General features: G+C 43.4%; 1 protein-coding gene across 4 annotated transcripts; it reads left to right on the forward strand.

Moving 5' to 3' along the window:
- Window positions 1–35,182: 35,182 nt before the first annotated feature.
- TRA2B (transformer 2 beta homolog) lies at window positions 35,183–56,617 on the forward strand. Of its 4 annotated transcripts, none has more exons than XM_073633118.1 (10): window positions 35,183–35,342; window positions 44,995–45,140; window positions 45,263–45,434; window positions 46,451–46,543; window positions 47,973–48,161; window positions 50,313–50,428; window positions 51,440–51,532; window positions 53,615–53,662; window positions 54,552–54,625; window positions 56,336–56,617. In XM_073633118.1, exons 1-10 carry the CDS (start codon window positions 35,307–35,309, stop codon window positions 56,344–56,346), a joined length of 978 nt encoding a protein of 325 aa, XP_073489219.1. In that variant the 5' UTR covers window positions 35,183–35,306; the 3' UTR covers window positions 56,347–56,617. The 4 variants fall into 4 exon arrangements, with proteins under 4 accessions (XP_073489219.1, XP_073489220.1, XP_073489221.1 ...); XM_073633119.1 differs by having other exon boundaries at window positions 45,263–45,425; XM_073633120.1 differs by lacking the exon at window positions 46,451–46,543.
- Window positions 56,618–63,132: the final 6,515 nt, after the last annotated feature.

Here is a 63,132-nt window from a genome sequence, read left to right on the forward strand (position 1 = left end):
TGTCTATAGAAAAGAACCCCGTTTGGGATAGTCACGGAATTCATAGACTGGCTCAGTTGTATAGTGATACTAACTTGAAATCCTTTATGGAACTGAGAATGGAATTTGGAGTTCCACATAATATATTCTATAATTACCTACAGATCAGGCATGCACTGAATACCCAATTTAGGTCTTCCCCTATGAGGCGGTGTAAAACACCGCTTCTTAATAAAATAGTTAAAGCAACAAACACTAAGGGGCTGATTGGTGATGTGTATACGCAGCTATTGGACAAGACTCTGGTTCAAGATGTGCCCTTTGGGTCTAGAGAAGGATGGGAGACGAACTTGGGCAGATGGTGTCCGTTTCTCCGTCACAGAAGGCCTCACATCTCCTCCTTCTACATAGAGCATATTACACTCCTAGAAGATTATATAGGTTTGGGAATAGGCCAGACAACAGATGCCCCAGGTGTTATAGGTCAGGAGATCTCATATACATGGTTTGGAAATGTCCAAAACTGGTAAGATATTGGTCGGAAGTAGTTGGGACAATAAACCGTAGATTCAAAGTAAACTTGGAATTAGATGCTAAGGTGTGTGTGTTGGGGTTGGTGGGAGTTAACATGGGTAACTCCAGCACAACCATTGCTATAGTAAGGTGTCTATACCAAGCGAGAAAGTTAATAGCACAATCTTGGCTCTCAACAAACCCCCCAACTATAGGGGAATGGCTTAAAACAATGGACTCCTTGGTCTGGACATAAAGGACAGTATACACTAAAAAAGGGAATTACAGTAAATTTCTTGGCATATGGAAGCTCTGGCTCCAGGAGCTGAATATACGGCATCTCTTCTGAACCAATTATTCTCGGATCCCTCATGACTGTGGGGGTGAACAATGGCCCAAACCGGACAAATCCGGGTGCAGGAACAGGTTCCATAGGGGCTTAGACAGTTGTAGTATGCCGTGCATCCTAGTGCTAATGAATTTAATTTTTGCCCTGCTTAAAAGGGAAGGGAGGGGGGTGGCAAGGCGGCAATAGATAAAGGGTGGGTGGGAAGAGCAGGGAGGGTAAAAAAGAAAGGGGGAAAAATTACACACTGTAAGTTGTTACTATTTACATATTTATTAATGTTTGTATTTATTACAGCGCACAGTAGAAATGCGTGGTATTTAGCTCTACTTTTGCCTTTGTAATATGCCTTATTATTGTCTTTGTTAATTGCACTTCAATATAATGCGCCACGAAAAGTATGTAACTTGTTATACTGGTACCAATAAAAAGATTTAAATGAAAAAAAGAACATTGGCTGTTCGCCCGTTCGCCGAATAGCAAACCGTTTATGTTGTTTGCGGCAAATTCGAAAGCCGCAGAACACCCTATAAAAATCTATGGGAGAATTCAAAAGTGATCATTTTAATGGATAATATGCAAGCTATTGCCATAAAAAGTGTTTGGAGACCTGGGTCCATGGACTTTAATAATGTTTAAAAGTGAAACAATAAAACTGAAATATTCCTTTACATTTCGTAACTGGGTGGGGGTGGGGGGTATGGATGTCTATAGTATGCCTGTAAAGTTGTGCATGTTTCCCGTATGTAAAAACAGTTCAAGAGCAAAATTACGTTTCCAAAGCAAAAAGCAGTCATTTAAAAGTACTAGCGGTAGCGACAGAATTTAAAAACGTACCTTCTTTTCGTGGCTACTTTCGGCTTCCGTTCGTCTCCCACCTAATCTGAACGTTACATTACATCACACATTCGTTCGACTGATATACACTGCCTATGCGTGAAAACTCCGCTCTCCGAGCGTCATGGCGCCTACGTTTGTACCGCGTGTTAGCATGACAGACTGCGCATGCGTGAAACTCCGCTCGTGACGTCCGCCCCTGACGTTCTTTTTCTGTAATATTCACTTCTCTCTTCGGTGCGCAGTAAGGAGCAACATGGCGGAGACACAGATGTGTGATAATGTGTCATCTAGTGGGGAGGAAAGGCCAGAGCCACAAACATCACGATCCAGGAGGAGGAGATGTAAGGCCACCAACATGTCCTTTAATGAAATGGTGGAGATGGTGGATATTTTACACAGGGAGGATTATTATTATTATAATACAGGATTTATATAGCGCCAGCAGTTTGTGCAGCGCTTTACAACATGAGGGCAGACAGTACACTTACAATACAAATCCATACAGGAGGGATCAGAGGGCCCTACTCGTTAGAGCTTACAATCTAGAAGGGAGGGTCAAGTGGAAACAAAAAGGTAATAACTGTGGGGGATGAGCTGATGGAAAAAATGAAAATCCAGTTAGGTGTGGGTAGGATAGGCTTCTCTGAAGAGAAGGGTTTTCAGGGATCGTCTAAAAGCTAATAACGTAGGAGATAAGCGGACAGATTGGGGTAGGGCATTCCATAGGATTGGAAAGGCTCTGGAAAAGTCCTGGAGGCGAGCATGGGAGGAGGTGACGAGGGAGCTAGAGAGCAGGAGGTCTTGAGAGGAACGAAGAGAACGAGTAGGTTGGTATTTAGAGACTAAGCTAGTGATGTAGCTGGGGGCGAAATTGTGGATGGCTTTGTACATAGCTGTTAGAATTTTGAATTTAATTCTTTGGCCGAGCGGAAGCCAGTGGAGGGATTGACAGAGAGGAGTGGCAGTCACAGAGCGATTGGTAAGGTGGATGAGTCTGGCAGCGGCATTCATGATAGATTGAAGAGGTGATAGACTATGTAGAGGCAAGCCAATGAGAAGGAAGGGAGTTGCAGTAGTCGAGGCGAGAGATGACAAGCGAGTGAATTAAGAGCTTTGTTGTGTCATTATTATTATTATTATTATTATACAATATTTATATAGCGCCAACAGTTTACGTAGCGCTTTACAACTTGAGGGTAGACAGTACAAATACAATACAATTTGATACAGTAGGAATCAGAGGGCCCTGCTCACTTAGAGCTTACAATCTAAGAGGGAAGGTTAAGAGATACAAGAGGTAATAGCTGTGGGTGATGTGCTGATTGAGAAGATAAATGTACAGTTGTTAGGTGGGGGCCAGATAGGCTTCTCTGAAGAGATGAGTTTTCAGGGATCGTCTGAAAGTGGATAAGGTAGGAGAAAATCGGACGGATTGGGGAAGAGCATTCCAGAGGATGGGGGAGGCTCTGGAGAAGTCCTGAAGGCGAGCATGGGATGAGGTGACAAGGGAGTTTGAGAGCAGGAGGTCTTGGGAGGAGCGAAGAGAACGATTAGGTTGGTATTTTGTGACTAGGTTAGAGATGTAGCTAGGGGCCAGGTTGTGGATGGCTTTGTAAGTTATAGTTAGTATCTTGAATTTAATTCGGTGACTGAGTGGCAGCCAATGGAGGGATTGGCAGAGGGGTGTAGCAGACGCTGAGCGGTTTGTGTGGTGGATGAGCCTGGCCGCAGCGTTCATGATGGACTGAAGTGGGGATAGCCTATTTAGGGGTAAACCAATGAGGAGGGAGTTGCAGTAGTCAAGGCGGGAGATGACCAGGGAGTGGATTAGAAGCTTTGTGGTGTCATTGGTTAGGAAGGGGCGTATCTTGGAGATGTTGCGAAGACAGAGGCGGCAAGCTTTGGATAGTGATAGAATGTGGGGTCGAAAGGTTAGTTCAGAGTCCAGGATTACACCTAGGACCTTGGCGTGGGGAGATGGGTTGATAGTTGAGCCGTTGATCTTGACAGGGAGATCAGGGGAAGTGGCACCTGAGGGAGGAAATATCATGAGCTCGGTTTTGGATAGGTTGAGTTTGAGAAAGTGATGTGACATCCAGGCTGATATGTCTGCTAATAAGTTGGTAATGCGTGAGGAGACAGATGGAGAGAGCTGGGGGGTGGAGAGATAGATTTGGGTGTCATCAGCGTAGAGATGATATTTAAAGCCGTGGGAGGCAATCAATTGACCCAGGGAGGTGGTGTAGATTGAGAAAAGGAGAGGTCCGAGAACAGAACCTTGGGGGACCCCGACGGAAAAAGGAAGAGGAGAAGAGGAAGTAGAGTTGTAAGTGACACTGAAGGAGCGGTGGGATAGGTAGGATGAGAACCAGCGAAGAGTACAGTCACGGAGACCAAAGGAGTGGAGTTTTTTGAGGAGGAGGGGGTGGTCCACTGTGTCAAAGGCAGCAGAGAGGTCCAGGAGAAGTAGTACAGAATAGTGTCCATTGGCTTTAGCCATTAGTAGGTCATTTGAGAGTTTAAGGAGAGCAGTTTCCGTGGAGTGTTGAGGTCGAAAACCGGACTGAAGGGGATCAAGAAGTTTATTCATGGTCAGATGGTCGCTTAATCGGTTGTAGACCAGTCTTTCAAGAAGTTTGGAGGAGAAGGAGAGTAAGGAGATGGGACGTAAGTTGTTGAGATTGGTGGGATCCAGTGAGGGCTTTTTTAGTATGGGGGTGACTAGCGCATGTTTTAGAGAGTTTGGGAAGATGCCACAAGAGAGGGAGAGGTTGAAAATGTGAGTTAGAGAGCGTAGAATCGAGTCAGAGGGTGAGCGTAGCATTTGCGAGGGAACAGGATCCAGGGGGCAAGTGGTTAGATGAGTGCTAGATAAAAGTTTAGCAACCTCAGTAGTAGTAGCAGGGTTGAATGAGGGAAGTAATGATTGTATCTGTGGACATGGAGTGTTGCATGGGGGAGGTTTTTGCGCATTGGCGATCTCCTCATGAATTGTATCAATCTTAGTTTTGAAGTGATTGGCAATCTCCTGGGCAGTGAGTGAGTTGGTGGGTGGAGGCAGTGGAGGACAGAGTAGAGTGTTGAAGGTAGAGAAGAGTTGACGTGGACTGGATGAGAAGGTGTTGATGAGTGTGATAAAGTAGGTCTGTTTGGCAGTGTGAAGGCAGGAGTAGTATTTTAGGAGGGCAGATTTATATTGTGTGAAGTCTTCCTGGGTCTTAGTCTTATGCCACAGGCGCTCAAGAGCGCGGCTACGTTTTCTGAGACTTCTGGTGTCATCTGTTTGCCAGGGTTGTAGCAGTCGGGGCCTAATTCTGCGTGTAGTGAGGGGGGCCAGCTTGTCTAGGGAGGAAGACAGTGAGCTGTTGTAAACGAAAGTAGCTAGGTTGGGACAGGACAGGGGGGAGATTTTGTCATAGAGGTGATCAGTAGCAGAGTAGAGAAGAGAAGGGTTGAGGTGGCGAAGGTTTCTGCGTGTAACTGTTAGGCGGTTGGAGGGAGAAGAGGTGGAAGACAAGGAGAGAGCAAAACTAATAAGGTGGTGATCAGAGAGTGGGAGTGGATTGTTGGAAAGGTTGTACGGAGTGCACAGATAGGAGAAGGCAAGGTCAAGGGTGTTGCCATTGGAGTGGGTAGGAGCCTGTATCCATTGCTTCAGGTCAAGCGATGAGGTTAGACTGAGAAGTTTAGAAGTAATAGTAGTGTTAGTGTTGACAGGGATGTTGAAGTCCCCAAGAATAATTGTGGGGATTTCAGAAGAGAGAAAGTAGGGTAGCCAGGCAGAGAAGTCATCAAGAAAGGCTGATACCGGTCCAGGGGGCCGGTAGATGACAGCAATTCTTAGAGAAATGGGAGAGAAAAGACGAATGCAGTGTGCCTCAAAAGAGGAGAGTATCAGAGAGGGAGGTGGGTGAAGAACCTGATAGTTGCTGCATGGAGCTAGAAGGATTCCCACTCCACCTCCCTTCCGTCCACTTGGTCTGGGGGAGTGAGTCCAGAGAAGGCCCCCATGGGAGAGGGAAGCAGGAGAAATAGTATCCGATTCATGAAGCCAGGTTTCAGTAATGGCAAGTAGGTTAAAGGAATTTGTGATGAAGAGGTCGTGGAGGGCGGTGAGTTTGTTGCAGACAGAACGTGCATTCCACAGGGCACAGGAAAAGGGGGGGCTGGTATTGGAAAGAGGAATAGAGACCAAGTTCTGTGGGTTGCGGCTCCTGCCAGAGGGTGTAGGGGGATGGGAGCAATGGGCAATGACAGATGATGGTGGCCCAGGGTTTGGGGATATGTCACCAGAGATTAGGAGAAGCAGGAGGGTGAGGGAGGTAATGTGGGACTGTGATTTATGTGAAGGGGCATGTTTCAGAGTACTGGAGGTTTTATCAGTGTATGGATGTAGAATGAGCGAGAGTTGGTAAGAGCAGTAGTAGGGGGAAGACAGAAGGCAGGGTGATATGTATAAGCAGGCGGGTGGAGAGGGGGGGTGAAGGTAAGAGAGTTTGAGGAGAGAGGTCAGGAGTGTCAGAAGTAGTGGTAGAGAGTGCATGTTACAGAGTGGAAGGAGAGCTTAAGAGAGAGACAGGGTCACCTGTAGTCTGTTAGCTGCTTTCCAGTGCAGATTGCTGTATTTGTTTGCTTCGTGCAATCGCTGAAGTGCAGAGAATGAAGTGCATATCACTTGTAGAAAGAATCACTTAGAGATAGAAGCCTTAAGGATAGAAGCCCCTGCAATGTGCACCCCCCAGCAATGTGCTGACCCCTTAAGGATGCTCAAATATATACTGTTATAGGGGTGGGGTTGAAGTTCGTTAATTAATCATGAGTGACTATAAGAGTGCCTGGCAATCAAAGTGAACTTTTTGCTTCAAAAGTCAGAATAGCAAGAGGCCAAGACAAGACCAACACATAAAACTTAGGTAAGACAGTCCAGAAAAACAAATAATGTCATGGTTGTTCGCACAGGGCAACAGATAGAGAAGGCCACATACCAGAGACACACACACACAGAGACAGCAGGCAGATTCCAATTTCAGTTAACGGTGGAAGATGTGGATGAGCTGACACATACCAGAGACACACACACACAGAGACAGCAGGCAGATTCCAATTTCAGTTAACGGTGGAAGATGTGGATGAGCTGACACATACCAGAGACACACACACACAGAGACAGCAGGCAGATTCCAATTTCAGTTAACGGTGGAAGATGTGGATGAGCTGACACATACCAGAGACACACACACACAGAGACAGCAGGCAGATTCCAATTTCAGTTAACGGTGGAAGATGTGGATGAGCTGACACATACCAGAGACACACACACACAGAGACAGCAGGCAGATTCCAATTTCAGTTAACGGTGGAAGATGTGGATGAGCTGACACATACCTGTAAAGAGACAGAAGGAATGATCAGGTGAGGCAGAGAATGAAGTGCATATCACTTGTAGAAAGAATCACTTAGAGATAGAAGCCTTAAGGATAGAAGCCCCTGCAATGTGCACCCCCCAGCAATGATTAGACCCCCCAGTCATTGGTTAGAAAGGGGCGTATTTTGGAGATGTTGCGGAGGTTGAGGCGGCAGGATTTGGACAGTGATTGGATGTGTTGCTTGAAGGAGAGTTCAGAGTCTAGGACTACACCTAGAACCTTGGCATGTGGGGATGGGCTTATAGTTGTGCCATCGATTTTAACAGAGAGATCAGGGGAAGGGGCATATGGGGGAGGAAAAATTATAAGTTCGGTTTTGGATAGATTGAGTTTGAGGAAGTGGTGTGACATCCAGACTGATATAACTGATAGTAAATTAGTGATACGTGAGGAGATAGAGGGAGTGAGCTGAGGGGTAGAGAAATAGATTTGGGTGTCGTCAGCGTAGAGGTGGTATTGGAAGCCATGGGAGGCTATCAGTTGACCCAGGGAGGCGGTGTAGATTGAAAATAGGAGAGGTCCAAGAACAGAACCCTGGGGGACCCCAACAGAGAAAGGAAGAGGAGAGGAGGAAGTAGAGTTATAAGAAACGCTAAAGGTGCGGTTGGATAAGTAGGAAGAGAACCAGCGAAGTGTACAGTCACGGAGACCAAAGGCGTGCAGTTTTTTGAGGAGGAGGGGGTGGTCAAAGGCAGCAGAGAGGTCCAGGAGTAGGAGTACAGAATAGTGTCGATTGGTTTTGGCCGCTAGCAGATTGTTTGTTAGTTTTAGGAGAGCAGATTCTGTGGAGTGTTGAGGACGAAATCCAGACAGAAGGGGATCAAGAAGGTTATTATCAGCGAGGTGGATGCTCAGTAGGTTGTAGACCAGACGTTCGAGGAGTTTGGATAAGAAGGGGAGCAAGGAGATGGGGCGTAGGTTGTTAAGATTGGATGGGTCCAGTGAGGGCTTTTTGAGTATGGGTCTGACAAGTGCATGTTTTAGAGAGTTGGGGAAGATGCCAGAAAAGAGGGAGAGATTGAAGATGTGGGTTAGAGAGTGTAGCATAAGGCCAGAGGGTGAACGTAGCATTTGTGAGGGAACAGGATCCAGAGGGCAGGTGGTAAGGTGGACTTCGTCTGTATTGGTGGGGTTGAAAGAGGGAAATAATGATTGTGCCTATGGGCATGAAGTGTAAAGTGTGGAGGGTGTCGGAACAGTAGAGATCTCCGTGCGAATTGTATCAATCTTCTGTTTGAAGTGATTGGCGATCTCCTAAGCAGTGAGTGAGTTGGTGGGTGGAGGCGGTGGAGGACGAAGTAGAGAGTTGAAGGTGGAGAAGAGTTGACGGGGACGGGATGATAAGTTGCTAATGAGAGTGGTAAAATAGGTCTGCTTGGCAGAGAGGAGGCTGGAATTGTATTTTTGGAGGGCAGATTTATATTGGTTGAAATCTCTCTGAGTCTTACGCCACAGGCGCTCAAGAGCACGACTACGTTTTTTCAGACTTCTAGTACCATCTGTTTGCCAAGGTTGAAGCGGTCTGGGCTTGATTCTGTGTCTAGTGAGGGGGGCCAGTGAGGCCAGTGAGGCTAGAAGTGAAGCGTTGTAGACAGAACTGGCTAGGTTGGTGCAGGATAGGGGTGAGATTTTGTCGTAGAGGTTGTCGATAGCAGAGTAGAGAAGAGAAGGGTTGAGACGACATAGGTTTCTGCAGGAAACTTTAAGGTGGTTGGAGGGAGAGGAGGTGAAGGAAAGGAAGAGAGTGAAACTAATAAGGTGGTGATCAGAGAGAGGCAATGGATAGTTAGAGAGGTTGCATGGAGTGCAAAGGTGAGAGAAAACGAGGTCAAGGATATTGCCTTCTGAGTGAGTAGGAGCATGTATCCACTGCTTCAGGTCAAAGGAGGATGTTAGGCTGAGAAGTTTTGAAGTGGCAGGAGTGTTAGTATTAATAGGGATGTTGAAGTCCCCGAGAATGATTGTGGGGATTTCAGAAGAAAGAAAGTAGGGTAGCCAGGCAGAGAAGTCATCATGAAAGGTTGATACTGGTCCAGGGGGCCTGTAGATCACAGCTATCCTTAGCGAAATTGGAGTGAAAAGACGAATACAGTGTGCTTCGAAAGAGGAGAGTGACAGAGAGGGAGGTGGCTGAAGTACCTGAAAGGTGCTATGTGGGGCTAGAAGGATTCCGACACCTCCTTCCTTACGTCCACTGGATCTGGGGGAGTGAGTCCAGGGAAGACCACCATGGGATAGGGCAGCAGAAGACGCAGTGTCGGATTCGTGGAGCCAGGTTTCGGTAATGGCGAGTAGGTTAAACGAGTTGGCGATAAAGAGGTCATGGAGAGAGGTGAGTTTGTTGCAGACAGAGCGGGAGTTACAAAGGGCACAAGAGAAAGGGAGTCTGGTCTTGGGAAGAATAGAAATGGGAACTAAATTGTGTTGATTGCGGCTGCTGCCAGAGGGTGCAGGGTGATGGGTGCATGGTGTACTGTTAAATGATGGAGGCCCAGGGTTTGGGGATATATCTCCAGAGGTTAGGAGAAGCAAGAGGGTGAAGGAGGTAATATGGGAGTGTGATTTATATGAAGGGACAAGCCCCAGGGTCTTGGAGATTTTTAGTGTGTGTGGATTTAGAATTAGCAGGATTTGTTGATAGGGGTGGGGTGTTGGTGGATTTCAATTAGCAATCAAGAGGTAATAAAGCTTGGCTGGTTAACAAGGCAAAATTCCTAAGTCAGAAACAGACTAGCAAGAGGGCACTAAAGTTAAACGGGCCATAATTTTGGGTAAGACAAGGGAGATAATAAAGCATTGTAATGTGGACAGGTCTACAGTTAAAGCGGGGGTTCACCCACACCGCCAAAAAAAAAAAATATTAAAAGCCAGCAGCTACAAATACTGCAGCTGCTGACTTTTAATACATGGCCACAGGGCCGTCTTTAATATTGATTGGACCCTGGGCAAAAATTTTCTTGGGCCCCCCCATGCAATTTCACTCTCCACCTGCTCTGAGACATACAATAAATAGCAGCTAGACTTAAAATCAATTTACTGTATCAGATCAGGCAGCAATTGCGACTGGTTGCCAGCAGTTACAGCATATCTTTACTGCTTACTGACTGGTTGCTAGAGGTTACAGCACACATTACAGCTTACTGATTAGTTGCTAGAGGTTACAGCACATCATCTCCTGACTGCAGGGGAGCATGATATACATATGAATGCCGCCTTTATTTACATATCAATGCCACCGACCGCAGCTATTTACTTAGTAATGCCGCCACTATTTACATATGAATGCTGGTTATTTACATGTAAACACAGGGTCTGCAGGTGAGTCATCTGTACACAACAATAGGGCAGAGCTGGGCAGCATTAGTAACAGCATTTCACACTGAGATATCAGGACACAGCACAGGACTAAAACTTCAAGGGACAAGGGAATTTAAACTGGGATAGTTGGCAAGTATGAGGCAGCTGCTTTGGGCCCCACAACAATGACAGGGCCCAGGGCAGCTGCCCCTTTTGCCCTGCCTTAAAGACGGCCCTGCATGGCCACTTACCTGTCCCAGGGTCCAGCGATATCGGCAGGGGACGCCGAGAACCCGCTCGGTTCTCGGCAGCTGCCGCCGCCATCCTAGGTGAGGGAATCAGGAAGTGAAGCGTTGCGGCTTCACTTCCCGGTTCCCTACTGCGCATGCGCGAGTCGCGCTGCGCGTCCCTAGTGGTCCCCGCTCTCTGCTGGGAGCTGTGTGTTCCCAGCAGACAGCGCGGTCGGGACGGTAAGAGGCATAGACTCCCATGGGAGTCTATGCCGGAAGTGGGTGCAAATACCTGTCTTAGACAGGTATCTGCACCCCCCTCCCCGCTGCAAGGTGCCAAATGTGACACCGGAGGGGGGGAGGGTTCCGAAAAGCGGAAGTTCCATTTTTGTGTGGAACTCCGCTTTAAGTAGAAATAACATGCCAGCATTATTAGAGACACAGAAGAAACAAGATAGCAAATTATGATGGGAAACATGGTCCATACGCCCATCCAAATTTACCAAAGGACCAAATCCTGTCTAGTGTTGTGAGGACTCTGGAACGCAAGTTTGGGGTACGACGAAAGAAAGGCTAATTGAGGAAGCGCTAGTCCGACATAAAAAACAGGGAGCCGGATTAGTATTTCAAAATAAAGAAGGTGCTTCGAAAAAGTAAGTACTTGTCGTGTGTTCCTATTTATGATTATTAACTTGCATGCTGCTCCATGTGTTTTTCTTTACTGTTGTACTTAATCGTTCGTAGGTAGGAAACACCGTTCGTAGGTAGGAAACACAGTTCGTAGGGACAAACAGCGATCGTTTGCCAATAAATACGATGTCTTTAGCTGATATAGGGTTACGACTATGTTTTTGTCATGATAATTTGTTTGATTGAACGAAGTTTAAGACATTGTTGTCTAGATGTCTTTGAAATTTGAAGTAATTGCTAAATAGATTCAGTGGAATGTAAGGAGAGGACACTCAGCAGCTGTTTACACATCTGGACTCAGGAGCACTAGCTCAGGAGCACTAGTGTGGGACACCAGAGAAACTTGGCCAAAAAGGTAAGTATTGCATTTTGTTTAAAGGCAATTTTAACCATGTCTTCAACCTGGATCTCTTCCTAAACTGACAATTGTACACCACTTCAAAGCAATGTTTCATATTCCTATTTCTGGCCACAAATATCTGTGTGCCAAGTATACCTTTTGTTTCTTTCTCATAGGGGGAGAAAAGACAACAGGGTCCCAGGGACCCCCAACCTCGCCAGGACCTCCAACCTTGCCAGGCTGAATGTGAACTGAGCACCAGCGTCACTGAGGATATGGAGGAAAGAGAGGTGGAGGAAGTGGGAGAGTGTACCCCATCAGGTGAGTGTCTGACACCCCAGCTTCTGGTAATCTATGTATGCCTGCATATTTCTAAATACATGTTTTTAACCCATTTTTAGGTGATGTGCTGGTTGTGGAACAGGAAGCGGAACGTTTCAAGACGGACATCGCCCAAAGGCTCATTGGGCAGATCATGGCCTGGAAAGGCGAAATTGATGCCATGCGTAATCGCCTGTACATCATGCAGCAGGAAATGAAGAACATGATAGATGTTTTGGGGAGAATCTAATCCCTTTTTACGTCAAAAAAAGTTTATCATGTTCTTCATTTCCTGCTGCATGAAGATGTCCACATTCCAATTTTAATTTTTTGTAAAGTTTTTAAAGCCAAATTTTGAAGATGCACATGGTGTGTCAACATGTGCTATCTGCCATCATGGGATCTCAATGTATGCGTTTTGTGGGTGCAACCTCTTCCTCAACACCTGCTTCATAACGCTAGTAGGCGAGAGGAAGGGATTGTACCCACAAAACACATCCATTGATCCCCCATGATGGGAGATAGCACATGTTGACATTATCCATTTGGACTCCCAATTTGGCTTTTACAGATAAAGACATTTTTGTCAGTATAATGTCTGATATTGCCTTCAAGGTGTATACGTTGAACTTTGTAAGTTCCATAGTTGTCTATGTTATGTTTTTAAACGTGCCTATTTTTCCAAAAAAAAAAAAAAAAATGATATATATATTTTGATGCAAAAAAAAAAATATTGATGAACAAAAAAAAAAAAAAAAATACATATATGTGTGCTATTTGCATATAGTTTTTTAAGTTGAACTTTGTAAGTTCCAGAGTTATGCAAGTTATGTTTTAGAACATGCCGGTTGCTTAACCACTTCATTTGGCTGCCTAAGGACCAGAGGACTTTTTCCAATTTGGCACTGCGTCGCTTTAACTGCTAATTGCGCGGTCATGCAATGCTGTACCCAAACGAAATTTGCGTCCTTTTCTTCCCACAAATAGAGCTTTCTTTTGATGGTATTTGATCACCTATGCCATTTTTATTTTTTGCGCTTTAAACGGAAAAAGACCGAAAATTTTGAAAAAAAAATGATATTTTCTACTGTTTGTTATAAAAAAAATCCAATAAACTCAATTCTAGTCATACATTTAGGCCAAAATGTATTCGGCCACATGTCTTCGGTAAAAAAAATGTCAATAAGCGTATATTTATTGGTTTGCGCAAAAGTTATAGCGTCTACAAACTAGGGTACATTTTCTGGAATTTACACAGCTTTTAGTTTATGACTGCCTATGTCATTTCTTGAGGTGCTAAAATGGCAGGGCAGTACAAACCCCCCCCAAATGACCCCATTTTGGAAAGTAGACACCCCAAGGAAATTGCTGAGAGGCATGTTGAACCCATTGAATATTTATTTTTTTGTCCCAAGTGATTGAATAATGACAAAAAAAAAAAAAAATTTACAAAAAGTTGTCACTAAATGATATATTGCTCACACAGGCCATGGGCCTATGTGGAATTGCACCCCAAAATACATTCAGCTGCTTCTCCTGAGTACGGGGATACCACATGTGTGGGACTTTTTGGGAGCCTAGCTGCATACGGGGCCCCGAAAACCAATCACTGCCTTCAGGATTTCTAAGGGCATACATTTTTGAATTTCACTCCTCACTACCTATCACAGTTTTGAAGGCCATAAAATGCCCAGATGGCACAAAACCCCCCCAAATGACCCCATTTTGGAAAGTAGACACCCCAAGCTATTTGCTGAGAGGCATGTTGAGTCCATGGAATATTTTATTTTTTGACACAAGTTGCGGGAAAGTGACAATTTTTTTTTTTTTGGACAAAAGTTGTCACTAAATGATATATTGCTCACACAGGCCATGGGCATATGTGGAATTGCACCCCAAAATACATTTAGCTGCTTCTACTGAGTATGGGGATACCACATGTGTGGGACTTTTTGGGAGCCTAGCCGCGTACGGGGCCCCGAAAACCAAGCACCGCCTTCATGATTTCTAAGGGCGTAAATTTTTGATTTCACTCCTCACTAACTATCACAGTTTTGAAGGCCATAAAATGCCAAGATGGCACAAACCCCCCCAAATGACCCTATTTTGGAAAGTAGACACCCCAAGCTATTTGCTGAGAGGCATGTTGAGTCCATGGAATATTTTATATTTTGACACAAGTTGCGGGAAAGTAACACATTTTTTTTTTTTTTTTGCACAAAGTTGTCACTAAATTATATATTGCTCAAACATGCCATGGGCATATGTGGAATTACACCCCAAAATACATTCTGCTGCTTCTCCTGAGTCAGGGGATACCACATGTTTAGGACTTTTTGGGAGCCTAGCTGCGTACAGGGCCCCAAAAACCAAGCACCGCCTTCAGGATTTCTAAGGGCATAAATTTTTGATTTCACTCCTCACTACCTATCACAGTTTTGAAGGCCATAAAATGCCAAGATGGCACAAACCCCCCCCCCCCAAATGACCCCATTTTGGAAAGTAGACACCCCAAGCTATTTGCTGAGAGGCATGTTGAGTCCATGGAATATTTTATATTTTGACACAAGTTGCGGGAAAGTAACACATTTTTTTTTTTTTGCACAAAGTTGTCACTAAATTATATATTGCTCAAACATGCCATGGGCATATGTGGAATTACACCCCAAAATACATTCTGCTGCTTCTCCTGAGTACGGGGATACCACATGTTTAGGACTTTTTGGGAGCCTAGCCGCGTACAGGGCCCAGAAAACCAAGCACCGCCTTCAGGATTTCTAAGGGCATACATTTTTGATTTCACTCCTCACTACCTATCACAGTTTTGAAGGCCATAAAATGCCAAGATGGCACAACCCTCCCCCCCCCCCAATGACCCCATTTTGGAAAGCAGACACCCCAAGCTATTTGCTGAGAGGCATGTTGAGTCCATGGAATATTTTATTTTTTGACACAAGTTGCGGGAAAGTGACAATTTTTTTTTTTTTTTTGCACAAAGTTGTCACTAAATGATATATTTCTCACACAGGCCATTTGCATATGTGGAATTGCACCCCAAAATACATTTAGCTGCTTCTCCTGAGTATGGGGATACCACATGTCTGGGACTTTTTGGGAGCCTAACCGCATACGGGGCCCCGAAAACCAAGCACCGCCTTCAGGATTTCTAAGGGCGTAAAGTTGTGATTTCACTCCTCACTACATATCACAGTTTTGAAGGCCATAAAATGCCCAGATGGCACAAAACCCCCCCAAATGACCCCATTTTGGAGAGTAGACACCCCAAGCTATTTGCTGAGAGGCATGTTGAGTCCATAGAATATTTTATATTTTGACACAAGTTGCGGGAAAGTGACAATTTGGTTTTTTTTGCACAAAGTTGTCACTAAATGATATATTGCTCAAACATGCCATGTGCATATGTGGAATTACACCCCAAAATATATTCTGCTGCTTCTCCTGAGTACGGGGATACCACATGTGTGGGACTTTTTGAGAGCCTAGCTTCATACAGGGCCCCGAAATCCAATCACCGCCTTCAGGATTTCCAAGGGCGTAAATTTTTGATTTCACTCCTCACTCCTTTCGAAGGCCATAAAATGCCAAGATAGCACAAAACCCCCCAAAATGACCCCATTTTGGAAAGCAGACACCCCAAGCTATTTGCTGAGAGGCATGGTGAGTATTTTGCAGCTCTCATTTGTTTTTGAAAATGAAGAAAGGCAAGAAAATGTATTTTTTTTTTCTTTTTTCAATTTTCAAAAGTTTGTGACAAAAAGTGAAGTCTGCAAAATACTCACTATACCTCTCAGCAAATAGCTTGGGGTGTCTATTTTCCAAAATGGGGTCATTTGGGGGGGGGGGTTGTGCCATCTGGGCATTCCATGGCCTCCGAAACTGTGATAGGCAGTGAAGAGTGAAATCAAAAATTTACGCCCTTAGAAAGCCTGAAGGCTGTGCTTGGTTTTCGGGGTCCCATACATGGCTAGGCTCCCAAAAAGTCTCACACATGTGGTATCCCCGTACTCAGGAGAAGCAACAGAATTTATTTTGGGGTGTAATTTCACATATTCCCATGGCATATTTGAGCATCATTTAGTGACAACTTTGTGCATTAAAAAAAAAAAAATGTGTCTTTTTCCCGCAACTTGTGTCACAATATAAAATATTCCATGGACTCGACATGCCTCTCAGCAAATAGCTTGGGGTGTCTACTTTCCAAAATGGGGTCATTTGGGGGGGGGGGTTGAACTGTCCTGGCATTTTATGCACAACATTTAGAAGCTTATGTCACACATCACCCACTCTTCTAACCACTTGAAGACAAAGCCCTTTCTGACACTTTTTGTTTACATGAAAAAATTATTTTTTTTTCCAAGAAAATTACTTTGAACCCCCAAACATTATATATTTTTTTAAAGCAAATGCCCTACAGATTAAAATGGTGGGTGTTTAATTTTTTTTTCACACAGTAATTGCGCAGCGATTTTTGGGGGAAAAAACACACTTTTTTAAATTTTAATGCACTAAAACACACTATATTGCCCAAATGTTTGATGAAATAAAAAAGATGATCTTAGGCCGAGTACATGGATACCAAACATGACATGCTTTAAAATTGCGCACAAACGTGCAGTGGCGACAACCTAGATACATTTTTAAAAGCCTTTAAAAGCCTTTACAGGTTACCACTTTAGATTTACAGAGGAGATCTACTGCTAAAATTACTGCCCTCGATCTGACCTTCGCGGTGATACCTCACATGCATGGTGCAATTGCTGTTTACATTTGACGCCAGACCGACGCTTGCGTTCGCATTTGCACGAGAGCAGGGGGGACAGGGGTGCTTTTTTTTTTTTTTTTTTTTTTTTTTTTCTTTATTATTTTTTTGATTTTTTTATCTTATTTTTAAACTGTTCCTTTCATTTTTATGTTTTTTAATCATTTTTATTGTTATCTCAGGGAATGTAAATATCCCATATGATAGCAATAGGTAGTGACAGGTACTCTTTTTTTTAAAAAATGGGGTCTATTAGATCCTAGATCTCTCCTCTGCCCTCAAAGCATCTGGCCACACCAAGATCGGTGTGATAAAATGCTTTCCCAATTTCCCAATGGCGCTGTTTACAGCTGGCGAAATCTAAGTCATGAAATGCTCGTAGCTTACGGTTTCTTAGGCCATAGAGATGTTTGGAGCCATTCTGGTCTCTGATCAGCTCTATGGTCAGCTGGCTGAATCACCGGCTGCATTTTCAGGTTCCCTGTTGGGACAGGAGAGCCAGAGAAAAACATGGAAGACGGTGGGGGGGGGGCATTCCCTCCCACTGCTTGTAAAAGCAGTCTAGAGGCTAATTAGCTGCTAGGATTGCTTTTACATAAAAGCCAACCGCTGGCTGAAAAGAATGATACCAAGATGATACCTAAACCTGCAGGCATCATTCTGGTATAACCACTCAAAGTCCAGCAACATACCAGTACGTTGCTGGTCCTTGTTGGGCATATATTGTAAACTTTTTTTTCATGCAGCCTGTGGGCTGAACGAAAAAAAGATATTGATCGGTGGGTATGCCCACCATTAGAATACCTCCCTTCATCCACCCACTTCTAATGATGGGCATACATGCACCATTTATATATGCCGAAGCATGGGGGCATCCTCCCGCAAAAGGCAGGAGCAAATTGCTCCTCCACCCACTGCTGCCCCCACGCTTCGGCATATATGCTGAAGTATGTAACTGTGGTGGTGAAATCACCTCCGACAGCGCTGGAGTCATGGCTTTAAATATCGTGGGAGCAAACGCTGTTGCTGTCAAGATAAATAAATCCGCACTGCAACTGAATGGCGTACCTGCTAAGCAAATGATAGTTAACAAAAAAACAAAGTAACATTACAGTATAACAGTAATACTTACCATACCTGCTAAGCAAATACAAAAAATATATAGTAAAAAATAAAACATTTAACGCAACCTGTGCCTACCTAAAATATATATATGCCGAAGCATGGGGGCATCCTACCGCAAAAGGCAGGAGCAAATCGCTCCTCCACCCACTGCTGCCCCCGCTGCTTCGGCATATATGCTGAAGTATGTAACTGTGGTGGTGAAATCACCTACGACAGCGCTGGAGTCACGGCTTTATATATCGTGGGAGCAAACGCTGTTGCTGTCAAGATAAATAAATCCGCTCTGCAGCTGAATGGCGTACCTGAAAACAATAAAATGGTTACCAACAAAACACAGTAAATAGTAAAGTATAAAAAAATTGCATATCTGAAAAGCAAACATGGTAAAACATAATAACAATAAAACATTGCAGATTAGAATACAGTAAAAAAGAGCAGAACAATAGAGAGAGAATAGAGAGAGAGAGAGAAAATAAAACGACAACTATTTTTGTTTTTTTTATTTTATATTTTTTTTGTGTTTTTATTTTTTTTATTATTTTTTTTTTTACACTTTTTTTAGTAACTTTAACTTTTGTAACTGGTACCAGGTTTGGGTCTCTCAAAATGCGATGGCATCTTGGGAGACCCTGTGAAAGTGTGTCCTAGTCTGTGCAGTGCTGTACCCTACGCTAATACTCAACTAGTGTATGGTAGCGTTCAAAACATTCACCCATGCAAAGACCAGGATTGTCAGGACAGGAGGGACAATAACACTGGGTGTCTAAATCCGCGCTTGCTACAGACACGACATCTTTTTTGGGGGGCTCGTTGGGTAGGGGTACTCGGGAGGGCATAAGGAAAATGCCTCTCATGCAGCCGGCCTACTGCATTTGGTTGGGGATGGTGAGGTGGAGCACAGTCTGGATACAGAAGGGCTCTGACGATCTCTTCCTGGAATTTAAGGAAGGATCCAGTCCGTCCTGAAGCTCTGTATAGCACATGAGCGTTCAGCAAAGCCAATTGAAATAAACAGACACTTTTTTGTACCAGCGTCTGGCCTTACGGGCAACTAGGTACGGCGCCAACAGCTGGTCGTTGAGGTCCACCCCTCCCATATTTTGGTTATATGCGTGGACACAGAGGGGTTTCTCCACAACACCAGTCGCCGTGTCTGCATGAAGGGAGGTGAGAACGAAAACATTCTTCTTATCCCTCCACTTCATAGCGAGCAAGTTATTACACTTCAAGCAGGCTCTCTCCCCCAGCCTAAGACGGGAATCTACAAGCCGCTGGGGAAAGCCCCGGCGATTAGGTCGCACGGTGTCACATGCTCCAATCTGCTGATCAAACAAGTGACTAAAAAGTGGCACGCTCGTGTAATAATTGTCCACGTACAAGTGGTACCCCTTTCCGAAAAGGGGGACACCAAGTCCCACGCTATCTTGCCAGCGCTTTCTATGTAGTCAGGGCAGTTTGTCGGCTCTACGTGACTATCTTTGCCCTCGTAAACCATAAAACTACATGTATAGCCTGTGGCCCTGTCACAGAGCTTATACATCTTGACCCCGTATCTGGCACGCTTGCTGGGAAGGTACTGTTTGAATGACAAGTGGCCAGAAAATTTAATCAGAGACTCATCAATGCAGACAACTTGATGGGGAGTAAACAAGTCTGCAAAACGTTGGTTGAAGTGGTTTACGAGGGGCCGAATTTTGTAGAGCCGATCGTATCCAGGGTCTCCACGAGTTCATTGTCATTGAAGTGCATGAATCGCAAAAAACTGTTAGCGATCGCAGGGATCAGGCCTGACTCTGCGAATGCTGCAGTTATGTGTGCTTAGTGTTTTGTAAGTGTCAGTGATCGATCAATACTGCACTTGGGTGGGCTGGGCAGGGCTGGGCCGAGGGGCAAAACGCAGGTGCTAGAAGGTATCTGGGCTGATCCCGCTAACACTGTGTTTATGGGAACCCTAAACTGCTGGGGACGCTAGTATAGATCTGATCGGATCAGATATTGATCCGCTCAGATACTATACCACTAAGGGAGGTGTATGCTGCGTGCGTGGGTGATAGCGGCACTGGCGCTAACCTGGCGCTGCCTGGGGCGACGCAAACCTTATCTGACCCTAAAAACTTAACTTATATCACCGCCGGGCAATTAGGGGGTTAAACCTTTATAAGGTAATAAACAGCGGGTGCCCTAAAACTATAAAAAACAAACTAACTAACCAGCGTCACCCGTAACACTTATACAGTGATCGCTGGTGAAAGGGTTAACTAGGGGGCAATCAGGGGGTTAAAACCTTTAATAGGTAGTATATGGGGGTCCCTGTCGCTATAAAACACTGACAGCGAACCTATATACTTACCTCCCTAACTAGCGTCACCTGTGTCACTAATACAGCGATCAGAAAAACGATCGCTTAGTGACACTGGCGACGGGGGTGATCAAGGGGTTAACCTTTATTAGGGGGGTTAGGGGGGTACCCTGGACCTAAGGGGGGGTACCCTAGACCTAAAGGGGGCTAACCTAACTGCCCTAACACTTATAACTGTCACAAACTGACACCAATGCAAAAAAAAAAAACTGCTATTGGTGTCAGTGTGACAGGGGGTACAGGGGGGTGATCGGGGGTGAAAAGTGTGCCTGGCGTGTTCTACTGGAAGTGTAGTATTGGTGCACTTACTTGGATGTCTTCTCTCCTCGGCGCCGGATCGAAAAGACCGGCTCGAGGAGGGATGACATCACTTCCTCTCCCTCTGTTTACATTACAGAGGGAGAGGAAGCGTTTTCATTCGCCGGGAGCGATCGGGAGGGGGTGGCCACGAATGGATGGCCTCCCCCTCACCTCTGATCGCCCGGGAACAAATGGCGACCACCTCGGGCACCGGGGGGGGTCCGATCGGACGCCCCGCCCGCGGAAGGCAGATCACGTGTATGTACGTGATTCTGCCTGTCCGTGCCACCTTGCCGACGTACATCGGCGTGAGGCGGTTGTCAAGTGGTTAAAAAAAAAAAATTCTAAACGCACATGAATGTGCACAGATAAAAAATTTTGAACAAAAACCAATGTGTGGCTTCTTATTTCAATGCTCAATACCAGTATATTTGTTAAGTTTGTGTAGTTACATTGACAGTGTACTCTAAAATGTGTGTAGCCGAGACACAGCACAATATAATAGTTAGCTCAAAGCGAGATTGTCACCTCATGTTGCACATCAGGTTGGTTTGCACTAGTGGCAAAAATGACAAAGATCAAGGCAAACCTAGTAAACACAGACAACAGTAGTTCAAAGGAAATATTATTTTATTAATAAGTCAAATAATTAATCAGCAAGTAAATTTTGCTGCCAAGGCACTGCCCCTCTACTGACAAATTAGTCCATATATTGTTCACGGACAAGACGGGCATTCTGGGAGCCCAAACCAGAATGCGCACTTTCCAAAGCTGGCATCACAGCCTCTTCAGCTGGTCGGGAAAAAGGCTCATCACTTTGCCCTGAGGCAATGTAGCTGGAAGCATTCCTCTGTAAAAAATTATGGAGGATGCAGCAGCATAAAACCACATGATTAATTTTATATTCTGCCAAGTTTATGGTGGTTAAAAAGAGCCTAAATCTACTCAAAAGGATGCCAAATGCATTTTCCACAACCCTTCGGGCACGAGAGAGGCGATAGTTGAAAATTCGTTGTTCTGGGGTGAGGTTCCTCATTGGAAAGGGTTTTAAAATATGTTCCCCCAAAGAAAAGGCCTCATCTGTCACAAAGACAAAATTTAGTCCCTCAATATTGTCCTGAGCATGTGGTAAATGTAAGGTCCCTTTTTGTAGCCGATCATAGAATTCTGTATGCATCATCACACCTCCATCAGAGTGGCGTCCATTCATCCCAACATTGACGTACATAAACTCATAGTTGGCTGACACCACAGCAAGCAGAACTATGCTGCAAAACCCTTTATAATTAAAATAATATGATCCCGAGTTTGGTGGTGGGACTATCCTCACATGTTTGCCATCAATGGCACCTCCACAGTTGGGGAAATTCCATAAATTGGCAAACTGGGCCGCCACATCCTGCCATTGCTAGGTGTTTGAAGGAAACTGTGGAGTCAAACAAAGTAAAAAAAAATAATACTTGAGCACATAAAATTGCAACCATATTTGACACAAACATTGTGGGGCAACATAATATTATAACATTTAAATGTGTATTTACAAAAAAAAAAGGATAAGTTAAATTATATGCTCCCTTACCCCTCTAGAAATGTTAGGGGGGGTTGAATGGGTAGATGTTTTTGAAAAGTAAACCTCTACACTTCCATGAGAGCTAAATGCATTAAAAATTAAGTTTAATTTTGCCTGACCATCCATCTTTACAAGATTGGCAGGTAAGTGGACAGGTAAGAAGTGGCATAATCCAAAAAGAAGAATGCACATTGTCCAAATCTATACACATTTTGACATACGTCGGACAAAATAATAACAATGTTCGTTAATTATCATTATTCGTTATGATGAAGTTAAAAACCCAGTAAGTCAGCACAGCACAGGGATGGTGGGAGCCCCTCATAATGAACACAGCACAGGGATGGTGGGAGCCCCTCACAATGAACACAGCACAGGGATGGTGGGAGCCTCTCATAATGAACACAGCACAGGGATGGTGGGAGCCCCTAATAATGAACACAGCACAGGGATGGTGGGAGCCCCTAATAATGAACACAGCACAGGGATGGTGGGAGCCCCTAATAATGAACACTGCACAGGGATGGTGGTAGCCCCTCATAATGAACACAGCACATGGATGGTGGGAGCCCCTCATAATGAACACAGCACAGGGATGGTGGTAGCCCCTTATAATGAACACAGCACAGGGATGGTGGGAGACCCTCATAATGAACACAGCACAGGGATGGTGGGAGCCCCTCATAATGAACACAGCACAGGATGGTGGTAGCCCCTCATAATGAACACAGCACAGGGATGGTGGGAGCCTGTCATAATGCTAAATTCATCATAACGAATGTCTAATATGTACCTTTTGAAGGTAATCAGGCAGGCCCTAGCACTACATACTTTTGATAATTTATGCAGCAATCTTAACTAAAAAAATAAGGTACACTGTGTATGTGTTTATCAAAACCAGCAGATAGAGTAGTTGTAACGGTTGACTCTGCTTTTTTTTTATTTTTATTTTTTTTTTGGGGGGGGGGGGGGGTAAAAATAAGTGTTTGCACCACCAAAAAGGAACTCTTGCACTCTGCGTGAATTTAAGGACAGGAATAAGATTGGGACACATTTTAGGGGCTGTTTAGGGTAAACATAAAAATGAAGCATAAAAAATACAGTGTTAAGTTACTAGGCTAGGTGTGTATGGGCCCAGGGTAGCATGCTGGGGAGGTTAGTGAAGGAAAATATGCATGTAGGCCACGAAAAAGGTAACCGCATGCATGAGGACAAAGAGGACATTCATTCACAGCATATTACAAAATGGGAAGGATGGAATACAAAAAAATACATTAGAAAACATGAAGGTGATATTAAAGCCAAAAACTTACACAAATATAGTCCTTCTGCGGGACTTGGATAATAGCACTACATGTCTCAGGAATAATGACTCCCAGAGCCTGGGGAGAGATACCAGTGGTAAACTTTATATTCTGGAGACTTCTCCCTGTCGCCAAATAACACAAGGTCGCTATGAGCCTTTGCTCTGCTGCAATAGCAGCCCTCATGCAGGTGTCCTGCTTCATGATATAGGGGGACAGCAAGGAAAATAGTTGCTGAAAGCAGGAGTCTGTCATCCAGAGATAATTACGATAATCATTTGGATTATTCTCCTGCAGCTGATGCAGCAAGGGCATATGGTTAAATTGGTCACGATTAAGTAGCCAAGTTTTGGCCCAAATACTCCTCATCCTACTACTCTGACTATTCCTGGACCGGCTAGAGTCAAAGCAAGAACTCCAAGCCCATAAACAGCACGCTCTCTCCTAGGATTGCGCAACATGGCTGGTTGCCCTACAAATGGTTGGAAAAGCAAACAAACGCACGGAACTGAAAACCGCGAATCAGCACTGACCAAACGTCTACTAATTCGACATTAGCAGAAGGAGCCTGAACGTCCTCTTTTGAAGTGTCGTCGGTATGTTGTAACGTCATTACATTTGTGTTTGTTGCCTAAAAGTCTGATCGTGTGTATGCAATACAGGTTCGTGGACAACGCCCTTTGTACAGAAATCCACGGGAAAGTTTGTACAAGGTCCGATTGTGTGTATGAGGCTTTAGAGGAAGATGTATTAGGTTTATATGTTTAATGTGTTGAAACTCACAATCTTTCCAAGAGTAGGGAAGTTGAAATTGTCTTACTTTGAAGAGCACTGAATTGCAAAACCTTTTGTTAGAATCCCAATAAGCCACCCTGCCCTTTATTATAATGCGTTACTGACTCCAGGCACTTTTCTTTTGGAGAGCTGGTTCTTGTAAACAACAGCACTGGGGTAAAGCTGGCCATACATCATAGCTCCCAACTGTCCCTGATTTCGAAGGGACTGTCCCTGATTTTGAACAATGTCCCCCTGTCCCTCTTTCCTTCTTATTTGTCCCATATTTTGGTCTGATCTATATAGTTGTATATAAAATGCACTATTTATCTATCAAAAAGTGTTTCCCAGTGCTAAACCTTTTCTAAGGATGCTGCATTTGTAAATTCCAGAAGCCAATACAAAGGTATTGTAGTGGTAAAAAAGCACTTGTGGGTTTAACCAATCTTTGTTTTGTACGATTCTCCTTTAAGGTGAGCGCGGCGGGGTGTGTTCTATGCCTACATACTTTTGCTGATAGGTGTCCCTCATTCCCATCTCAAAAAGTTGGGATGTATGCATAAATGCTTAGAAAATCATTAGAAAAAAACTGTTGTATTTGATAAGGATCTGTTGAACGTGCATGCGATAATGCCATCATTGTATCAAAATATTTCCCCCAATTGTCTACATATTATCATAGTTATCAAACAATAAAACAAATTTCTATCAGCGCAAATATTAATAACCTTAATCACTATATAATGATTGATATATATATATATATATATATATATATATATATATATATATATTAAACAAATAAAAACAAAAAAAACACAAAAAATACATATAGAATATACATAACAAAATAGTGTTGTGCTTCCAAAATAACTACCAATAAATCCTTAAAGAGAATAGATGATTAACTTGCAATAAAGTAAGATTCTGAGTGCACAATCAAATATTCGTGTTCCCTGACTGGGAATAGTGAACAATACACAATAATGAAATATACGTGTTCCCTATATGGGAGTAGTGAACAATAGACAATTGAATAAAAATAAGAGTTCAAATGCACAAAAATAATCCTCAGAGTCTTCTGCACAAAAACGCACAACACACCACTAGTGCATAAACACTGAAAATGCAAATGCTCTCCTCCACCTCAATATCCTAGCCGCTCACCTCACGTTCTGACCCCTGTTTCACCAGAAGGTCAGAAAAAGCAGGTTCCCTCTCAGGGATATAAACGAATCAGCTGGTCATGGAGCTCCTATTGCGTCTGTGCTGCCTCCAGCTGATTAGGTGGATACCAGCCAGTACAGATTCCCTCAATGGGGTCCGGAGCACATAGGGACAGAAAAGGCAAAATCTAGTGCTCTCTGTATATCAAAATGGTTTATTTCCTCCTAAATGCATTAAAACGTTACTCACAAACGCAGCACTTGAGCAGTGCGGGCTCAGGATGCATAGAAACGACAAGATGCTCGTGGGATGACGTTGCCACTTCATAGGGGGAAGAAGTCGCAGTGGCAATGCACTAGTGGTGTGTTGTGCGTTTTTGTGCAGAAGACTCTGAGGATTATTTTTGTGCATTTGGACTCTTATTTTTATTCAATTTTTTCTTGGGGTGTGTGGACTTTATCTTTATTGTCTATTGTTCACTATTCCCATATAGGGAACACGTATATTTCATTATTGTGTATTGTTCACCATTCCCACTCAGGGAACACAAATATTTGATTGTGCACTCAGTATCTTGCTTTATTGCAAGTTAATCATCTATTCTCTTTAAGGATTTATTGGTAGTTATTTAGGAAGCGCAACACTGTTTTGTTATGTATATTATCATAGTTACATAGTTATGCAGGTTTAAAAAAAGGACACAAGTCCATCTAGTTCAACCAATAAAAAAAAAAAAATCATACAATCTCATAAACACAATCCTTCCGCCACAGTTGATCCAGAGGAAGGTGAAAAACCAGAGCAAAGCATGATCCAATTTGTTCCAGCAGAGGAAAAAATATCTTCCTGATCCCCTGAGAGGCAATCAGATTTTCCCTGGATCAACTTTACCTTTGGAAAGCTTTGGTGACTCTGCCATATCCTATTTCAGGCACTTTCTGTTATAGGTGACAACACTGTATCGTTGCTTCCCAGTTGTGCTCCTATTTTGTCACCCTGTCACATAAGCGTTTGAGGCAGACTACAAGTGGCCGCTTCAACACACATTACGCAGGCATTATCCACTGTTGTCACTATCAGGAAACCCTCTCTAGAAATGTTGTGTAGCCCTTTGTTGTGGCGCATACATTTAGCTACAAAACAAAAGAAAAAGTGTTGGGTGGGTCCTGAATGCTGCACAGAAAAGCACCTGTATTGATGTGGCGCCATTCACAACGTTACCCTAGGAACACGGGTGGCTTGATGACGCACTCCCATGAAGTTGTTTGAATGTCACTGAGTGCCATAGAGCTTTCCATTTTATTTCCTTCCTTTACTCCTGCAGTGATATTGCATTCTGCCGGTGGGGGAGGGCATTGGAAGCCTTTCCACTGGCAGAACACAATGATAACTGCTAGTGACTATAGCTGGCAGCCTGGCAGTAATTGTATTTAAAAAATCTGACAGGATGGTTGTACCCAAGTCAATGGGCGGCCAATCAGCCTGCCCATACAGGGATCTTGCCTGGAACCAGCCAAGAAATTAACCACTTGCTGACTGTCCGCCCTCAATGTACTGTGGATGGGCGTCCCACACAGGCAAAGCGACATACCTGTAAGGCTACTTTCACACTATAGCCACGGCCACGTTGACGCTAAAGCACCGCTCGTTTTAGTGGCGCTTTTAGACCGCTCGTTTTAGCGGCGCTTTTAGACCGCTCGTTTTAGCGGTGCTTTTAGGCCGCTAGCGGGGCGCTTTTAACCCCCGCTAGCGGCCAAAGAAAGGGTTAAAACCGCTTGTGTTGCGGCGCTTCAAAGCACTTTACAGGCGCTTCCGAAGTACTGCCCATTTATACCAATGGGCAGGGGCGGTGTATACACCACTCCTACACCGCCCCAAAGATGCTGTTTGCAGGACTTTTTTTCCCGTCCCGCAAGCGCAACGCCCCAGTGTAAAAGCACTCAGGCTTTCACACTGAAAAGGCATGAGAGGCAGTTTACAGGCGCTAAAATGCCTGAAAACCTGCTTCCCAGGTTTATCGAGCGAGCCCCCCCGCTGACACCCGCTGTGATTGTACACAATCAGTGAGAAAGTCCAATGATTCACATCTGGGATCGGCTGATCGGCTCTGTCCAGTCACAGCCCAGAGCCCTGTGTTGACAATCAACACAGGGCTCTGTACAGAGGTAACAATCTCTGTGTTTCTTATCTCTGCTAAGCAGGGATGAGAAGCTAAAAGACCTGTAGTAAAAAGCAGCACACATTACACATTGAATGGTCCCACTAAACAGAGAGGAGTCCTTATAGCTATATGTAAATCAATCCCATTTATCTGTAACAAGCAGATAGCTGACCCTAATGGTAGATACCTTCTCCTGCAGGGTTCTGTTCAGGACAATGAAGTAACTATTATGACTTATTATGCCCCGAATGACAATCCGGGCCCATTTCTGTCTCATGTCTGCTCCTTGTTGCAGGTCCACCAGAGAGGCACCCTCCTGTTGGCGGGTGATTCTAATGTGACGCTCAATCCTGCCCTTGATAAATACCCGGCGGATCTTAAAGCTCCCTCCCTTGCTTCAAAAAAAGTCTTGCTAACCCTACAAACTCTTGATTTAGTGGACATATGGCGAGAGCTTCATCCCATGGGCAGGGACTACACACACTATTCTCATCCTCATCACTCCCATTCTAGAATCGATCATTCGTTTGTGTTACGGAAACATCTCCATTTAATAGAATCAGTCTCGATTTTAGCAGTCCCTTGGTCAGATCATGATCCTGTTCTAACCGTCTGTCGCTCCCTACATAGCAAACCACAACATGCTCCATGGGTGATGAATGACTCACTTTTATCCTTCAAACCGATCTTTAGCGAAATCCAAGAAGCTTCTGCAGAATACTTTAGACTCAATGCAGGTTCTGTCTCATCCCCAATAACACTATGGGAGGCTTATAAAGCTGTCCTCCGGGGTCGCATTATTAGAATAGCGTCCCAGCGCAAAAGAGAAAGGATTCAGACCCGACGCAAGTTAGAGCAGAACTTGGAGGACCGCTCGGCGGCCTTTAAGTTAACCCCCACCCCTGCTAATTGCAGATCTTTAGACAAAGCCCGCACAGACTGGGATCTATGTCTGACAGACGAAGCGGACCGTTCCTTACGCTGGGCCCGCCAGAAATGGTATGCTAAGGCAAACAAACCCAATGCTCAGTTGGCCAATAGGCTACGCACTTTTACCCTGAAATTTACCCCCATAACCTTGCTCACCAGCCATAACATCCTCACGGGGAACCCCCAGAAGGTCTTGGAAGAATTCTGCCATCGCCTTACCAAACTTTACTCCCCCCCAAATCACTCTTCAATGCAGGGCCTGAATGCTTTCTTAAAAGAGTTATCTCTACCTTCCCTATCCAAATCCCACATCTCCCTAATGGACCGAGATATACAGGTCTCTGAGGTTCTTCAGTGTATTAAGGAACTGAAAGTGGGCAAAAGACCAGGCCCAGACGGTTTCACTGCTTTGTATTATCGAAAATTTGCTGAGGTTCTGGCCCCACACCTAGCGGCTATGTATAACTCGTCAAAGGAGGTCACACATTTACACCAGATTTGCTCACTGCCAACATAGTAATGATCCCTAAGCCAGATAAGGACCATTCTTCCTGGGCAAATTTTCGGCCAATCTCTTTAATTAATATTGATATGAAGATATTGACGAAAATTCTGGCCAATCGCCTGAACTCCTTTCTACCACGCCTGATAAAAAAGGATCAGGTGGGATTCGTCCCCCGTAGGCAGGCGGGAGATGCCATTAGACGACGCCTCCAAATCCAACATATAGCTCACGAAAGATCCCTAGAGACAATGTTTCTTTCTTTAGATGTCAATAAGGCCTTCGATACCTTATCCTGGCCCTATTTGACACAGGTCCTCACTCATTACGGTTTTGGCACCTCCTTTTTGAGTTGGGTCTCAGCCATTTATCGCTCCCCCCAGGCTAAAGTGCATTACTATGGATATGAATCGCCTATTTTCCCTATTAAGAGGGGAACACGTCAGGGATGCCCACTCTCCCCACTTTTATTTATACTAGCACTTGAACCCCTGGCAGAGGCCATACGCTCTCACCCAGATATATCAGGAGTAGAAGTAGCAGGCACCGCGCACAAATTGTCACTGTTCGCGGATGACATTTTATTAACCATTACTAAACCTAGAATCTCCCTTCCCAATTTATTCTCTCTCTTAGACTCCTTTGCCTCATTCTCAGGCCTTTCAGTTAATCCGTCAAAATCTAAAGCGATGTCTATCAACCTTCGGGCCCTGGAACTAGAATCCCTACAATCGGCATTCTCATTCCAGTGGTTAACCTCACTACCCTATTTGGGTATTAAACTTACTCCGAGATACTCGGGATTGTACCAAGCCAATTTTCCCCCGCTTTTCCGAAAGCTGGAGGCTATGCTTGCCTCTTGGTCCACACTCCCGATTTCTTGGTTCGGCAGAATAGCGACAGTACGCATGACGTACCTCCCTAAATTACTCTATTATTTTAGAGTTCTGCCAGTCCATGTGCCCCCCCATATCATTCGAATATATCAACGTAAAATTATGCAGTTTATATGGGGCCCTAAGAATCCCAGGATCAAGAGACAGGTACTTTACGCGCGCAAAATCAATGGTGGCCTTTCAGCTCCTAATTTACGAGCATATTACACGGCTGCGGGTATTGCCCCAATATCTCACCTCCATGAGAAACAACAAATGCCACTATGGGCCACCATGGATTTAGTCGACGCACACCCAACACCTCTAGCTTCTCTTCCGTGGCTTCCTAAAGCACATCGCCCCTCTACCATAGGTCCCTGTCTGGCTCACTCCCTTAAACTGTGGGATGCGGTCAAGTACTCAGCAGGCCTAATTTCTCCTCATCTCCCATTACTTCGCCTCCTCCACTGCCCTTTATTTCAACCAGGTTGTGATAATCCATTGCAGTTTAAATGGTGGTCTGATAACGGCTTTACAGATATCCATTCGTTATTCACCCCAACCAAGATCATCCCTTTCGCGGCTTTACATTCCTCACATGATATCACCCCTTAAGGAACATTATAGTTACCTGCAAATTAGGCATTTTCTCCAACAGCTTACAAAATCCCAATCTCCCCCCTTTACCATGACCACATTTGAAAGTCTTTGTAGATCGCACCCCCAATCCTCGGGTCTGATCTCCCTCATATATATTGCTATAATTAACTCCAATACGCCACTATTGAGACCTTATCATCTTCAGTGGGAGGCCGAACTCGGAAAACAATTAGACCCGGAGGATTGTCAAGGTATGACTATTATGCTATCCAAATGCTCTAAGAATGTTCTCTTCTTGGAGAACGCCTACAAAGTCTTCTATAGATGGTACTATACCCCGGCTAGATTAGCAAGCTTCATCCCATCTTATTCCCCCCTCTGTTTTCGTGGGTGCTCACAGGAGGGCACGATGGCGCATATCTGGTGGACCTGCCCCAGGGTTTGCAGATTATGGGTCAGTGTATATGCACTACTACGCAATCTTTTTAATACCACTATAAAGCGGGACCCCTTTGAGGCCCTCTTATGGAAACCAATTGCAGAACTTCTTCGTCCTGAACGCCAACTAGCAGCACATATTTTTACCGCAACTAAATTGACCATAGCAAGGGCCTGGAAAACTCCGAACCTCAGTTTTGAGGCAGTTAAAAACTGTGTGAATGATATCATGGTAAACGAGAAACTTACGGCCATATTATTGGACACGCATGATAAATTCCTCAGGATATGGCAACCCTGGGTGACCCATAATCGTCCATCAAGATTTGACCTAACGCTTCTTTCCCTATAATGAGCCTCCGTCCCCCCCCACCCCACCCCAGGGTCCCCCCCCCTCTTTTCCCACCCCCCTCTCTCCCACTTTCAATTCCTCTTTCCTTTTTCTTATTCAGGCCCTTGGGCTTAAGTCTACAGAGAATGGATACTTAAGGTAGCGAAGAGGTGGAAAAAAGAAAAAAAAAAAAAAGGACAGAGAAAAAAAAAAAAAAAATTACTTCATACAAAGCTACGTTATCTTTTTTGAGGTTAATCAATTTAATTTGATTTTGTTTCAGTTTTTTTTTTCTTTTCCTTTATTATCTCTGCAATGTTACGTATTACAATAACATCTCGCTAGACATCCTTTAAATGTTCAAGAGTGTTTGCAAACATAATATTCTGTGTTTGCAGTTTACCGCTAGGCTAGTAAGCCGAGATGAAGACTCTTCTTAGTATGTCGCCTGGCCACGGCCTTGAGCGGCCTGAGACCTGGCTTAAATCTTTGAATGTCAGTATTACCTGCCGGATACCGGCAATTTTATACCTGTTAATTCTAGATGTATCCATCACTGTTTTGTACTATTCTGTTGATATATATTTTCAATAAAACTCTTTGTACAAGAAAAACAGAGTGAACAAATATCTGTGCTAACTAAAAAAAGAACAAGAAAAGCAGCCAGCATAATTTGTTGATTCATCAAACACAAAAATAAAAATCCAAAATGCAGTGCTTAGGTGAAACAAATATATAAAAATGTGTAATAGTCCATAGAAGATCAATATAGGATAGAGATGACGTGGAGCCTCCATCAAACTTCAATGTGCCCTTTTAGGCTGGCCGATGCAAGTACGCTGTGAGCCGCGGATTATTCTCTATATATGATGATGTTCCTTTTTACCTGTAAGTAGACTACAATAAATATGTTTTACCTTTACAGGCTTCACTATTGTTGCTTTTTTCCTTATTGGTTTATATCCTGCTGGTGATCGCACAGTTTATCCATCTCCTTGTGTGAGTCCTGATGTCAGTTTGATATTGATGACCTGGATATTTCTATGACCTGCCTGTCAAGTATGGAGTGGCCATTCGGATCCACTACTAACCTCTTGCATCATATGATTACATTGCTTGTTTTCAAATCTTTCTGGTAAGCAGATTGATAGCATGTGGGTGTGGTGTGCCTTTCCTTTGCACATTGAAGTTTGGTGGAGGCTCCACGTCATCTCTATCCTATATTGATCTTCCATGGACTATTACCCATTTTTATATATTTGTTTCACCTAAGCGCAGTATTTTGGATTTCTACACATTACACATTGTTAGGCACACATTTAACCCCTTAATCACCCTAGATGTTAACCCCTTCCCAGCCAGTGTCATTAGGGCCAGTTCACACCACATGGAGACCAGTTCATTTTTTTCTGCATCAAAAACACATGGAAAGTAGGTTACATGGTTTCCAATGGCATAGTTCACACCAGTGCGGTTAATTCTAGATTTTTCCAGTTCCAGAAAAAAAAGTAGTATGTGCTGCATTTTTACTGTACTGGAATGCGGTAAACCGCAATAAAAACGCACCAGAATGCATAAAAAATGCACCAGACCCCAGTACAGTGGGAAAAAAAACAGGAAAAAAGAAGAAAAAAAAGCATCTGGAATGTAACCGTAAATGCATCAAAAACACACCAGAGCATGCCAGAAGCGTGTTAAAAATGTGCATGCAGAACAGATCCGGAGTGTGTTTTTGTGGTGTGAACCAGTCCTCAGTACAGTAATAGTGTTTAGTATTAATGTCACTGGTGATGTCAGTGGTAATTAGTCAGTTCCCCCCAGTGTCAGTTAGTGGCAGATTGGCTGCTACACTATCACAGTTCCATTATAAGTCGCTGATCACCGCCATTAGTAAAAAAAAAAAATTCCAGTATATATACCGTAGTTTGTATGGCGCTATAACTTTTAAGCAAATCTATAAACACTTATTGGGATTTTTATTTTTTTTTATCAAAGACATGTAGCAGATTACATTTATGAAGATATTTGATTTTTTTTATTGGATATTTTTTACAGCAGAAAGTAAAACTTTTTTTTTCACAATTTTCAGTCTTTTTTCATTTAAATTGCAAAAAAAAAAAAAAGGATAACCCAGTGTGATCAAATACCAGCAAAGAAAGCTCTATTTGTCTAAAAAAAAAAAAAATGATCTAAATTTCGTTTGAGTACAGCATTGCATGACCGCGCAATTACCAGTTAAAGCATCGCAGTGCCAAATTGTAAAAAGTACTCTGGTCAGGAAGGGGGTAAAACCTTCAGGGCCTGAAGTGGCTAAAGTACCGCAGTGGCAAAAAATGGCCTGGTCATGAAGGGGGTAAAATCTTCAAGTGCTTAAATTAAAACTAAAGAGGGCAAAACTTTTTTTATTTTTGTGTAGCGCTGGTAGATTTCCGATCTACCATCTGATAGGTAAATTTAGTAAATTGCTCATTGGGGGAAGTTAGATTTGCCTCTGTTCCAGCTTAGCTGACGTTGCATGTGTTTCCATACTGGGCCGGTGGGTGTCATTGTTACTATCGGCTAGTGTTGGAAAGGCAACGTGTTGAAGCGTATGGATGCCCTTCTGTCCCGGAGACAACTCGGTGGAGGTGGTCCTCCGAGTTGGATTCTGGGAGAGGGTATTTATGGGACAGACGCCATGTTTTAGGGTCATTTTACAGCCACCTGCTGGCCCTCCTGGCCGACAGGTATGCGTTAGAGTGCTACCTCGTGGTCCTCCATTCCAGAGGCCCGAGTCGCTGCGGCGCATGGGTGGGCCCAGAAGCTTGTCTGGGACCTACCACAGCAGCCAAGGAATGGTCCTGAGCTGTCTATCCAGAGTGAAGAAGCTGGACAACCGAGAAGATCCTGGGGAGGACCCATCATGGAAGGATCATGCAACGTGCTGGTCTGGAGAGGGGCCTGGTGACTCGGTTGGAGGACGAATCCTAAAGTAACTTTACAGCATAGTGTTGCCAGGTTTGGCTTAAAGGTTCAAGCACTGTGACTGACATTCACCACAAAACCAATACATCCTGTGGCAGAGGATCGTACGGGTTTATCCCAAGCAAGTCTGTGGCAGAGACTTTTGTTCGTGCTACGTACTGGCTGCTAGGCAAGTGAGAGAGGCCTATCTAGGCGAGCAAAGAGTGTGTCCCACAAGGGGAGCGCATTCTATTGTAATATTCAACTCTAAAGGACATTTGTCAAAAATCCTACAGAAAGGTAGTTGAGCTTTCCCTGCAGTTTCCTTTCTGCCTCTTTCCTGCTACTTCCTTTGTTAATTGTTCAATAAAGCATTGAAAACGTACTCAAGTGTTGGTGCGTGTATCGTCCAGAGGTAAACTCAACGGAACCCTAGACCCGGTGCAACAGAAGGAAGGAGAGTGAAGGTAACAAGCCCGCTTAAACCATCAGCTCCGCCGAGAGTTATTGCTACATTTGGATGGAGTGGAGAGGGATAAGAACGCCTGTCAGGTTTTCATTGCTGTCTGTTTCCCCCCCCCCGTTTTGGAGATTCACCCTCTCTATTTGTCCTGTTTACTATTAGAATTTAAAGTGAAAGTAAAAGAAAATCCTGAATTTTAAGTTGTCCCCAGAAAAGTATTAGAGGTGGAGACCCTCCGACGGGGACACTAGTCCTGGTGATCTGGGGGGTCCCCAAGGAATCCCCTTATTTTGTAGGGATTTCCTCACTTCCTGTTTGGCTATGGGATAGGAAGTGAAGAAAAGTCTCACAATGGGGCACAGATGGTGAAACAAAAAATTTACACAGAGCATATTTCCTTCCCTTACTCTATCCAAAATAAAAAAGATTTGCCTATAGTTCTACAATAAAATGACGGTGTAAATAGACTGCTAGATAGGATTACTGCACAGTACATAACGATTACACGGAAGCACACAGGGCAGCAGTAACAAAGGGAGGGGCTAAGAGGACAGCAGTGAAGGAGGGCGCTGATAGGACGGGAGGGAGGAAGTGGGAGGAGTTGAAGGCTTTCCTCAGCCTCCCCGCTTATTATCGCGCTGTCCGGAGCAGGCTCGTGTCTTTGGGCTCCTGTTCTCGGCTGGCTGACATCGGACGGCGAAGATGAGCGACAACGGGGAGCCGAATTATGCTGATCGGGTTAGTAATGAGTGTGTGTGTGGCCGTGTACCTACCTCAGTCCGGGGCTACACGGGGGAGATTTCCGTGTGATGGGCGGCAAATGGTGAAATCCCGGGAAAGGTGTATCCTCGGGCCTGGGTGTGCTCGGGGTTTCCTGTGGTGGGTGTATTAGGGATCGGTGTGGTGTGGAGGCCGGCTGTGTGCTGTGAGGAGTCCGCCGCCATTTTGTGTGCTGAGCGGACATAAGATGGCTCCTCAGTGCGCCGACATGGCGGAGTTCCGGGACATTGAGAGGCCTTCTCCTTCCCCCGGCCTGCTCCTTCCCCCGGCCTGCTCCTCACACCTTCACTCTACACCACAGAGCTCCATGGCCAGCTGTGTACAGTGGGAGATATTAGGCGGCATTGTGTCCACCACACAAGAAGTGAGGACAAGTCTCCATACAATACATGAGGATCTCGTATTTGGACACTTTGTCGTCCAGTTAATGGGCACAAATTGAAAATCGGTTATGACGTTTTTGAGCCAAAAAAATTGAACCATTTGGGGAAACTTCTGCCGAACGGCTGATAAATTGAAAGGTTAATGTGTTTCTCGCCCGTTTTTAACAAACGGTTGGTACTACGCACGTGTGACCCAGGAGAAAGAGACAAAACCAATGAGAAACTGATTCATGTCTGTGGAACGATTTCTCGTTTGATATTCAATCGTTACACAATGGCAAGATTTGCTCTCATGTTTTTCTAATCTGGGTTTGAACGATTTTTATTTTTTGACTGGTGTATGGCCAGCATAAGGCAGCCCCGGATAGCTGAGCAATCCTCTAATCTTTCCCTGACATAGGCGGCTTTCACACTCAAAGCTCTGGTCGTTAGCGGTAAAGTGCCACTTGTTTTAGCCGTGCTTTACTGCTGTTTAAGCGGTGCTTTTGTGCTGCTAGCGGGGCTAGAAGGGGTTAAAAACTCCCATGTTGCCTCTCTTCGGAAGCACTGCCCATTCATTGCAGTGTATACAGCGTTCCCCAACCGCCCCAAAGATGCTGCTTGTATTACTCTTTCTGACATCCCGCCTCAGTGTGAAGGCGCTCATTGCTATGAATGGTGGGAGGCAGTTTACAGGCGCTATTTCTAGTGCTAAAGCACCTGAAAACTGCCTCAGTGTGAAAGGGGTTAAGCTAAATACACACTATACAATTTTCTTTAGACCCCCCCCCCCCCCTTTTAGATTTACCAAAACCATTTAATGTTCAACCCTAAACGCTTTCAATTTTTGTGCAGGCTCTTGCATTACATAGTTTAAGGTAACATCTAAAGGTAATTGAACAAAAGCATCTGTGGTGTTGAACTTCCCTCATTTAGCCCTGGTTCACATTGCAGCGATTTAGCATGGAAAAATCGCATGCCAAATCAGCGGCGAGTACCGGAAATGGTGCCCCAAAAGTAGTTTCTGCCCTACTTTTGGCGACTTCAGGGTGCAATTTCAATAGGCATCTGTGCAGAAACCCGCACAGGCGTCTGAAATCACCTGTCCCCCTCGGAGTCGGGACTGACATGCGGGAATGAAATCATGCGAGTTCAGCTGACCTCGCACCATTTCATTTTCAATGTCAGTGTTGAGCCTAGGCTTAATGTCTAGAAAAACATTAACGGGACAGGAAGTGGGGGGGCACTGAATTCACACTTATGCAATGCGGGAAACTCAGCGTCCATGTGATCTGCTGCAGGTGTTAGATTAATGACACCACAAAACATTGCAGAATGCAGTACCATTGCCAGAATCGCTCTGTGTGGGTGTGAACACCCTTGCAATGTGATTCAGGTGTGGAAAAAAGAGGGTTCTGCACAAAATGTGTGGCTGAAATTGCGCTGCACAAACACTGCATTTGATATCCCCAGGAATGTGGAGTGAATCGCATGCGGTGTCTGCATCGCACACGTAGGAGCCCAGGCTGACTTGCAGTAAAATGTAGGGGAAATGGATGTACGTTTCCATTAGTTTTATGTGCCTTGTACATGTTTCCTGTGACATCATACCCTCCCTCCCCCCTACTACTTGCACTGAAGTGCGTGTGGCACGCATTGCATTAAAATGCATACATGTTGCATTTTAACACATTGTAGTGTGAATAGGACACATAGAGAACAATTGTTTTATGCGTTGATCTGCATTTTACAAGTGTGCTAAAACACAGATCGATGCACTAGTGTGAATTGGCCCTTACTGAGCCCCAGAAACCTGAGAAATCATCTTTTCCCTACTTTACTGAGCAGAGATATTCAATTCCTATCCCCGTTACCCAAGACATGCAGTTCCGAGCACTGGCCAAGAAGGTTTGTATAGTTTAATACATTTAGCAGGGTTTAGAGCTGGTAGTCAACTCTTATAAAAGCAATCCGAGCGGCTAACTACCCACTGGATTGCATTTACAAGTAGCCGGGGGAGATGCCTGGTGGCCTGCCAAGCCCCATGAGGTTGCTGCTCTGTGTGGTTTGAGTTGCGATTAACAATGGCACATTTTTGCTAAAGAGCAGTGTTTCTGTATATCAGAACGTGTCATTTTGCTCCTGTTTCCAACACACATATATGTGAACCTATTATAACAGCCTCAATTGGCAGTAAAAATCTGTCAGGTTCTACCCCACTCTGTCTGAAACTAAGAAAAACTTGTTTGGATGAGTTATCTGGCTTACATTTCTTGCCTAGTCTAGCCTTTTCAACCAGGATGCCCTCTGGGTTCTTCAGGGGCACCTTGGCAAAATGCCTAAAAAATTGGGTGCATGTGGGTGGATCAAGCCCCCACTTTTTTAAATATTTTTTGCACAAAGCCGCAAGTTTTCATTGTGCAACATTACAACCTTGGCCATTGGGCAGGCCAGCCACCAGTATTCTAACAACTGCTAACGCCATTGGTTGATAAGTGGGACATCGGGCACCTGCACAGTATCCTTGTTTGACCCCCTCGCCCCTCCGTCAGCACTGGGGTCACTTTAGCAGTGTGGGGGAGAGAAAATTAGCAAAAAAATGTTTAAGCAAAAGTGGATACGCTTTGGGAAGAACAAATTGCCTCTAATGTTGGGCGCCCTACGGATGTTGCTGCATTATGTAAAACTATTAGTTTAATTTTTAGAATGAGGTGCAGCATCTTAAAGGGTAACTTGACAGGAACTGTTGAGAAACACTGGCCTAGAATGACCTCCCCAGAGCCTCCCACAATGCATCAACACTGTCCAGGAGGCTTTGTTACAATGTATAGCATGTATGGAAGGGAGATGACGGCGCTGGATTGGTTGGGCAGGAGTATGTTATTGAGGTTAACCTGGCAGACAAGGTAACACAGGGTGACGTTCTCTTAGGGCTGATTCCATACCATTCCTGATGGTATATGGAAATGAAAACTAAACCTCAGGCTGGACTTTATTCCTCCATTTTATAGCTATAGGGAAGTGAAAAAACTCGGTCTACTTTTTGTATTACATAAAGATGCTGCAAGAGATTTACTAAAACTGTTGCACACAATCTTTTGCAGCTGTGCATAGTAACCAATCAGCTTCTAGGTTTTATTGTCGAAGTTAGAAGCTGGTTACTATGCACAAAAGTAGCCCCCTCTTCATCTGAGTGTGGCAATGCAGTGAGTTCCCTGCTAAGGGAAGTGAATGTAGAACTCCCTCAAAGTGTATATAACATTTTTAAGAGGGGTTAAACATTTTTGAAATTAGTAAAGGAAATAATTCTGTGAGCCATGAGGACTGTTTGGTCTCATGTGAAAAATATTGTACAAACCTATCATACTTTCCTCCACTGTGCAGCTTGTTTTACACAGAGTGGCTCTTCTGGGGTCCCCCGGCAGCTCTGGTGGCTCCTCCCCCACATCAGATGACCCCCCCCCAGGAGAAGTGCCGCCGAATGTATGCCTCGGCCCTGGCGTCCGCGTCATTGGATTTGATTGACAGCAGCAGGAGCCAATGACTGCGCTGCTATCAATCTATCCAATCAAGAGCCGAGAACCCTGGGCAGAGGAACGGTGCGTCCCTGCTGGGTCAAGTTCCAGGGCGCAGGTAAGTAAAACGGGGGGCTGGTCACTCCCAGGTGTTTGTTTACCTTAATGTATTAAGGTGAACAAACACACAGGTTTACAACCCCTTTTTAATAGTAAAGAATTTGGTAATGTTTAGCATCTGGCTTAGGCCTTGTTCACACAGGACGTACATAGCTGTACACCCCATGAGAGCAGTGTTTACTCTGAGGATGCACAGGTGTTCTCTGCTGTCAGCTGGAATGCAGTGGCTGCTCCCAGTGTAACGTTCAGGATGCATTGGTGACCTGCACCCACGCAGATGTTGAATTGGGAGCAGTGGCTGTGTCCCAATTGAAAGCAATGGGGTGAGATGCACTGATCACCTGTGCAGACAGGAGTGTGGTTATGTAGGCTCTGTGTAAACAAGGCTTTAGGCTACAGCCAGACCTGTAAAGGAATATTTAAAAAAAAAAAAAAAACCCTAGCACCCAACATGAAGAATGATTTTGAAACAAATTGATTAAAAACCGTGCAATTTCAGGGAACATTTGTCAGCTAAAATGGGGTTACAACAGGTCGTGATCTCAATGAGGATTGGGGTTCAGAGGCAAGGGAGTTTTGGACGCATGTCTAAATCTACCCGAATAGTAGTTGTTCAAGGTCGGTAACTTACGAAGTGTTGAAAGCAGGATAAGGCTCCAGATCCTGCATTACTTTCAGTTCAGGCCTCTTGCATGCTGGATGGTTTTTAAGCTGCTCCTAAGGGCAGTTGTGTTTTTTTTTTTTTTTTTTTTTTCTGCCTCTAAACGCCCCATCCTAGTTTGCCTGTCCATGCACACAGAGGTGTTGAGAGGTAGGGGGAAAAAACGCCAAGTGTGTCCAGGATCAGAGGCGCTTTGGCAGAAAAAATAAACGTGCCATATTACATGCAGAGCTAAGTGCACTCCTTTGACTTAGAAGTATGGCCAACAAAAACTTTGACCAGTTCTCTTGTAAACACAAACCCATTTGTGGTTCTAATCTGTATTGAGAGAACCTAAATATGATTTTAAACGATCCATTAATGGATGGAAACGTTTTTGGCAGTGGCTGATTTGTAGCATTGTTTTGCTAGTTTGTAAAATCGTGAATCTTAAAGCAGTTGTATGGCAAAAAAAAACCCTGTAAGACAAAGGCATAATGAGCTAGTATGCATCACATACTAGCTCATTATGAAACGCCTTAGAGTGAAGCCCCTGCAGCATCGCCCGGCCACTGCTGAGGGGCCCAACATATTGCCCCAGCATTACTTCTGTGTTTGCGGGCTCTGGCACTGAGTGGCCGGAGTCACGTTGACGTCACTCCTGTGCATACGCACGGGTGCCCACGTTTTCAGGTAAGGAGCTCTGCATTTCCGGCACGATACGCCAGACCTTCAGAGCGCATATGCCGCTGACGTCAGCGGCTGCATGCAAGGTGAATATCTCTACACCTGTAGGTAAAAATCACAAAGCAGGCAATACAACCACTTTAGGTGCTACCTTATTTTAACATTGAAGTCCATGCTTAAAATTCTTATCTTAGAACTGCTTCTAGCACTTTTTTTTTTTTTTTACAAACTACCCTGTAAAATGAAGATGCTTATACTTTTGGAGCACTCTGGTCACATGACCTCCCCAGGGAGGGGGGAGAATGCCAACAATGAATGGAATGCCTGTGTGGGGACATTGCCCATAGGCTTGTTATGGGGTCTCTGTTGGTGGCTGTTCCCCCTTCTTCTCCAAAACCGACTGAACACGTGACAGGTGCACCCTGAGAAAATGTAGAAGTCTTTCTTCTGCAGGGTTGTTGGTATTGGTGTTAGAAGGGAGGTGGGAGCAGTTTTAGGGTCCACTGACAAGTTTTTGGTGTTTAAAAAGCAAAACGCAAATGCAAGAAAAATATATCCCTTTCAATCTATATAACCCTTCACACTGCAGTGGGTGCAGTGCATTTTTAAAAGTCCTGCATGCTGCTTTTTTAGTGCATGTTTAAAAGGCACTCCAAAAACGCAAGTAACTGGAAAGCCCATTAAACGCACTGAGGTTGCATTTTTGATGCGCTTTGAGCTGCATATTTATTTCACAGGTGCATGACTGGAGTAGGGCAACCAGAAAACGCATATGCCTTAGTAATGCTATTTTTTTTATTTTAGATTTTTACATTAAAATACTGCCACTATATACCTTTTTGGATGATCTGTATACCACGGTTACATCATAAACTGCACAGTTTCTCCAGTGTTGAGAATTCAGGAAGATTTCCACTACAGCCTGTATACACGCCCACATGTGTGGTGTCAATATCACGTGACCTGGCTAGCTCTGATCAAGTAAATGGGCTCTCGGCACAAGATACAACTGAGCATGTGCAGGCCGGCTACTCTGCTTGTGTTAGCTGGCCTTCCCCAGATACAGTGCAGGAGGGGGGAGGATCTATGCATACTGGATAAAACTGCCTTTTTTACACAATGCAGAGTATTAACAACCCCCTTTAAGTTCCACATTGAGTATAACAAGCATTCTATGCTACATATACAGACAGATTTTACTGTTGTGGGTTTAGTACCGCTTTGAGCATGGTTAGTTCTAGCCTGCCGTATGCATTTAGGCCATTTTCACAACGAACATAGCAAAACCAATCGGGTCTCCCTGTCAGTTTTTTTTTTTTTTTTTTAGGCAGACCCTCCATCTCCCTAAATAGAGCGGCGGATGTCAACATGCATGCGCTGGTTGACATCCAACAACATCCAATCCTGTTTGCTAAAAACAGATGGATGAGGATCTGCTTCCCAATTGGCCGATCGAATGACAGTCGGATGGAAACAGGTGGTTTGTTTTTAGCGGATAAGGACTTGTCATCTGCTGAGCAGGCAGAGCCACTGCTGGAGTCTGCCCCGTGCAAAAGGGGCCTTTTTGTTAAGGCCCTTTAAATACATCTCTAGCAACCCCCCCCCCCCCCCCCCCCCCCCCCCCCAATTTTACCATTTCTCTTTAGGCACCTTTTTTGCATAAAAAGCAAGAGTATCCCTGACGAGTTTTCCAGTAAATGTGTGGCTTTGACTATACCATTACATTATGTAACATTGCATGTTCACACATGTGCTTTTTACTACATGGGAAGCTGCATGAAAAATGTATCCGTGTTGCTAGTTTAGTCGTTGTGCTAGAGATGAAGTTTAGCAAGTAAGGCCTCGTGTACAGTGCTGCTGCTGAACGGATGTTTAGGAGCAGTTGGGCTTTTTTTTTTTTTTTTTTTTTTCCTGCTCCTGTTCTCAGTACATGTACACAGGGTCATTTTTAGGCAGTTGAGTTTAGAGGCTTTTTTTTGGAATGCAAAAAATGGGTTCATAAGAAGAGTTGAGGCATTTCAAGCGCTAAACTCAACTTGTGTTTAGCCGCATTTTCAGTTTTGGCTATTTTGAAAGGAAATTTTTTATTTTTTAAACTCTTCTAAACGTAAATGCTTCAAAATGGACGTTTTAAACGTGGGTTACTATCTGTCAAGTTAAATCGTTCAGGAGAGGTTGTAAAAGTGTCCCGTGTACATAAAGCCTAACTGAAGATTCTTTCGGCAAGCTCTGTCAAGAAATGCATGCTTTTCACCACACCCAGAGCATAGTTTAAAAACCCATATCTGTGTGTGTCTGAACAAAACCTTGAAAAGGCCCTGCCAGATCCTTTATTTCAGCAACAATCTTCCTATATCATGAATATGCATTACATTATGGGCATGTTTTTTACATATAAAAGGAGGAGCAGACGTAGCTGAGCCATCACAGACAGTAATTAAATCTCTCCAGAAGAGGAGAGAGCTATGATGTGACAAGAGAACGAATAACTGGCAGTGCTAGGGAATCCACTCTTCCTGGTGGTTCATTTTCCCTATTTAAAAAAATATTAAATTTTTTTTTTTTGTGCCCGCATTTTAAGTTCCAGGGTCCCAAAGTCTGGCAAGCTTAAAGAGAACTTCGTATACTTCAGCACATAAAGCTTAAGGAGCTATGATGAAGCATCCAACAAAATGAGGCCATTTTGCTATATAAGCTATGGTTTTCTCAGCCAGTTTCTAAAAGTGACGGGCATGGAAAAGGCTCCTTCAGTTTCTCAAACTATGAAAGCTTAACTTCAGGAAAACTAAAAACAGCTGAAATTCATATGAGGATTCTGTTTTCCTGCTGAAATTGCACAGTTGGGTAATGGACTTCCCCCATAGACAACAATTCAGCCATACAGTCTAGTCTAGGCCCCTTCTCAGCACACTGTATAATAGTAGAACCCCATTTGGCTCCCAAACAAAGAAAATGAATAGTCAGTGGACCAAGCTGGTGTCCTAGGTCCCATTCATCCCAAGTGTTGATGCTCTGTGGTGCCATTCACTCCAGATGGCACCCCAAAAACTTCATTAGTGCACCTACGTTGCAGCAAATTACTGTGTGTGTGTGTGTGTGTGTGTGTGTGGGGTATTTTAAAATCTTAGCATCTCCTTCCAGATTTTTCTGATGCTGTAGTTTGGCTTTGACAGTTGGCATAACAAAGTTGCCTGATACATTCTCAAGAACTGAAAATTAAACACTTTTTGGGTGAACCAGATACAACTTCCTGACATCCTTGATATGGCATTATTGATTAGCCCAAGGCCTCTGACGGGTAATCTCATTGATATGTGTGAGATAAAACAAAGTGCTCTGTTCAACCCACCAGTGCCCATTCATAACAGAAATATCAGTGGACCTAATTTTTTTATTTTTTGGTCTTGGCTTTGTGAAATGCTAATTTTGGAAGCTGTAATTATGAATTGCTGGCATACAGAATTCGTACATCTATTGTATGCGAGTGGGCTCTCAAGCCTGCTGAAATATACATTTTTTTCAGGCAGGTTCCCATTATGAAAAGTGTACTTTTTTTTTTGATTGGAGTTAAAATTCTCAAATATACCGATTTTAGTTAAAAGAAATTACATTACAATTTAAACTGTCTAAATATGAAAAACAAATCGGATGATTTGACGTTTAGGTATATTTTCTTTCTTTCGTGTTTTAACACTTGTCACAGAGTTTTGATCCTGAAGAATTTAAACTCCACCCTGTTCTTTTTCTGTTAAGGTTAAAATTGAAGAAGGAAAATACAGAAGTCGTCATTTGACACGTTTTTTAAATGAGAATTATTTGAAGCTCAGAAATAAGTGAAGCTGAATTTGAAAAAAACTATGCATGCTAATTGTCAGAGCTGAAGTCCTACTTGTAGAATATTGAGAAATATGTATGAAGTGGGGAAGATGAAAAAGAAGTCAGAATTTGAATGACTGAAGAAATGAAGAAAGAAATGAAATAAGAAATGAAATAAAAAATGAAGTTAAGATAAGAAGTAAACTGGAGTCATAATTCTCTACGCTAAGTAATTACTAGTCTGTTTCTGTGTCCCTGTACATTTTTTCAGAATAAATGCATGCATTATCTGTTTAAGAATGCATACAGGGTAAACAACGGGGAAATTATGTAAATTTAGACACCAAGACATCTTTTATAGACTTATTTAAAAGCAGAGTTTTTTTTTATTTCAACTTCCAAGTTTGTTTTGGATCTATATTAAAACTATTTTAAGTTTGTGTAGTAAAAATGTATTTGTTTGCGTTCAGGAGTCCCGATCTGCTTCAAGGAGCGGCAGTGCTCGTCGATCAGGCAAATCTGCAAGCCATTCCCCGAATCGTTCTCCTGCACGATCAAGGTCTAAAGAAGGGTCCAGACATTCAAGATCAAAGTCACGCTCTAGGTCTGAATCAAGGTAAACTGTTACTGACACCTCTAAGTTTGAGGTACAGAAAAAAGTATGTGTTCTTAATAAATGGTAGCATGTTTAGATCATTCACTTGTTTGTTTTGTTTTTTTTTTTATCTCCCCCTGTAGATCTAGGTCAAGAAGAAGTTCTCGACGTCATTACACAAGATCTCGTACTCGTTCAAGGTCTCACAGAAGGTCTAGAAGCCGCTCGTATAGTAGAGACTACCGAAGACGTCACAGCCACAGTCGTTCTCCCATGTCAAACCGAAGGCGGCATATAGGGAGTAGAGTAAGTTCGGTATGCTCTTGAATAACCACTTTTCACTACAATACACAAATGTTATGTTAAGTGTAATGTTTTGGGAGTAGAAATATAGGAGTTGCCACTGCTGAGTTGCATTTATTTTTAAGGGGAAATTGTGGTGTTATTTTATCCTTGCTTTACTTCTCAATGAGCCGCTAACCTGCAACAAGTGCTTGGCATGTTGAGTCCTAGGATGCCCAGCACACAACCTATGTTTGGGGCTATTAATTTTTACTTGCCTAGTAAGGCTTAAAGTCTAGCAGCTTGCACCTTTTTTTAAAATAGACCTGAACTTAAAATGCCAAGATTTGCTACTGTATGTTGGGTCCATTTACACCACTGCACTACAGTAATGCACCTTATGTGTGTTGGTGTGCTAGATGTTAAGAACTTTCTGAAATGCCATGTTACACAGTAAAGCCCTACTGGTGCTAGTGGAGCTTGCTGCAGAAATTTTAAATGGGTGGTCTGGAACAAATGAAAATGGGCTGGATTGACACTAATCAGTCAGATTGCAAGACGACCGTGTGGTTGGTTTACTAAGAGTGCGAAAATTGGTGCAGCTGTGCCTGGTAGCCAATCTGCTTCTAACTTAAAGTGGTTGTTACCCCAAAAGAAAGGAAGGGGGGGAAAAAAACATGCTTCTGACCCTTTTAGGCACAAGCTATAGCATAGTGCTTTTGCCTAGTTAATTGCCCTTTTGTATCTCCTACTGTACCTGTTTCTGCCTGGTCTTGACTTCCCCCTCTGTGAGCTGACCACGTTTATCATGGCTGCTGAGCCATGAGAGCGTGGTTGGGATATGTGTCTCCGTCATCTAGCTTCTCGTGTGTGTGTGTGTGTGTGTGTGTCTCCAGCTCCCCCCTCCTCTCTCTCTATCTCACCCTGTCAGCTCTGTAGTGAGAACACTATCTCACGGCTCTCTCCTCCCCTCCTCTCCTCCTCTCCTCCCCTCCTCCCCTCCTCCCCTCCAGCCTTCATTCACTGACTATACTGTTTACCTAAAACAGAAGGGAAATCTCGGCCCCTCCCACTCGGCTCACTCAGACCGGGATACAGAGCACAGAGATGACGTGACCTCAAATGACCACAAAGACAAAAAGGTATTTAGGATTGAAAAAACACACACCCACACCACACTGCTTAATGAACAAATGCATGGAGGCTAGATCAATTTTAGCCATTTAAGTTTGCAACCACTTAAGCTTGGACAAAAAAAAACCTGGAAGCTGATTGGTTTCGATGCAGAGCTGCACCAGATTTTGCCCTCAAGTTTATCAAATCAAGTCCAGTGACTGGTAAAGATTCTCTCAACACAGTTTTTGCTCATCTTTAATTGGGGTGTCCAGATTTGAAGGTTCATTAGTACAAAATTCAATGAGCGTACCAAGCAAAAGGTCTTAAGTACAAAAGCTTTTATTTGTATCTTTCTTTCTCACACCAACGGGCTGAACAGCCAATGAGTTTTGGGGTTATTAAAGGTCCTCCCACCTTCTTAGCACTCGAGTGTGGAGAGATTGGAAGGCTCTAAAGAGGCAAAGTCGCCAAGGTTTAATTGTATGCGACCATTAATAAAATGTTGGATATGACAGATGCAGAGATATAAATATATATATCTATTTGTGTGCAGCCAACCATATTTAAAGTGTTTTGCATGCTTGGACCTTCATTGGATTTTATACACCTTCAAATGTGTGGCTCGTCATAATGCTATGCACGTTAAAGCCACAAACTACCCTGGTGTAAATTTATATCCTCAGTTTTTAAAAATGGTTCCTAAACAGTTCTCTGAAAAATCTCAGACTTTTCCTGTGCCTTCAGTACTATAGCCATGTGAAATTCCAATATTTCATTATTTAGTTGATCTATGGTTTCTGAACCACTGCAGCTGCTACTTTCACCACTTGCCAACTAAAGTATGTCCTCCTGGGCTTCGAGTGGGGATATCTGACCGATGGCTGCAGGCATCTTTCAGAGAGATATATTTTTCCGCCAGTGATTCCCTGCGCAGTAAGAACAATCAGCAGCTGTTCAGCCGCTTGATTGTTCTTACAGGCGGCGGGAGGGTCTTTAAGGCGTTTTGGGATCACAGGACGCAGTTGCGGTACCATTACTTAATGGCACCCCAAGCACTATGTGATTTTTGCTGATTGACATGTGACACAATGCATGAGAACCTCAGCCAAAAATGCAACGCCAAACGAGCCTGGCTCAGTGCCAAAATTTGGTACATGAGCTGCTTGTGTGGAGGGAGGCCCATTCAAAACGAGTGCATCTTTGGAGCTGCTCCAAAAGTAACACTCGGGTGTGAACGGGGCCTAATTCTGTGCTGGGGAAAAATTTATTGCAGGGAGACCACAGGGCAATACTGGTTACAAGTTTTGTTGCCTGTTTGGGCACCACTTCCACAGTTCAAGCTCCTATATTTCTTTCCTGATATTGTTTGTCTGTTTTGTCTTTTTGCCTGTAATTTTTGCATTTATTTGTTTGAGAAAGGAGCAGTGCTAAGATGTGAATGTTTTCTCACGGCAGGCAAATCCTGATCCCAACTGCTGTTTGGGCGTGTTTGGCCTAAGTCTTTACACCACGGAACGAGATCTAAGAGAAGTATTTTCAAAGTATGGTCCAATAGCTGATGTATCAATTGTGTATGATCAGCAGTCTCGCCGTTCCAGGGGGTTCTCTTTTGTCTACTTTGAAAATGTTGAAGATGCAAAGGAGGTAAGGAATAAATGTTGCTGCGTGCTGCTTGAATCACTGGCAGCTCTTGTCTGTAAAGTTGCTATGTTAACCACTTGACGACCGGCCACTGTATATATACATCATTTTTTTGAAGATGCATATCTCGGTAACGGCAGTGGCTGCTGCCACAACCGAGGTATCCATCTTTGTGGCCGGCGTTTCTGTACACGATAATGGTGGTCTGCCGCGAGATCACTGTTATCGGCGGCGGGAGAGGTGCCACCTCCCGCCGCTGTCCCACGCCCTCCGCCGCTTACCGGAGCCGTCGGTAGCGGCGGATGAGATCGGGACCTGTCAGTGCTTCGGTATAGAGACGAATGAGGCCAAGATGGCGCCCACCCGTCTCTATACCATAGGACGGCCGGAGCCACATCATTACGTTGGCTCCGCCCACTTCTCTTAAAGGCACAATTTTTGTGTCATTTTTGAGTAGCGCCCGCATATGAAAACGGTGGTCAAACCACACATGTGAGGTATTGCCGCGACCGGTAGAGCGAGGGCAATAATTCTAGCCCTAGACCTCCTCTGTAACGCAAAACATGCAACCTGTAGAATTTTTTTAATGTCACCTATGGAGATTTTTAAGGGTAAAAGTTTGACGCTATTCCACGAGCATGTGCAATTTTGAAGCGTGACATGTTGGGTATCAATTTACTTGGCGTTACATATTTCACAATATAAAAAAAAATGGGCTAACTTTACTGTTGTCTTATTTTATTTATTTTTTTTTTTCAAAAAAGTGAATTTTTTTCCAAAAGTGCGCTTATAAGACCGCTGTGCAAAAAAAAGTATTGCAATGACCGCCATTTTATTCTCTAGGGTGTTAGAAAAAAAAACAATATATAATGTTTGGGGGTTCTAAGTAATTTTCTAGCAAAAAAAAACTGTTTTAAACATGTAAACACCTAAAATCCAAAACGAGGCTGGTCCTTAAGTGGTTAGGTTAAGTGGTGTTCCGGCCGAAATTATACTTTTTAAATAACAATACCCCTATAATACACAGGCTTAATGTATTCTAGTAAAGTTAGTCTGTAAACTAAGGTCTGTTTTGTTAGTTTATAGCAGTAGTTTGTTATTTTATAAACTTACAGCAGGCCGTGGCCATCTCAAGTGTGGCATCTGAAGCCAGACTGTATTTCTTCCTGGATCTCATCCTTGCAGATCTTGCACATGCTCAGTGCAGCACAAGCAGTGTAATAGGTTTCAGGTCAGGTTTCCATAGCAACGGCAGTTTCAGAGGAATTTGCAAACAGCAAATGATGCGACGGGCCACGGCCAGGGAGGAGTAAGTGAAAAATGAATACAGCAGATATACAGTAGGTGCTGAGAAAAAAATAAAAAAATATCCAATTTGTTTACAGTGCAGTTTAGTGAAGGATGCTGAAGAGTTGTAAAAGTAGGTGGAACTCCACTTTAGTATCTTGTGTTTTATACAACATTGTAAATTTTCCCACAGTGTTTGGAAGTGCTAATTATTTGGAGCTGATCACTTATGGACCAGTGCCTAACCTATTAAAGTGATGGTAAAGGTTTTTTTACTTTCTACCTACAGGTAAGCCTATAATAAGGCTTACCTGGTAGGTACTGTAAATCTATCCTAAACATGCACTGTTTAGGAGGTATTTACTTTAGCAGTGCTAGTGATGTCACCGGCACATGTGCACTGCGCTCAATAGACAGTGCTGTCCATGGAGCCATGATACAGAAGTGATGTCCTCACGGCTCAGCCAGTCAAGTGGCTGCAGCCTGCAAACATGTAAGGAAGACCAGGTGAAGATGGAAGACTTGACAGTGGCACACTGGAGGGCTTAGTTTTCAGGTAAGTCTTTTTTATAATGTACTAGTATGTGATGCAGATACTAGCACATTATATAACATTAAATTGCAAGGAGAAGATTTGGAGTTTTTCTACTGCTTTAAAGCCAAGCTTCACCCAGAAGGGGAAGTTCCTTATTTACGCCTCATCACACACAGTATTTGTAGCTGCTGACTTTGAATTTTTTGAGGAGGACTGAAGATTCTCATTTAATGTGGTGGTTTTTAGCCTGTCCACATTGTTTGAGTTGATGTTATGAAGTAGTAAAAAGCACATCTGCTTTCCAAATCAATGTAATGTGGTTAATCTTTTAGGCAAAGGAACGTGCAAATGGAATGGAACTTGATGGAAGACGCATACGTGTAGATTTCTCAATTACAAAAAGGCCCCACACCCCTACACCAGGAATATACATGGGAAGGCCAACTTAGTGAGTACTTAACCACTGTTCTATGTAGTCAAATAATGATTTTCTCCATGCTTCCTAATGGAAACGTTCACCTGTGGGTTTGAAAACTGCATTTTAAAAAGCATAGTGATTGCAGGTCTAAAGGCCTCTGTTTAAAAAAAGTACATACTTTGTGCTATGGTTTTGCACAGAGCAGTTCCTGCCTGTTCCTTCTCTGCGATTGTCCCCACTTGTTATGAGGCACTCGTGCAGGCATGCTCCTGAGCCCAGGCTGTGTGCATCTATTGACAGTGCAATTTGGGCCCCGCTCACTGGCAGCAGCCAATGTTCCCTAACATGCAAAGTATTAAATGTTCCTTGTAGCTTAAGCAGTTGCAAAGATGTATATAAAGAATGCATACTGTTTATGGTTTGAACACCTATTGTAAGATATATATAATTCCTGCCAGAGACACTAAACACTTGCATTTGATCAATTTAAAGCGGTTCAAAAGCCTAAACATTTTTTACCTTGAGCCATTCCTTGCATGCGGATAAAGGTTTAGGCATCAGTACCAACCCCCACCCCCCCCTTATCTGAACGCTCATTATATCCAGCAGTCCTTCGCTCTCCTCACTTGCTACTGTTGCTGGCTTTTCTGAGTCAGCAGTAGCCAATGGCTCCTGCTGCTGTGAATCAAAGCCAGAGATGAGGGTGTGGGGCAGAGTCTCACGGTCTATCAGACGGTGAGGCTTGGAGGCACTCGCAAGGGGGAGCAGCCAGGAGTGCCAGCGGAGAACCCAAGAAGTAGGTTCAAGGCTGCTTGTGCAAATCCCTAGCACAGAGCAGGTAAATGTAAACCTAAACTGGTTTTGTTTTTTGAAGCTTTTATAATGTAAGTGAGCTGGTAGGTTTATTTTATGAGTAAATGTAACCAACGAATTTTAGGATACCACATGTATCTTGATTTGTGTGTAATAGATATTATTTATTTTATTTATTTTTTTGTGCATAAATATACCATTTTTAAAAAATGCTTTCATTTTACCCAGTGGAAGCTCACGTCGCAGAGATTATTACGACCGAGGATACGAGAGGGGGGGCGGATATGATGACAGGGAGTACTACAGCAGATCCTCTTACAGGTTAGTACTGTTAATTGCATTTGAAAAATTCTTGGGGCTTAAGGGCCAGTTCACACCTGACACGCATTCCTGTGTGATTCAGTGGGCTGAAATTTTCACTGGATCGCAACAAGTTGTATATACACCACTTTTCAAAAACACACTGCAGTGAATCACATGGTACTTTTGGTGCACTGCCTGCACCAAATTGCGTGGTACCAATCTAAATTTGTCCCACCCCTTCCTACCCATTGACACCTGCCATCTGATCCTGTCAACCAAAAACAGATGGATGGGATCTATTCCCCTCCCCCAAATCTGTCTACTGGATTGGATGGAAATGGAGGTGGTCTGTTTCAATCCAACTGCCCCATATAGGAGAGCAGGTTGTGTATGTGAAGAGTGTGCATCCTGTCTTCATAAAATGATTAGTAAACTGTGTTTACCATATTTCAGTCACAAACTGACAAATGGTAAACTGTTTGCTATGTGTCAATGATTAAAGAATACAGAAGCCATTGGTACTGTGATCGCTGTCTGTATTCCTTCAGGAAAGGGGCTGGTAAAAACCAGCCCTTCCCCTCTCAATCTATCCAGATTTTCCTGTACTACCTGCAGCTGGTGGGAGAGCCAGCCAGCAGCTGCATGGAGCAGCGCCCCCTCGCTCTCCATCCACATTTCTTGCACTAGCAATGGCTGCAGCTGGGGGGAGGTGGGTGAGTCGGCCAGCAGTTGCATGGAAGGGGGGGGTTGGAGGAGTGGAGGGGAAATCTATTTGGACAAACCGAGCCCTCTGGATGCATCGGGTTTGCTGGGGTGAGTGCAGCAGGGTGAAGTGACAGCACCGCCCCTCTGAAAGTTGTCACTTAAGACAAACTCCTTCTTTGCCTCGCAGTAGATACCCCTGGGTGCAGGTAAAGACACTGTTTGCGATCTGTTTGGTTTTTTGAACACTGGTTTGACATGAGTCCTAAAACCTGTAGTCTGGTGTACCCTCTTTTTTTTTTTTTTTTTTTTTTTTTTTTCTTTCTCCTTGCACAGTAAGGTTATGCCTCCTTCTTTCAGAGCATGTCCAGCAGTTTAAGGGATATTGTCAGAATAGAAGCCATGCTAACGTGTTCTTAATGCTTGAGGGGCTGTAGTCCTAATCATTGCTTTACTACTTGGTATTGAAGTATTGGCTTACCATGCATGATTATGCTGCCTACTTTCCACACTAAAATATTGGATGAACGTTTGCTTGTATGCCACTTAGTTTTTGCTTGATAAACTTTCATTGACTCAGTCGCTATTCCCAAATTATTTACAGGACACTTTATTTTTAAAGCTGAAGTCTAGGTATGATCTTTATAGTATAAGATCAGTATGCATATTTCTTACCAGAGAAGCTGCTTTGGAAGGTGACAATTGCTGTAGCTACTACTACAGTGATCGCTGCAATCTTCAGGGTCCTTCACCCTTCTTGCACAGTGACTACAGGCTCGGCACTTCCACTATTCATATAACTCCTTGTATTTTAACTATGCAATAAAGATCATTCCTATACTACCTTTTTTAAATACATGCAACTTGACCGTTTTTTAAGTTTTATTTACTTACAAATTTTTTATTTTTTTGGCTATTCATCTCTATCGTAAAGTGTCAGCAATCCATTGTGTACAGTACTGTTGATTCCATCCTTTGGACATCTTACTAGGTCATTTTATACATTGTAGGGATTCACTATCCAGATTAAGTTTGCATCCATTACATTTTCAGGGATGTCAGAGCTCCTGATCGCTTTACTGTTCAAGTTTAGATATGATATTCAGGCAATTTCAGGACTGGTAGCCCACGTATTTCAGCACAGGTGGTCCCAAACTCCCCTCCCACTGTTTGCTTGGCGTGTAGATTAGATTTGGACTTTTAATCTTCTGGAAAAAAAAAGTCTATGGAACCTTTCTGTGGGGGAGGAGGGGCACAACTACAAGCCTTCTGTACTGTTTAAGCTGTTACATCACCTGGCATGGATAGAATACAAGCTCCCTTTACCATATGAAATGGCTTTACAGCATGCAGTCTATTGCATATAAATATTTATTGTACTGTGTATTTGTATTTCAGAGGTGGCGGAGGGTGGCGTGGTGGACAGGACCGTGACCAGTTTTCTAGGTAGGTCTACATTTTCTCACCACCTGCCCATGTATTTTTAATTGGAACAGTTTTGCAAACAGAATTCTGTAAAAGAAGAAAATGGAGAACCATTTAGTCAGTGCAGCTCTGAATATGTGCTGGCTGAAGCTATAATTACCATTTTTAGATCATGAGCACCTTTTAAGGTTTACAGCTCAATTGCAATTTAGTCACCATCTCGCCTTGTTTCAACAGATTAAGCTAATCTTTACACTGTTTAAAGAGGAGTTCCACCCAGGGGGGCCGTCAAAAAAAAAATTAAAAGTCAGCAGCTACAAATACTGCAGCTGCTGACTTTTAATTGGACACTTACCTGTCCCTGGGTCCAGCGATGCGGGGGATCGAAGCCCCGCTCGTCCCCCCCTCCGCTCGTCGGCGCCAGCATTTCAACTGTGGGTGCCGGGCTGTGGCTTCACAGCCTTGCACCCACTGCGCATGCGCGAGCGGCGCTGCGCGCCGTGATTGGCCGCTCAATCACCTGGGACCTGTAATGGGTCCCAGATGATTGACAGGAGGGAGCAGAGCGGAGCCCTTCCTGTGCCTGGGGGGGAAGTGATGTCACCAGCCCAGGCAAAGGAACAGGCAGACTACGAGGGACCACCTAGCAACAGGCATTTAGAGGTAAGTGGGGAAAAAAAAAAAATATCCAAATGTTTTTTTTGTTTTTTTTGTTTTTTTAGAATTTTTACAGGTATTTTTGTTTTTTGGGTGGAACCCCACTTTAACTAAGGTATAACTAATCACAGAAGCTTTATCATAAGAAAATATAGGAATATAAAGGCTGTCTGCACAGCAAAATGCATGGCCATGTAACCTCAATTACATTAAAACCCCAAGTGTATGTAATGCATATTTGTTTTTTATTTAGGAGGAGATCTCCATCGCCGTACTATAGCCGAGGTGGCTATAGATCTCGATCCAGATCACGTTCCTACTCTCCACGTAAGTTTGGCATTTTGGTTTGTTAGGTTTCTGTCCCGTGGTAGCCTCTTTTTATATGTCAGACTGTACATTGGGCTTTTTGACTTCAAGTTTACTTTATTAACCCATTTCCACTGCCATTCAACTGTAAAATGCCAGAGCCTCTAAGGATTTCACATTTGGCATTTTAGGATCTTGGCCAGAAACTCTGAATTCTGCCCACAATCGCAAATCACAATGCATGTTCAGGTGCCATTCATTTTCTTGCTGTAAAGCTTGTCGCCCGAAAGTTCCTGCTCCTTTTTTGGGTGACAAGCTTTACAAAAAGTGCCTGCTCCCTTCTTGGGTGACAAGCTTCGCATTGCAGCTTGTGGCAAAATCACACTGCATTTTAGCTACATTTGAAAATGAATGGCACCTGAACATGCAATTTCAGATTGCAGGCAGTCATTCTGGGCAAGCATTCTGCCCGAGATCCCAAAATGACAAACATGACTGACTGATGCCTTATGCCTATCAAGTGTTCAAATTTGACAGTTTTGTCTCAGGAAAGTTGAGGCCCTGGTGTACAGCCTGGTGCTCCTCGGGCACAGAGGGGAATGACTTTAAAGGTGCACTTGTACCTGCAATTTACCCAAGGGGCCACATGAGAAACTAGGACTGTTTTTTAAGGACCAAACTTAATTTTGCCCAATTTTCTGAACCTGGGGATGTCCGTACAATACCATGCTAGGAATAAGTCTTGAACTGGGCCCATTTCAGATGGTGGTGGATGTCCACCTGAACTGTAAAATAACAGCCAGATGGTGCTGTGGCATTTTTTACTCTGGGTTAAAAAAAAAAAAGGCACCACTCGCCCATTAAGATCAATGGGTATGTGCCACAACTGCATGCAATCTCATTGTGGTAATGTGGCATTATAGAGTTAAATCAGGCATTGAGAAGGTGATATATAACCTGCCCGTCAAATGCTTTGTAACTGAGATTCTGGACAACTAGAACTAGCTCAAGGCTGCCTGAGGCTTTTTTTTTTTTTTTTTTTTTTTTTTTTTTTAATTTTATAGGCCAGATCAAATTCACTTCCAATTGTTCATCTCTTATGGTATTAAATTGCACACTAGTCTCATTGAGATCACAATATAGGTATTTTGATACAACAGGGACACTAGGTGTAGGAATTGTTTTTCAGGAGACTTTTTCCTTCCCTAAGGCCCCTTTCGCACACTTATACAAATTGTCCCACGATTTTTGAATGACAAGTCATTCTCTATGATTTTCAATGACTACCACTCATATTGGCACGACTTTTAAGTCGTGCCGACTTCAAAGCAGTCCCTGCACTACTTTGGTCCAACTTCCATACGATTTGTACTCCATAGACCTCAATGTTAAACCCTCAAGTAGCATGCAAATCGTACCTGAGTAATATAGACACGATTTCAGCACTACTACTACCACAAGCTGAGAATGGTTAATGCCAAAGTTGTGGCAGGCGTACTGCTCCCAAATTGTGGTAAAATCACACCAAAATAGCGGCCACGAAATCACAGTAAAATTGCGCGACTTTGAAGTCGTATAAGTGTGAAAGGGGCCTAAATCTTTATGGGAGGAGAGAGTCTTCTTTGTGTATAAAATACATGTTGGCTCATTTGTCATTCTTTGCTTAATGGATTTGTTCAATTTCTAGGGATGTGAACTCCTTTGTTAAACTAATGAATGTTTGTTTTTTAGGTCGATACTGAAAGCTGAAATAGATTCAACCATCTGAAATATGAAGCAAATGTTTTTGTGCATACAGTAATGCTTACAAGTGATGTATGTTATAAACAGCTTTTTTGTGACAAAAGTTCTAGTAGTTTTGTTAATTTTTTATTTTTTTTTTCCTGCTCCATGTAGACAAACCCGTGATTTAGATTTTTGCAGAGGTTTTGCATGTATTTTTTAAATGGTTTGACCTGTGATTACCAATTTTCCTCAAACTACTTTTTAAAAATAAATGTCTTTCAAAAAGTATTTTTTCTTTATGATCCACTTCACCTTATAAGTATTTGCCCAATTTTTTTTCAAATAGTTGTTCTCATCCACTTTATGGTATTTCATAAATCGGGGTAATATCTGTGTGGGCAGAAAGTAATATAATAGTCCTTTGGTACCTTCCTAGTCATTTACTTTTGTGTTCTCATTCACATAACTGTAAATAGAGAAACTCCTGTTTCCAAATATGTGCCTAGACTTGCAGGATATATGTTTGCCATTTGTGGACTTGGATGTAAAACCACTGCAACCTAATTATATATTTTTTCGAATAGATGACATTGAGGTGAAAGATGAACTTTGGTTTGTTTTTAGTATGGGTAGTGCAAGGTTAAACATCTGTTTGGATGCATCTTTGCATATTAAACTCTTGAAATGCTAAATATTTGCCTTTTTGTAGCAAAATATTTGTATATCATGATCCATTAAAAAGCTGCATTACAAATACATCCTGTGATATTTGTATCTGAACCCAAAATGCTGTTGGCAATGCCTAAAACAGACCTGTGGGTTATACTTCTCAAAGAAGAAGCCCTCACACCAGGGCTAGGTTTTTTGGGGCTTACTCCCTGCCCCAGAAAGTGTTGGGTGAATGTTTGCTCTGCTGTAGGCCTGCAAAACACTCAAACTGCTCGAAGTGACTGTTTCCATTGCACCAGAGCAGGACTCGTTATAACACTGGTCTCTGCATCTGAGTCTAGATCTGTTTTGGGCTTGCAACAAGTGGCCTACCTGACCAAGGCAAACTTCTGGAACTATGTCAGATATTCTTGGACCACTAATGGCTTTAATGCAGCCATCGCTGTCCAGAGCACAAGTTCCACCTTTACTGCTTCCCCTGCTCTAACTGATCCAGTTGTGGTGGGTTAGCTTTAACTTGGGCAGACAGTGATCCAGATGACCCATTGTAGAAGGCTTTAATGTAAAGACTTGTGCAGATTTTTTACAGAAGATAAAAAAAGTATGCCTAGCTCCAGCTATGACATGTGCTCAAAACAAACTAAAGACATACGAAAGAGGGTGGGACAAAATTATTAAACAGACCATGCAGCTGTAATGTGATCCCTGTTAAAATCTTTGATTTCAAATATTAAACAATTGAGAATTGTTATAATTGTCTGGGGGGGACGGACATACTGTAAAACTTACAAAGTCTGTACTAAATATTCAAGCCTTGGAATGATGTGGTGGTTTTGGGGTCAGCTTGACAGAGGGAAAACTGACATTTTGTCTCTTGGTTCTATAGCTTTAAGGTAGGCATCACAGCTTATGTTTCATTGCAAGAAACAGAACATGGATCTCTCTTCTGAATTTTGTTAGGGGTGTAGAAGTGTCTGAAGTTCTAGTAAATTCAGAAACTCTTTCCATGATTCCCATCTTATTTTTCTGGGTAATGGGGTATCCCAATCATTGTGTTCAGAAGTAAGCTGTCTTAGAATTTTTTTTACCCTTAACAGAAAAATGTGCCATGAAACAGGATTGTAAATGCTATTCACAGCAGACAAAACTTTTGTGAAGGCTGTGGCATAATTTGAAATCCTAGAGCAAGCTGAGGTTACTGTAAGGGGAAAATCCAGTCCTAGCTCAAATCCCTTTTTACACCAACAGCCTAGGTGTTGGAAGAAAAGGCATTTTTTGCCCGTCACTGCTAGAGACCATTTAGTGAAGCCTGAGGTTGGCAGTGGTAAGCATATCCTGAGTTCTCTTGAAGATAAAGTGCTTTGTTTCTTGTAGACGGATTTGAGTCCCATCTACTTAAAAAAAAAAAAAAAAAAAAAAAAATGAAATTTCCACAACTTCGCCTGTATCAGATCCAAATTCTTTTTCACCTTTAAATGTCCTCAGCCCATAAATTGCAACTGCAGGAGAAGGGCTGTTGCCAAAGACTGACTTTTATTCAGAAGTCTGACTTTGCACTGACATCATTGTTGCGATACCATCAAACTGATGAAGCTTCTGTTTTCTCGAACAATGAAACTGGCACATTTGCTGAATGTTGGCCATAACAGCAACTGGTTCTTGTCTGAAAAAGTGGAGAAAAACTCCTATGAGGTCGTTGTTCAGATTCAGCCAGGTGGGAAGGACATCAGAGGGAAACTCCTGCATATCTAGCACTTGCATGAAATACCACCTTCATCTGATCTGGCTTGCAAGGATGGTAGATGGCAACGCGTGGGAGGTAACAACATGCCCCTCCTTCTGTAGGATGTTGTACAGGCTCAGCATGATCTCTTGCAAACACTTACTGCATAAAGTCAACCAAGTTTTTTTTTTTTTTTTTTTTTTTTTTTTTTTTTTTTTTTTTTCGTTTCAGGGTGTGTTATAAAGGTGTGTGTGTGTGTAACATTATTTGGTAGTTTCCTTCTTGGATTCACAAAATTGTAGTGGTGCCACTCAGCTGTTGGAATTGTCCTGATTAGAACTCCTTGTCTTTCATGGTGGCTGCCAGATCACTAGCTTTAGTTGTTGCATTGAATACTGGTGCCTACAATAGCATCCTAGATTGCCAAAAAATTCACATACAGGATCTCAAAGTGAGTACACTTCTCACATTTTTGTAAATATAATATATCTTCATGTGGCAGCAATGGAGAAATTACACTTTACATTGTAGCAAAGTAGTGAGTGTACAGCTTGTGTAAATTTGCTGTCCTCAAAATAACTCGACACAGCCGTTGTCCAAACCACTGGCACCAAAAGTGACTAGACCCCAAGTAAAAATGTCCAAATCGGGTGCAATTGGCCATCCCCCCAGTCATGTGACTTGTCAGTGTTACAAGGTCTCAGGTGTGTTTAAATTTGGTGTTATTGCTCACTCATACTGGTCATTGGAAGTTCATCACGGCAAAGAACTCTCTGAGGATCTAAAAAAAAAAAAAAAATTATTGCCTTACTTAAAGCTTTGTGTATGTGCTCAGCGTCACATCCAGAAGTTGTCTTTGAGAAATAGAGGTATGAGCGCTGCCAGCATTGCTGCAGAGGTTGAAGGGGGGGGGGGGGTCAGCCTGTCAGTACTCGGATCATAAGCTGCACACTGCATCAAATTGGTCTGCATGGCTGTTTGCTGAAGACAAGCAGACTAAGGACATGGATTACTGCAACCATGTCCTGTGGTCTGATGAGACCAAGATAAACTTATTTAGTTCAGATGGTGTCGTGTGTGTGGCGGCAACCAGGTGAGCAGTGCAAAGACAAGTGTGTCTTGCCTGCAGTCAAGAATGATGGTGGGAGTGTCATGGTCTGGGGGCTGCATGAGTGCTGCTGGCACTGGGGAGCTACAGTTCATTGAGGGAACCATGAATGGCAACATGCTCTGCTTCTGTATGTCACAGAACATGATCCCCCTCCCTTTGGAGACTGGGCAGCAGGGTAGTATTACAACATAACGACCCCAAACACACCTCCAAGATGCCCATGCCTTGCTAAAGAAGCTGAAGGTAAAGGTGATGGCCTGGCAAAGCATGTATCCAGACCTAAACCCTATTGAGCATCTGTGGGGCATCCTCAAGACGAAAGGTGGAGGAGCGCAAGGTCTCTAACATCCACCAGCTCCATGATGTTGTCATGGAGGAGTGGAAGAGGACCTGTGAAGCTCTGGTGAACTCCATACCCAAGAGGGTCAGGGCAGTGCTGTAAAATAATAGTGGCCACACAAAATATTGACACTTTGGGCCCAATTTGGACGTTTTCACTTAAGATGTGTATTCACTTGTTCCCAGCGGTTTAGACATTAATGGCTGTGTTGAGTTATTTTGAGGGGACAGCAAATTTACACTGTTATACAAGCTGTACACTCACTACTTTACATTGTAGCAAAGTGTCATTTCTTCAGTGTTGTCACATGAAAAGATAGATTAAAATATTTACAAAAATGTGAGGTGTAATCGCTTTTGTGAGATACTGTAAAAAGGTCAGGTCAGCATGTAGGCCCTTTACAAAATGTAGAGTGGGTGACTGGGGACAAAAGGCAAATGTATTAAAGTGGTTGTAAACCCTTCTTGATAAGTTTTCCCGGATGTAATCATCAATAAGCACTGTACACATTGCTCTTTATGGATTGATCCTAACCTGCTCAGTTTGCTTGTAATCTCTCAGGTTCCTTTTCATGGCACCACTGCCACATGCGCATATTCCCACCTCACTCATTGGCCGTCAGTCCATTCCTAAATGTGCATCTTCTCTCTGCGGCACTGTTCAGAGATCTCACAAGATTACAGTGTCATTCAGTTCCTGAAACACCCCATGTGACTTGCAACATCACAGGGGGGTGTAAACATCAGCACATTAAAAAGCATCCCAGAGCAAGAAGATCAGCTGCATTATATAATCAATTGCATTTTACAGGGTTAAAAAAAAGCCCTACACAGTTAACAAGTGCTGAAATATTTGCCCACTTGTCTGTGCCTGGATAAGCAGGAGATTGTTGCTATAGCAATCTCGAGTGAAAAAGAGGCTTGGCTGCAACATAACTGAGCATGTGCGAGATAACAGCAGAGAATAACAGGAAGGGCAGAAGTAATCTACACTGCAGCCTCGAAGACAGTAGCTGAGATGGCACTGGCTGCTACAAGGAAGCAAGATTTTACAACCACCTGGGAAAACAGTAAGAAACATCTGAAGGGGCAAAGAGTAATGCACAATGTTATGGGAAGGTGTAGCAGACAGGATTTATTAAAAAGGAGCATTTGAGGTGCTGAGTTTACTTCCTCTTTAAATGCCTTCTTCAGCTTTGTGTATGCAAAGGAGCATGGGGAAGCTCATGTCCATAATGGGGATGGTATTGACAGCCCCAAATGATCCACAATGGCTCAAAATTTGATATGGTCAAGAAATAATTAGACAGGTGAATAAATATTTACAACCCCTTGATCGCCCCCTAATGTTAACCCGTTCCCTGCCAGTGATATTTACACAGTAATCAGTGCAGTTTTATATCACTGATCGCTGTATAATTGTCAATGGTCCCAAAAAAGTGTCCGATCTGTCCGTTGCAATGTCGCAGTACCGATAAAAATCGCAGATCACTGTTTTTTTGGGTTTTTTTTTTTTACCAAAAATATGTAGAATATATATCGGCTTAAACCGATGAAGAAATTTTTTTTTTTTTTTTTTTTAAATGTTTGGGGAAGATTTATTATGGCAAAAAGTAAAACCATTTTTTTTTTTTTCAAAATTGTCACTTTTTTTGTTTATAGTGCAAAAAATAAAAACCACAGAGGTGATCAAATACCACCAAAAGAAAGCTCTATTTGTGGGAAAAAAAGTACACAAATTTCGATGGGGTACAACATTGCATGCCCGCGCAATTGTCAGTTAAAGTGACGCAGTGTCAAATTGTAAAAAGTGCTCTGGTCAGGAAGGGGGTAAAATCTTCCAGGGCTGAAGTGGTTAAAAATACCATTTCGGTCTTTGCAGATGACACCAAGTTATACAGTGAAATAGCACCCTTATGATATTCTACTGTATAGCAAATATATTTAATTGGGCAACTATGTAGCAAATGAGGTTTAATGTTCATAAATGTAAACTTATGCACTGGGGGTTAGGTGTTCTGGTAGAGCTTAAGCTTAAAGTGATTGTAAAACCGCTCTCATTTTTTGCTGCATACAAACAGCTATGCCTAAAATTTATCTGGGCCGCCAAACATCCGCGCGTGAGATGGGAGAAACTAGTGAAGGGAGGTATCGGCCTCCCTGACATACAAAAGTACTATTGGTCGTGCCATCTGGCCAGATTTGTAGACTGGCACTTGCACAATAGGACTAAAGCCTGAGTTGGCCTTGAGGAGGCATTCTCCCCACTGCCAATCCATCATCTCCCATGGAAAAGCCCTCTAGGGACCCAAGGGAGACTAAGACCTATCCCCTAATTGGCCCTATGGTACGGATCTTTCGTGCAGCTTGTAAGAGACTGAGTATTGCCTCCTCACCCGGACCCTGAACCGAAATCCAGACTCCCCCCCCGCCGGGTATCGCGCACCTTGATACTAACAGCGCGCACGCAAACCTTTCATTCAGAGCAGAATCCTTCTTTGATAAAGGGAAGCTGATGTCCCTCCAAGCCCTTTCGTCCCGATTCCCTGACACGGACACCCCTTTCTTCAATTTCCTCCAAATAAGGCACTTCCGACTTAGCTCCACTCTGCAATCCCAGTGGTGCAGAGATCAAACACCTTTTGAAGCCATATGCTCTAGATCTGAACCCCAACGACATGTAATATCAAACATGTACTCCATATTGTTTGCTAATGTCTCTCCCAAAGATGATGTGACCAGGCAAAAACGGGAAAGGGAACTGGCTACAGATCTAACACAGGAGGAGTGGGATCATATTTTTACCCATATACACAAAGGGTCCCTGAATGTCTCTGCGCAGGAAAATGGATTTAGAATATACTCCAGGTGGTACAGGACCCCTGACAGAATACATAAATTCCACCCCAGAATCCCCCCACTCTGCTGGAGATGCAACACTGTTCACGGATCACTGCTACA

The sequence above is a fragment of the Aquarana catesbeiana genome, linkage group LG06, assembly GCF_042186555.1.
Source record: "Aquarana catesbeiana isolate 2022-GZ linkage group LG06, ASM4218655v1, whole genome shotgun sequence".
Classification (NCBI taxonomy): domain Eukaryota; kingdom Metazoa; phylum Chordata; class Amphibia; order Anura; family Ranidae; genus Aquarana; species Aquarana catesbeiana.

What these genes read in the sequence shown, in the direction of transcription:
- TRA2B (XM_073633118.1), top strand. Translation starts at nt 35,307, where the DNA reads ATGAGCGACAACGGGGAGCCGAATTATGCTGATCGG. An exon ending in TAGGGAGTAGAGTAAGTTCG is followed by an intron (nt 45,435 to 46,450) that starts GTATGCTCTTGA and finishes TACCTAAAACAG; the next exon opens with AAGGGAAATCTCGGCCCCTC. An exon ending in ATGTTGAAGATGCAAAGGAG is followed by an intron (nt 48,162 to 50,312) that starts GTAAGGAATAAA and finishes TTAATCTTTTAG; the next exon opens with GCAAAGGAACGTGCAAATGG.